Raw genomic sequence first — 71,810 nt, forward strand, 5'->3', positions numbered from 1 at the left:
CCTGTGGGCAGCCTCCCTTTCCTCCTCAGCATGCTTCCATTCTTTTTCCTTTGTCTCCATAGCTCTCCTGTGGGCAGCCTCTTTGGCTGATTCTGTTTTGGGCTCTGTCATGTTTGCCTCTCTGTTTTTAACTAACTTTACACCAGAGAGTTAGAAATAAAATAAACAAAAAAACTTGGCTTGTAAAATTTTGCTGTGCTGTCCAGATACCCATGTTCTCTGATAGTGATTGTCAGCCTACAGAAAAATCCTTAAAAAAAAACCCTAACATCTTTGTCTCCAGGCAAATAGGCAGAAAACCCCTCTAATTGCTCTTAGGTAAAAAAAAAACTTCTTCAGGTCTGTGAAGTCTTGTGAATTTCCCTGCAGGAGGTTAACTACCCTGCTTTTTGGTAGAGAAAACTCGAGCTCACAAAAGACAATTCCCTTTTGCCTCTGCTCTGGCTCCAAAACAGAGGAAAAAAAAAACTCTAACTGCTTTCAGCCAAAAACCTGCTTTTCAGCAGCCCAAAGGAAAAAAAATATTTCCTTTTAAAATCTGTGCTTCTGGTTCAAAAAATCTCAAATTGATCTCGAAATAATTTCAAGTTAATCCCACTGCTCTGTCACCATGTCAAGGTTCCTTCCCCACTCTGAACTCTAGGGTACAGATCTCCTCAGCTTACTTTTACCAGCTTAGGTGAAATCTTCCCCAAGGTACAAACTATTTTACCTTTTGCACTTGGACTTTTTTGCTGCCACCACCAAGCGTCTAACAAATATATAATCGGGAAAGAGCCCGCTTGGAAACGTCTTTCCCTCCAAAATCCTCCCCAAACCCTACACCCCCTTTCCTGGGGAAGGCTTGATAAAAATCCTCGCCAATTTGCATAGGTGAACGCAGACCCAAACCCTTGGATCTTAAGAACAATGGAAAAAGCAATCAGGTTCTTAAAAAAGAATTTTAATAGAAGAAAAAGTAAAAGAATCACCTCTGTAAAATCAGGATGGTAAATACCTTACAGGGTAATCAGATTCAAAACATAGAGAATCCCTCTAGGCAAAACCTTAAGTTCCAAAAAGACACAAAAACAGGAATATACATTCCATTCAGCACAGCTTATTTGCTCAGCCATTTAAACAAAACAGAATCTAACGCATATCTAGCTAGATTCCTTACTAAGTTCTAAGATTCCATTCCTTTTCTGTTCCTGGCAAAAGCATCACACACAGAGAGAGAACCTTTGCTTCTCTGCAACCCCTCCAGCTTTGAAAGTAGCTTGTCTCCTCATTGGTCACTTTGTTCAGGTGCCAGCCAGGTTATCCTAGCTTCTTAACGCTTTACAGGTGAAAGGGTTTTTCCTCTGGCCAGGAGGGATTTTAAAGGTGTTTACCCTTTCCTTTATATTTGTGACACACCACAACCACTAGCCCAAAGTAGGTCTAATGCTGAAACCTTAGCATCACTGATTTCAGCTCTACAACATTTAACAAGACTCCTAATTGAGTCTACATTAACTCTGTTATTACACAGTGGTGAGACAAAGTAGCAAATTGGTGTTTAGGGCAACAGGCAAACAATGTTAGTGTCACTTCTTTCTCTTAACTCATTGGGCTTTGGAACCCATGTCCCTCACCTAGTGAATGCTACTTAGTTGAGGGTGAGTCCCTCAGTCATAAGGTGCCAAGTACAGTACTACTGTCCTTGATTCACATAACTAGGATAACAACCCTTTATTACTCCTGCCCCAATAACAAAGAGACTCGGGATCCCATAGCAGCCAAAGTGGCCATTTGAGCAAGCAGTCCCGTCATGCTAGGCAGGATGGGGGTGCCCATGCAAATGAGAACAGCCCTGAAGTCCTTTTCCACAGCTCACCACCAGATGTCAGGGGAGAGCTCATTCTGACTCTGCTTACAAAATAATGCCAAATAGCCAGAACCCTGCCTCAGAAGGAATGAACAGAACAGGACAATTATCGAATGATCCATCCACCGTTGTCCAGTCCCAGCTTCTGGCAGTCAGAGCTTTAGGAACATCCAAAGCATGGGGTTGTGTCCCTGACCATCTTGGATAATAGCCATTGGTGGACCTATCCTCCATGGACTTATCTAATTCTGTATTTTAGCCAATTGTACTTTTGGCCTTCACAAAATCCCCTGGCAAGTTCAACAAGTTGACTGTGCGTTGTGAGAAGAAGTACTTCCTTTTGTTTGTTTTGAATCTGTTGCCTATTAATTTCATTGAATGACCCCTGGTCCTTCTGTTCTGTGAAGGGGTAAATAACACTTCCCTGTTCACTCTCTCCACAGCATTCATGATTTTATGGATGTTTATCATATCCCGCCTTAGTCCTCTCTTTTCTAATCTGAACAATATCAGTCTTTTTCTCTCTCCTCAAATGGAAGCTGTTCCATGCCCCCTAATCTCTATCCCTTTTCCAGTTCTAATGTGTCTCTTTTTTTGTGGGGCAACCAGAACAGCACACAGTTTTCAAGGTGTTTGCACATGCCATGGATTTATATAGTGGCATTGTGATATTTTCTGTTTTATTATCTATCCATTTACTAAAGGTTCCTAACATCCTGATCGCTTTTTTCACTGCTACTGCACATTCAACAGATATTTTCAGAGAACTATCCATGATGACACCAAGATCTCTTTCTTGAGTAGTAATAGCTAACTTAGACCCCATCATTTTGTATGTATCGTTGGAATTATGTTTTCCAATGTGCATTACTATGCATTTATCAATATTGAATTCCATCTGCCATTTTGTTGCCCATTCACCCAGTTTTGTGAGATCCCTTTTTGACTCTTCACTGTCAGCTTTGGACTTAACAGTCCTGAGTCATTTTGGATTGTCTGCAAATTGTGCCACTTCACTGGTCGCTCCAAGATCATTTATGAACATGTTGAACAGCACAGGTCTCAGTATAGATCCCCAGAGAATGCAGCTATTTACCTCTCTCCATTGTGAAAACTGACTATTTATTCCTACCCTTTGTTCCCTGTCTTTTAACAAGATACTAATCCATGAGAGAACATTCCCTCTTTTCCCATGACTTCTTACTTTGCTTAAGAGCAGTTGGTGTGGGTCTTTGTCAAAAGCTTTCTGAAAGTCCAAGTTCCCTGTATCACCCTTGTCCACATGCTTGTTGACTCCCTGAAAGCATTCTGATAGATTGGTGAGGCACGACTTCCTTTTACAAAAGCCATACTGACTCTTCCTCAACCTATCTTGTTTATCTATGTGTCTGAAGAGTCTCTTCTTTAAAAGAGCTTCAACCAATCTGCATGGTACTGAGGTTAGGCTCCTGTTAGCCGACGGCCAAGGATGTTTGGTGAGGTGCCAGCTATGCCCGTTTATACCATCCGTGACTTTAACCGCTAGGACGCACTGTCCCTTCGCGGCGGGCAGCCCGGGCTAGGCTGACGGATGCCCCAAGGTCCTAACCACCCGTGACTTTAACTGCTAGAGCTCAGAGCTCCTTCGCAGCGGGCAGTCAATACTGACTGACAGGTGCCCCAATGGCAGCACTAAGAGCCTCTCCACACCCGTGACTTTAACTGCTAGAGCTCAGAGCTCCTTCGCAGCGGGCAGCCAGGATTGACTGACAGGTGCCCCAAGAGTTTGCCCCGTGGAGGCGGCACAACTCAACGCTAGGCTCTTCGTACTCTCACCTAATGGCCAGGCTTTAGAGCCAAAACGGCTGAGGTTCTTTAATTGTGTTGGCTGCTTTACAGTAAACCAGAGAAAACAAGTCAGGCTTATGCACAAATGGTTACCAAAATTTATTAAGCTAGATTCTAATCATGTGGTTACAAAATTGCTAGTGCCTACTTATTTAAATGTAGAGATGTTACACACACAAACAAGTTACAAAACTGAAGCCACAATCCCAAAGAAAGAAAACAAAGTATAGAGCTCTATTTCAAAATATGTGTACACTAAAGATAGGAGATCAGGTGTGGGTGCTTCTTACCCTCCTTGCATCTCTCGATTCCAGCGGTGCCAAGCCAGGATCGGTCACTCAATTCCGCGGAAAGACGAATAAGGAACAAGGCTTAGGGACCCTCTTAGCTGCACAAGCCTTGGGAGGCTGTCACTTATCTGACCAGCAGATAGATAGTGAAAAGCACTCAAAAATCATGGTGCTGTAGGTCCCCTACTTATACCTCTGTACTCCTTTATTCTCTTTCTCCTTTCTTATGCCAAATTGAGGCTGGTCTGTCTGGGTGACGCCAGCTTTCGCAAGAGTAGTTTACACTTGCAAAGAAGAGAAACAATAAGTTTCGACTACTGGACATTTCTTTTATCAGGGTAAATATTTTCCCACCTAGGATGTTGGTGTGTGTGCATCACGCTATTTAGTAGGGGCTAAGAGCCATGTCTGTCACAGGGCCTCTGCCTGCTGTGAGCTTAATCGTCGTATCTGTTCCCAGAGGCACATTGTAGCAGCACACCTGTGCTTTCACAGCTTCAAAGGCTGTGCTGGAATATATGTTAAGTGCCCTGTTCCGGCTTCCTCCTGTGTTTCCAGCAATGCTGGTCTGGGGCGGGGGGGGGGCTGTCTGTCTGGCTACAGCTCACCAGCCTGTAATTGTCAGGATTGCCTCTAGAGCCTTTTTAAAAAAATCAGCATTACTTTAGCTACCCTGCAGTCATTTGTCCAGAGGCTGATTTAAGTGATGGGTCACATATCACAGTTAGTTTTTCTGCAATTTCCTATTTGGGTTCTTTCAGAACTCTTGAGTGAATACCATTTATTACTGTTTAATTGATCGATTTGTTCCCAAACCTCCCCTATTGATGCCTCAGTCTGGGACAGTTCCTCAGCTTTGTCACCTAAAAAAATGGCTCCTGTGTGGAAATCTCCCTCACATCCTCTGCAATGAAGACTGATGCAAAGAATTAATTTAGTTTCTTTTCAACAGCCTTGCCTTCCCTGAGTACTCTTTTAGCATTTTGACCATCCAGTGATACCACTTGTTGTTTGGCAAGCTTCCTGCTTCTGAAGTACTTAAGAAAAATTGCTCTTAGTTTTTCTGTGTTTTGTTAGTTGCTTTTCATATTCTTTTCTGGCCCACCTAATTATACTTTTACACTTGTCTTGTCACAAATCATTGTGGAAATAGGTAGCTGGCCATTTAAGTGGTGTTGGGATTGAATCATTACAGACGAGCTGCCACGTAGGAGACTGGGTGAGCCAATGTTGAATTTCTCTGGAAAGTGGGAATCAATATTTTAATGTTACCATCAGTGTTAGCCATCTTAGTAATGAAATTTCATGCCCAAATTTACAGCCTGCTCTTTGTCACAATTGCTACTATATTGGCTAGAATAGTTGGCTTTGGGTTACACTTTGTTCCAGCCTTCGTCCTGATTTTTATCAACCTACCTCATGGGCCAGATCCTCAAATGGTATAAACTGACCCAGCTCCCTTAACTTTAAAGGAGATAATCAAATATTCATTTCATTAGTGCTCTGACTGACGGGGTGTGGACCATTGGCCTTCTCCTTCCATCTACAGGCAGGACACAATGTATGAAGAAGGAAATGTCCAACTGAACAACTGTGACCAAGTTCCTTATCCTGGGATTCTCTGATGTTCAGCAGCTGCAGATTTTGCACTTTTTGGTGTTTCTAGTGATTTCTGGCAGCCTCGATGCGGAATCTTCTCATCATCACAGTTGTTGCCTTTGACCACCATCTTCACACCCCCATATACTTCTTCCTGATGAATTTGTCCATGCTAGACGTCGGCTCCATCTCTGTCACTATCCCCAAATCCGTGGCCAATTCCCTTATGAATACCAGGTCAATTTCCTATTCTGGATGTATCGCCCAAGTCTTTTTCTGTATGTTCTTTGCTGTAACAGAGTTCTCCATACTCACCATCATGGCATCTGACCGATACATCGCCATCTGCCAACCTTTGCACTATGAGAGAGTGATGAGTGGGAAACCTTGTGTCCAAATGGCAGCCGGTGCCTGGATGATTGTTCTTGTCTGCACTGGACTGCACACTGTGAACATGTTTGCAATATCCTTCTGTGGCGGCAACATGGTGGATCAGGTTTTTTTGTGAAATCCCCCAGCTACTCAAGCTCACCTGTTCTGACTCTTACCTCACTGAAACTGGAGCTCTTGTCTTTAGTGTCTGCTTAGCCTCCAGCTGCTTTGTTTTCATAATTGTGTTCTATGTTCAGATCTTCACCACAATGCTGAGAATCCCCTCTGAGCAGGGCTGGCGTAAAGCCTTCTCCACCTCCCTCCCTCACCTCATTGTGGTCTCCTTGTTCTTTTTCACTGTAGACTTTGCCTACCTGAAACCCACCTCCAGCTCAACATCAGGTCTGGATCTCATAGCTGCTGTCCTCTCTTCTTTGGTGACTCCAGTGATGAATCCCATCATCTACAGCATGAGGAACAAGGAGATCAAAGCTTCATTGAAGAAACTGATAGGGTGGAGGTTATTCACCTAAAATATAGTGTCCATCTTTCATCTTTGATCACAATTTCTTGTTGTGTTTTTCTTTATAAATATAATCAACTGACGGCATTATTGTCTCCTTGATAACATAATTTGAAATCTGTTTATGCAGAAAGGGGTATTTACACGGGTAAAAATGCAGACCCAAGTCAATGGACTTCCTGTATGTTTACACCAGTAAAAATAAGAACAGAACCTTTCTTTCTTTCTTTCTTTCTTTCTTTCTTTCTTTCTTTCTTTCTTATATTTTCTGTACTGCTGCCCACCATCACACTATCTGAGCACCTTCCCCCTAAAATGAATGGCCATAATCAAGTCCCCAGTGTACTTCATGAGGTCTTTTCCTTTTGGGGGGGTATAAACTCTGCTGGGGGTGCCATGGCTTTTGGTTAATTGTTTGCTTGTGTGACAGAGTGGGGTATGATGGTGTCACTTTGTGAACTTTGTGTGCAATATTGGTGGAAATATTGGCATGGTGATTGCAAAAGTCTGGCCTGGCTCAATGGCAGCCTATTGTGTTGTAGTCCAGACAGCTGAACTGCCTGGGAAAGGTGTTTGACATGTCATTGAAGGACCATCATTCAGAACCCATCAAGACTAGAGTCTGGGGCTATCGATTTTTATAATGTCTCAACAACTTGGCCACCCCCAGAGAAAAATGATTTTTCTATACAGGGGGCCCACAGGCATGAATGTCGGAGATGGAGCTTCACAGTTTGAACCCATGGCCCAGAGACTGGGGCCTACTTAACAGTGCAATTCCATTCTTGGGGCCAACCATGGCCATGTGTAGAAAAGACTTTCAGGAGCAAGATGGCAGGAAGGACTCTGCCCAGCTTGAAACACTGGTGAACCTTGGACTCACAGAAACAGTGAGATCAGACCAGGAGAAGGGGGTGTCTCATAACTGTCTTGTTTTACAGATCTGTATCTGTTGAGGGCTTATTGCATACAGTTTCCTCTTGCTAAACCCTTTGCTAAAGCTGTGTTCCTTGCGTCTCTGCCACATTCTTCTTAAAGGGGTTCAGCTAGAAGCCCAGAGTGAGCACAGCCGAGGTGAAGCTCTGGCGAAGTTCTAAGGCAGCTGGACAATGGCCTCCCATGGCCAAAGGAAGGATGTCAGAAAAGGGGTCTGAGCTGGAGAGTGTTTCCTACAACCCCAGAGCTAGAAACAATGAAGAGACTCTACCCAGATGCACTTATTTTTGAAGTACATGGCTCCCATTGATTGGGCCCTCTTGCAAGAGACAGGGTGACTGTACTGCTGGATAAAGGGCCAGCTTGTAACACCTTGTTTATCTGGCTTTTTTTGTATTTGATCAGTTTGTCAATTTGGTTTTAGTTCTTTTTTTTTATTTTGGGGAGGGGAGGGGAATGTTTGTTACATGGGAGTTATCGATATTCTGTCTTGCCTTTGGGAAGCCAACGTGCCATCACTTTGATGTTGTTTTCTGAGTGAGCTGAAGGTTTGCTTTCCATGATGATCAAGGGGTGGAAAGGATTTGCTGTAGCTCTCTGGGTGGCTGAGTTCCTGTTGAAAGGATTCTTTTGATGGCGCTGGGATTTTATTGTATTAGTTATGACATGTTAGGGGCTCTCGAGCCTTGGACGGGTGTCGTCATCATTTCAAACCTAAACTAAAACTACAGCCACACTCTCCTGTATTCTCTTAGATCGAATAAATGGGCTAAAGGTGTTAACATAATCCAGTCACTGTCCAACATTAAACAGTGTTAAAGAAGGTCTGGAACTTGGTGTACAGAGACCTCAGCTTGCTTCGCACCATGGCAAACACACCAGGAAAAATCCGCTATTAAGCCATGTCCTCAGCTGATGCAAAGCAACATAGTTGAAGTCAATGGAGCTATGCTGATTTACAAAAACCAAGGAGGCAGCTCACTGACTTCATCAGCTCCTATAAACTTCAGACCATGCACCATAACCTGAACTCCACCTTCTCAACCTCCCTTTCTTCACACACTCTGTTACTGGGTGAGCCGGGGCTTTAGGAGGGAATGGATCCAACCATCTGTGCCTTATGAATAGCCTCTCAATGGGGCCTGAGGGAGAGCAGCTGGACTTTCTAAAGAGACGGAGAAGAACAGGAAATAGGGGAGGAAGCTGTGGCAGAGGCTGCAGAGCTGAGGAGGCACCTACACAGACCTTTGACTGAGGGGAGAGAGAAGCAGAAGCAGATCCTGGGAAGGGATGAAAAGCTGTTCCCAACTTGGAAACTTGAAGATAGACAGAGAGCCCAAGGGAGGGGGGGGCTTGGTCCAGCTTGAGACCGGTCTGGAAGACTCTTTTGTGCTTACTTTGAATTTTATGTTGTCATAACCATAGGGGTATGTTAGGAAAGAGATATTCAGGCCTCTCTGTAAAGGCCTATACTCTAAGAATGTAGGTGTATTCTTATCACTTAGCTAGTTCTAGAGGTATAAAAGAAAGAATCAAAATCACTTCTGCTGGTGTAAGGCCCTTCTCTTACTGTGGCAGCATGAGGCCCTGTTCTTAGGCTAAGGCCTTTGGCTAAGCAGCAGAGGCAGCCATAAACTGGGAAGCGAACAGTCACATCCTTCCATTACAAGCTAGTCACATTGAAATAAGATGCTATTGGGCTGCTAGGCATTATCAGGACAGGATTGTATTCCTATCACCTCCAGAGAAAGGGAAGTGCCGAGAAGATGTAAAAGGAAACTTAGTTTGATAGCATCCTGTCTGGCAAGAACTCACTTATCAATAGCTGGGATGTGAAATCCTCACTTCTGTGTTGTTCTATCACTGTAGACCCCATTTCCCGATTGTCTGTCTGTATAATCTCTGTCTCATTCTGTGATTGTTTCTGTCTGATGTAGAATTAATTTTGCTGGGTGTAAACTAATTCAGGTGGTGGGATATAATTGTTTAAATCATGTTACAATATGTTAGGATTAGTTAACGAATCATTTTACAGAAATTAAACTAAGGTATAGCTAAGCAGAACTTACTATATAGTCTGCAGGTTTCAGAGTAACAGCCGTGTTAGTCTGTATTTGCAAAAAGAAAAGGAGTACTTGTGGCACCTTAGAGACTAACCAATTTATTTGAGCATAAGCTGATGAAGTGAGCTGTATCTCACGAAAGCTTATGCTCAAATAAATTGGTTAGTCTCTAAGGTGCCACAAGTACTCCTTTTCTTTTTATATAGTCTGCAGTCAATCAGGAAGTGAGGGGGGAATGGGAACAGGGAATGGGGGCGGGGAAATCGGAATCATAGAATCATAGAATCATAGAATATCAGGGTTGGAAGGGACCTCAGGAGGTCATGTAGTCCAACCCCCTGCTCAAAGCAGGACCAATCCCCAATTAAATCATCCCAGCCAGGGTTTTCTCAAGCCTGACCTTAAAAACTTCAAAGGAAGGAGATTCTACCACCTCCCTAGGTAACGCATTCATGTTTTGCTAAGGGCAGCAATGGGAACAGGGACACAGGTGTAAGGCTCTTTGGTGTCAGAGCTGGGAAGGGGGGGACACTAAGGAAGGAAACTGGAATCATGCTTGCTGGAAGTTCACCCCAATAAACATCAAATTGTTTGCACCTTTGGACTTTGGGTATTGTTGCTCTCTGTTCACGTGAGAAGGACCATGGAAGTAAGCAGGTGAAGTAATAAGCCCCTAACACCAGGCAAGGTGTATTAGTTTACCTTTGTTTTCTCAACTTGTGAATTTTCCCTTTGCTAGAGGGAGGTTTATCCCTGTTTTGTTGTAACTTTTTGAAACTAAGGCCAGAGGGGGTTCCTCTGTGCTCTTTCAATTTTCTGCTACTCTGTAAGGTTAACTACCAGCTTAAGTTTACAGAGGTGATTCTTTTACCTTTTTCTCTTGAAATAAAATCCTTCTTTTTAAGAACCTGACTGATTTTTCCATTGTTCCAAGACCCAGGGGTTTGGGTCTTTGATCATTTTGTAACCAATTGGTTAGGATATTATTCTTCCCAGGAAAGGGATTGTATAGGCTTGGGGGAATATTTTTGGGGAATAGGACTCGAAGTGGTCCTTTCCCTAATTGTTTGTTAAATCACTTGGTGGTGGCAGCGATCCCAAGGCAAGAAGGAAATCTGTGCCTTGGGCAAGTTTTAACCTCATCTGGTAAAAATAAGCTTTGGGGGTCTTTCATGCAGGTCCCCACACCTGTACCCCAGAGTTCAGAGTGGGGAAGGAAGCCTGACATATGTTTATAAGCCAGACCCCAAGAATGGACACATGAGCCTTTGTGGAGTTATTGAGGAGCTCCAAAGAAGGAAATGGAGGCCAGGCACTGCAGAGTCATCCCAAGTCATGAGGTGGCACTCCAGAGGTGGCCACACTATTTATACGTCCCTTTACCAAATTACCCTTTCCTATTCTATCCACATAATTTGTGGATATTGATGTAGTAGAGTTGTGTGCAGGGAAGGGCTAGTTTGATCCATGGTGGAGACAGAAGACTGGCATTCCCAGCGGAGCAGAGTTGAAGTTGCTAGAGGAAATCTGCCTTTAGTTTTTCCCTTAACTTCTTTCAAGGGCTGTTTGCGATTTTTCACATGAGAGATTTTTTCCCTTGAAAAATGTGATTTAATCAAAATTTACATTTCCTGCTGGACACCTGGGAAGCCAGACAGCATAGGTATCTGAGCAGCCGAGGAATCAGGCAGCAGTCAAGCTGAAGTCAACCAGGAGCCTGCCTGTTGTCCACTAAAATTTTCAATGGATTCAACACACTCCCATGAAAAGTTCCTATTCTGTCAAAAGAGTATGTTCCAGTGGAAAATTGTTCAATAGGATAATTTTTGACCAGCTCTAATCATTATATTTTAACATATTTATCCCACTGATGGGGGTGATGTGCAAGTTATTATCAAGGTCACTCGAGAGAAGAAAGGGGAATCTGATTCAGAGATCCTCAGCTTCTCTGCTCAGCCCATTATGTGAGTAAGATTTTGGGTGCAACATTGCATACCAAACTATAGTGCCCAGTTCCCTTAAATTTGGGTAAACAAGGAAAGCAGGGTTACGACTCCAGGACGTTACTGCTTGTAGTGATAAATTATTTATTGCTTCAGATTTACCAGATCACTTATCCCATATTAAGCCAACCACTAACTGATGAGGATACATGGGGACTTTTCATGGGGTCATGGTGTTCCACCTCTCAGTCTTATCAAAAAGAAAACTGAGAGGTGACTTGATTAAAACGTATATGTTCCTTCATGGGGAGAAAGTACCTGATACTAAAGGGCACTTTCAAATTAGCAGGATAAGAACCAATGGCTGGAAGCTGAAGCCAGACAACTGCAAATTAGAAATAGGGCACAAATGTCTAACAGTGAGGGTTTGAAGGGGTACAATGATCCCACACTGGCTGGAAAGAAGCTAATGAGGGCCCAGGTGCTCTACCCTGCTACACCTATGAGAGGGGTCAAAGCCTGGAGGGAGCAGTTGAAAAAGGAAAAGCCCAATACAGTAGGGGCTGAGCAGGAGAAGGAACTTCTTCTGCTAGCACCTTGAAGGAAGGCCTGGCTGGGGTCAGAGAAAACCTATAGATTGCGTGGAGGCAGGCTGGTCTGGGGCCAGACGCTGTCCTGAGCCTGCTAGGTGCCAGATCCTCTTTGGGGCAGATAGACCCCACCTTGGACCTGTACGTTTGCTTGGTTCATCATAATGAATCCTCTTTCCCTCTGGGATCTGTGGAGGAGTGAGCCTGAGAAGGAGCTGTGAGAAAGGCTAAGGGCCAGGCTCGTTGGTGAAGGGGTATGAGTCTCACTCGCTCTGGGTGCAAGAGGTCCCGGGTTCAAATCCCAGGTGAGCCCTCTTGGGTTTCCCTGCAGGAAAAGACCTGGGGACTGCAGTGGACAAGAAACTGGCTATAAGTCAGCAGTGTGCCCTTGTTGCCCGGAAGGCCAATGGCATATTGGGCTGTATTAGTAGAAGTATTGCCAGCCGATTGAGGGAAGTGATTATTCCCCTCTTTTCTGCACTGGTGAGGCCACACCTTGAGTATTCTGTCCAGTTTTGGTCCTCCCACTACAGAAGGGATGTGGACAAATTGGAGAGAGTCCAGCAGAGCTCAACAGAAATGATTAGGGGGCTGAGGCACATGACTTACAAGGAGAGGCTGAGGGAAATGGAGTTATTTAGTCTGCAGAAGAGAAGAGTGAGGGGGGATTTGATAGCAGCCTTCAACTACCTGAAGGGGGGTTCCAAAGAGGATGGAGCTAGGCTGTTCTCAGTGGTGGCAGATGGCACAACAAGAAGCCGTGGTCTCAAGTTGCAGTGGGGGAGGTCTAGGTTGGATATTAGGAAACACTATTTCACTAGGAGGGTGGTGAAGCACTGGAATGGGTTAGCTCAGTACGTGGTGGAATCTCCATTCTTAGAGGCTTTTAGGGCCAGCTTGACAAAGCCCTGGCTGGGATGATTTAGTTGGTGTTGGTCCTGCTTTGAGAAGGGGGTTGGACTAGATGACCTCCTGAGATATCTTCCAACCCTAATATTCTATGATTCTATGACAAGCTGAGTTAAAAAGTAGCCCAGGAGGAGGCAAAGGGTGTGAATAGACAGAGCTGAACTGCTTACTTCAGGGTACCCAGAGTAGATAGTAAGCCTGTGTTCCCCTCCCAGCCCCCCCGACGATGGTGGCACAAAGACCCCAAGAGATGAGCTGGAAGGTCAATAAAGCCTGAAGTCAGCCTGAAGACCTGGCATGAAGCCACTGGGCTACTGAGGAGCTAGACTTGGTTTACCTCAGATTGGATGGGAATCCATGTGACTTGGCTGGAGGGCTGAGTTACGAGAAGTAGATCACAGCACAGCCAGAGTGACAGTCAGCAAGGAGTGCCGAAGAAGAAGATGACCTTGCTATGAATCATAGAATCATAGACTATCAGGGTTGGAAGGGACCTCAGGAGGTCATCTAGTCCAACCCCCTGCTCAACGCAGGACCAATCCCCAACTAAAACTATGCCATGCCCAGCCATGAGGAGGCACGCCAGCCAGGGAGTCACACTTCTAGAGAAGTTGATTAACCATTGGAACAAGCTACCAAGAGAAGTGGTGAATTCTCCATCTCTTGATATCTTCAGATCAAGAACAGATGCTTTTCTGAAAGTTGCTTTAACCAAACACATGTTATTGGGCTAAATACAGGGGTAACTGGGTGAAATGTAACGTCCTGCTATGTACAGGGAAGGTGATTCAATGTCCCTGCTCTCCTAAGATGGTTGAATCTATGAACCCTCTTCTAAAGCAGTTGGTACTAGCTAATTCAGAGACAGGAGAGTGGACAAGGTGAACGACTGGCCTCCCGCAGAAGGGCAATTCCTATTTTCCTTAGAACTGGTAAAGAGAAACACCTCCTTTGATGTTAGACATTTTCCTATCTCCATAACTATTCCTTTGAAGCTAGAAGTTGTCCTATTTTCACAACTTTCTCTCTGAGGTTAGGAGTTCGCACATTAACCTTGTTTGTAAGTTCTCAAAATAAAATGGAGCAATAACTCTGCCTTTGCAGCAGTTGTAAATTCCCGTTAGCATAAGTTTCCAGGGAGTTGTTTCACTCATATAACGAATCGGAGAAGGCGTTCCCTTTTTGGGATCAGATAAAAGCCAGCTGTGACAAGCAGGAGAATAGAACAGGGGATCCTCTGTAGAACTCTTAGGTCTCTTTACTGTGGTCCGTGAAGAAGATGGTGATAGACTCTGGATCCTGGATCCTGATCTCTGAAAGGCTACATTAAAAGGTCACTTCAGAGACTCCAGCTTTTATTATACCTGTTTTTGAGGAAGCACAACCTTTCTCACAAGATTCACAGAAGGTAAAGGATGATGTATATTGTCATGAATAATGTGTAACAGAGATCCAGTGTTTCTGTGAGACACACCCTGAACAGACAGTTTTAGTCGTATGTAGAACACCCTGGGGTTACTCAGTCAGCCCTAGCCAGAGCTAGATGGCAAGAATTTGTGAGGATTTATGAGAATTTGTCCCTCCCCAGTCATTCACTGCACAAAAGCCACATATTCAGTAGGAGGAACAAACCTTAAAATAGGAAATCTTCAATGAGGTATCTAGCTAGCTAACTCTCTGTCTGCCCATCTGTCGCTATCTAGCCTTCCCTCCACAATCTAGCTTTATTTCTGCCTGTCTATCTGGCAGTGTCTCTGTCTCTCCTTCATCTATCTATCTACCTATTTATCTAACTTCATTCATTTGCCATCAGAGTGATTTCTAAGTTACAGAAGATAAAAGAAACCCTAAAACACATGAGTTTACAGTTCAATATGACGGCAAAAAATGCAATGTGATGCGGATATGAAGAAGAAATAGGCAAGTATTAAAATGAATATTGTATTGTATCTCATATTTGCATGGCTAGTCATTCTGTTAAAACTCCCTAAACAAAGACATAGAATAACAAACAAACAACTACTATTCTACTGCTTAACTCAAAATTCACATACAAATTCATCACTAACTCAGGTATCAGTAAAAAATGCAGATAGGTGTGTGACAAGGAGGTAGAATAATGAATCATAGAACTGAAGGGCTGGAAAGGATCTTGAGAGGTCACCTAGTCCAGCCTCCTGTGCTGATCATCTAGACCATCTCTGACAGGTGTTTGTCTAAGCTGCTTTTAAAAAAGTCAGATAATGGGGATTCCACAACCTGCCTTGTAACCTGTTCTGGGGCTTCCCTATCCTTAGAGTTAGAAAGTTTTTCTACTGTCTAAACTAAATCTCCCTTGCTGCAGATAAAGCTGATTGCTTCTTGTGAGACCCTCAGTGGACATAAAGAACAAGTGATCCCTGTCCTCTTTGTAACAACCTCTTACATGTTTGAAGGCTCATCAGGTTCCCCCTCCGTTTTTTCTTCTCTAGACTAAATATGCCCAGTTCTTTCCACCTTGCTTCATAGGTCGGATTTTCTAAACCTTTTATCGTTTTGTTGCGCACTTCTAGATTATCTCCAATTTGTCCATATATTTCTTATTGTGTGATTGCCAAAACTGAACCTAGTCCTCCAGCTGGAGCCTTCTCGGTGAGCTTATGCTCAAATAAATTTGTTTTTATTAAAAGAAGAGGAGTACTTGTGGCAACTTAGAGACTAACAAAGTAACCCCCTCCCCACAAAGGTATCTCTTTCATGTCATATTTCACAAGCTATTATTGCTACTTTTTAAAAATTACTTTTCTTGCTAGAACCCATGGCAGACACAAAGGAGAGAAATCAAACGTCCATCACAGGATTTATCCTCCTGGACTTTGGGAATCTCCATGAACTGAAAATTCTTCTCTTCCCGCTGTTTCTACTGATCTACATTGTGACAGTGGCTGGGAACATCCTCATTGTTGCACTAGTTGTGTCCGATCAGCACCTTCACACCCCCATGTACTTCTTCCTGGGGAACTTGTCCTGCTTGGAGACCTGCTACACCTCCACCATCCTGCCCAGGATGCTGGCCAGTCTCCTGACTGGGGACAGATCCATTTCTGTTTGTGGCTGCCTGGTACAATTTGATATCTTTGGTTCTCTGTTAGCTGCAGAATGTTGTCTCTTATCAGTGATGTCTTACGATCGGTATTTAGCCATATGCAAACCACTGCATTATGCAGCCCGCATGAATAGTAGATTTTCCTTCCAGCTAGCAGCTGGGTCTTGGCTAAGTGGGTCTGTAGTCAGCACCATCACAGCATGTTGGCTATCACAATTGATTTTCTGTGGCCCCAATGAAATTGACCATTTCCTTTGTGATTACACCCCATTGATAAAACTATCCTGCAGTGACACCAGCTTGATGGTTCTTGTGATTTCCCCTGCCAGTTTCATATTCATTCTTCCCCCATTTCTATTAACCCTAGCATCTTACGTGGCTATCATCAGCACTGTCCTGAGAATCTCTTCCAGCGCTGGGAGGCAAAAGGCTTTTTCCACCTGCTCCTCTCACCTCATCGTGGTGACAATTTTCTATGGGACCCTATTCGTTGTCTACATGCTCCCAGACACTGCTGCACTGCGAGACCTGAACAAAGTGTCCTCCGTCTTCTACACCATCCTGACTCCCATGGTCAATCCCCTCATCTACAGCCTGAGAAACAAGGAGGTCAAGGAGGCCCTGAGAAAAGCTCTAAGTAAGACTATGGCTTTTATAACCAATCACAAACTTTTTTCTCAACATTTATTGTAAGTTGCAATAAAATGGATATAATGGGAGCTCATCAAGTGGTGTAATATAGCACACCACAGCGCACGTGGGAGCCCTGAATTATTCGAGCAGTTCTATTACCTACAGTGAGACCCCTGGTGTGCAGGAAGGCCAGTTTCTAAGTAATGATTGCAGCGCCAGGTGTTCGCTGACTCATAAGGCACGGTCTGGATGGACCTGGATCTGCCTGGGGTAAAGTGAGCTGAAGGAGCTGCACTGCGAGATGGGCAGAGCATGTCCAGCCCACCCTGAACTGAACTCCACTGATGTCAGTGGGGACTTAAGGGGTTTATTCCTGATGAAGTTCCCTACAGTGCAGCAGGTCTACGCGAGGTATATGATGTTTGCAGTGTTGTTTTAGCTGTGTTTTTCCCCAGGATATAAGAGAGACAAGGTAGGTGAGGTAATATCGTTTATTGGTCCAGCTTATGCTGGTGAAAGAGACAAGCTTTTGAATTTACACAGAGGTCTTCTTGAGATCCGGGACAGGTACTCGGCATTTCACAGCTGCATACATATGTGGAACAGATAAGGCCTTAACACGTTGCAAGAGGCTATTCAAGGTGAAGTGGGCAGTTAACACCTCTCCAGTCACAGGACAAAAAGGGTTGGGGTATGTCTACACTTACTATTTAAAGGGCAAAAAGTCCCTTTTTTGCGTTAAAACTACTGGACTGTCTACCCTTGACTTTTTGCAGTGAAACTTACAGCTCTGGGATAGCTGCCCTACAGCGCTGCTCTCATCGGGGATGGAAGTGCTGGTAGTGTAAACACTCTCTGACGCCTGAGGAATTGAGTGAGTACACAAACCAGCGCTTTACTTTCACCGGTCCCCTATCACCAGTGAAACTTACAGCATTACAACTTACAGGTTACAACTTAATAATTAAGGCCATGATTTTTGCTGTATAGCAGATTTATGAATTTAAGAATCATGAAACAATTACAACCCATACTCACTGGGGACCACATTCTGAATGATATCTTTCCTGAACCCCCTCCTCTGGCCTTCAAACACACCCCTGCAACCTCTCCAACCTCATTATCAGAAGCAAGCTCCCCACACACCAGGAGCCACCAACTCAAAGCAGCACCAGCCTCTGCCATAACAACAGATGCAAAACCTGCCAACATATCTTCACTGCCACAGTAGTCAAAACCCCCCACAACACACATTTCTAGATCCATGGGCCCTACACATGCCTATCACAACATGTGGCATACCTCAGCTGGTAGGCCTTCTCAGAGCAAGCCAACCACATACCAAATGGCAGGGAGAGGAGAAGGCCTCTCTTATAAACTTTAGCCCACTGCTTAGGGCACTCACCAAGAATGTGGGAGACCCACAGTTCAATTTCCCCCTCTGCCTGAGAGGAAGAAGGGAATTGAAGAATGGTTCTCTACATTTTACATACATGCTCTAACCATTGGGGAAAAGATAGGCTTGAAGGATTGGATTTGTATCTCTAAATGTCCCGTACACATCAACTTTACAGTACACACAAAAAAGAATGAAAACAATATTTCCGTTGCTAAGAATAGAAATTTACAGATAGGCAAAGTAAGAAAAATGCTGCTTGAGAATTTATTAGAGTTTGATTTAAGGATATTTGCCTTGTATATTTTGACTCGTGATGTTGTCAGCGTGTGTTGTAATGGTTGTAAAGCTTTAACTTTTAAAAACCAACATCTCCTGTCATTAAACAATTATCGTCTGACCAGCTCTGTTGTGTGACTCACCCGCACAATTTCCCACACCTCTGATTGTTTAAATCAATAAAAATCTGGAAAAAACAATACTTAAAACTCAAATGCAAAAATTTATAAAAATAGAAAAAAATGCTTAAAAGTACACATTGATATTATACGCTGAAATTATAAAAAAATAAAAATTGAATTCTGCCAAGCCTAACTAAAGGGTATCCAAATGTGGTGCTCTTCCAGTCTCTCCTGTTAAAGCTGTTGTACTGTATATAAACAATTAAATATGCACTGGGCCTCAGAGTGAGCAAAAGTGACTCTGTATCCCAGTGGTCAGGTCAGTCATTGGAGAGATGGAAGATCCTTGTGCTAATTCCTTCTCCTGATCAACCAGAGGCCCTGCCCCCGCAACGCCTCTTCCCAAGGCCCTGCCCCCGCATTGCCTCTTCTCTGAGGCCCCAGCCCCACACTGCCTCTTCCCCCAAGGCCCCGCCTCCATGCCACCCCTTCCCTCGAAGCTCCACCCTCATCCTGCACCTTCCCCCGAGGCCCTGCTCCGGCGCCACCTCTTCTCCTGAAGGCCCTGCAACTTGCTTGCGGGCCACCTCCCGCCTCTCACTTGCCCTTAAGGCCAGTAAAAAGTGGTGAGGCCATGGCCCCCTGGCTCCCCCTATTCCAGCACCCCTGTGTCCCTCTGGCCATTTTGTGTAGAGTTATGTGTGTTCAGAGCCTGCCTACTGGACAAGGTTTCGCAGGTGAGATAAGCTGGGCAACACCCATCTTCACGGGTTTGTGGATCATGCTGAGGCTTCCACGGACGCACGCCCAGAGACACAAAATAAGACACTTTGGGAATGTTTACAGTGCACATTTAGGTGCCTAGGTCCAGATTTTTAAAGGTATTTTTAAAGGTAGGGATTTCAATGGGTGTTAGGTGCTCAGAGGCTTTCGAAAATCCCACTAGGCACCGAAATACCTTTAAGAATCTAGCCAGAAGTAAGTTTAGGTGCCTACACAGTTAAGTGGAAGCAGAGCAAGTGTTTGTGGATTGCAGTGGTGCCTAAAAGTGCCTAAATCTAGTCTTGAGGTTCCTAAGTCCCTTTGTGGATCTGAGCCTGGGTAACTAGAGGTCACTGGAGTTTTCTTCATTCATTGAAGCAGGAAGCCACTCATATACTATGAATTTTAGTTCCTTTTCACCTGGTCTGCTGCTACCAGACCTATTGATTGAGACCTTTACAGAATGGCTCTGAGATATTTGTGTGTTGCTCCAGTTACACATTGATCGAAACTCCTGAAATCAAAGCTATTGTGCTGACATAAAGCAGGGTGCTGAATCATGGCTCGTATGTTGAAAGTTCAGTCAGAATAGCAAAGTGTTAATCTTCACATGGCTAGATAGTTATCATTTTCCCCATTTTGTAATCAGGAAGATCAAACCGAAAATTATTCTTATTTAGCATTTCTAGAACACCACAAATGGTTGCGTGGGAATGTAACATACAAATAAAGAAAAAAATATTTTGCCCCCAAATCACGTTGTGCTAACTACTCTGATTTTGTATGATTAATTATTACTATTATCGTTGTTGTTACTGTTGTTTCTTTTTATTTTAAATTCATATAAGAACATTTTATTAAATGTTAAAAACACACTTAAAAACATGACAATACATCAAATTACCAGCCAGCCATATAGATAGATAGACCCACTCTCAGTGTCACCCACTGACTGGCACGCAGCTCCCAGTGTTCACTGGGCACCCAGCTCCCTGAGCCTCCTGGGAAATTCCCAGCCCAGGAGCCTCCCCCCAGCAGGATATTTTGCAAATGGCAAAATTTGGAAAATGGTAAGAAAGTGTGGGGGAAAAGGCCCTACTTCTTGACCTTCCTCTAACTTTTGACATTTGGAAAATAAAAATTAAGGGTTGAAAATATTACTGTCAGACACAAAGCATACTTTCACTGTTAAAGAAAATGCTTTCAACACTTAACAATAGTCAGTGTTCGGTGGAAATAGTTTGGAAACAGGAAGAAAGTGTGAAAAAACCCAATGCTTACCCATAATACTTTCCTATGGTTTCAAAATTTCTTTCAGGAAAATTGGAATTTCCAGACAGGAATCTTTCTAATGGGGATATTTCCCATACAATTTTCCACAGGAAAAATCCTCATTTTCCCACCAGCTCTACTCAACATCAAGAGTTTTCACATTATCCCCAGAAAGAACAGGGAACCTCTATCCTTTCACAGAACAGGTCAAGTGTTCACTTCAGCAATGCTCCGCCCACCTCAGATCCGCATCATCTCAGTTAAACATGACCCATGTGCAGTGACAATCAAAGAGTTGTTTGTGAGCCACGTGTTCTACACCGAGCTCTCAGTGTGCTTCAGAATGCATCATTTGGGGTGAAATATTACCCTCCCCAGAGTGCCAGCATTAGGCCTACACAACACTTCAGACATATTTTGAGGACTTAACTGGGAGTCAGGTGGTGCACAGGTCTTGTATTGATCTTCTGAACAGCAGTGAGTTTCACCCTTTAAGAATTTGGGCCTGGTCCAAAGCTCACTGACTTCAGTGGGAGTCTCCCCATTGACTTCATTGGGCTTTGGCTCCTTCCCTAATAGGATTGAGAGACTCAGGAGTTGGCCAAAGGTTCCCTGAGAAAAATTATTTTTTGTAGTGTACCTAGAATGGAGAAATTGGAGAACAACCAGCTAACTGGCCTACTTTATATGAGCCAGTTCTAGGAAGGAGAGGGAAGTATGAATGTCCACTTCCTTGCAACTTGTGCAATGATTCACACCTCTGAATGAGAATATAAATGCTCAGGACCTATTTCCTCATAGACTCATAGATATTAAGGTCAGAAGAGACCAATATGATCATCTAGTCTTACCTCCTGCACAATGCAGGCCACCAAATCTCACCCACTCAGTCCTGCAATAAACCTCTCATCTATGTCTGAGCTATTGAAGTCCTCAGATCATGGTTTAAAGACTTCAAAGTACAGAGAATCCTCCAGCAAGCGACCCGTGCCCCATGCTGCAGAGGAAGGTGAAAAACCCCCGGGGCCTCTACCAATCTGCCCTGCAGGAAAATTCCTTCTCGACCCAAAGTATGGCAATCAGCTGTACCCTGAGCATGTGGGTAAGACTCACCAGCCAGATACCCCAGAAAAGAATTCTCGGTAGTAACTCAGTTCCCACCCCATCTAACATTCCATCACAGGCCATTGGGCCTATTTACCATGAGTAGTTCACGATCAATTAATTGCCAACATCATGTTATCCCATCATACCCTCTCCTCCATAAACTTATTCAGTTTAATCTTGAAGCCAGATAGGTCTTTTGACCCCACTGCTTCCCTTGGAAGGCTGTTCCAGAACTTCACTCCTCTGATGGTTAGAAACCTTCGTCTAATTTCAAGTCTAAACTTCCTGATGGCCAGTTTATATCCATTTGTTCTTGTGTCAGCATTGGTACTGAGCTTTTGCCTCTGATGGCCGTGCAGTCCCTTCTGATTGACACTGGTGTCAGTCAGAGAAGAGTCAGGCACTAACATTCTGCTCTGCTAGCATTTTACATCAGCTCTGTAATTGCTTTCTGCAAGTGTAATCGACTACAGAAGCTGCAAGGCCATGGAGATTCATGCCATCATACTCCATGGTTTCTTTCAGACCTTGGCCAAACAGGGCAGGGATGAATGAAAATTTGGAGGAACTTTCCTCAGATATAGACACCTGTCCCATGAAGGAATGACTGAACCACCAGCTTACCTTGCCACAGTCAACCAATCACAGACATTCATGATTAAATGAATAGCATTTGGACAACATTAACCCTAAAGGGGCAATGAACCGAGACGTGATGCTGTCCACATGCCCTTCCCAGTCCATGCAAGCCCTTCCCAATAAATACAGGTATCTAGAAGACAATCATATACACATGTGATTTTTTCAGTGTTTCAATCAGCTACAGAGATGATCATTATTTCTGAAACTTTGATGACTTTTTTTGCCCAAATTTTCTAATTACAATGCACGCAAAAAGTTGACAGAAGGGTAACATTTTATGTGTTTCTTTTTGCAGTTTTTCGACACCAGTTCAACCATAGCATTGAACGCCATTAACTTCAAAGGAGCTACTCCAGATTTGCACAGTTGTGTAAATGACATCAGAAAAAAGATGTGTACCCAAATTACTTTCTATGAGAAAATATTTTTCTCTTCATCATGTCCCGCAATATTCTCCTCAGAGCCTCTTTCACCTCCTTCTTCCTCAGGCTGTAAATAAAGAGGTTCAAGGTGGGTGTGACGGTTGTGTAGATCAGAGATAGCACTTTGTTGCTGTCTGGTAAGTTAATGGGTCTTAAAAGATCACGCTGCTGCTCCCATAATACAGTGTCACCACAATGAGGTGTGAGAAACAGGTGGAGAAGGCTTTGTGTCTGCCTTCAGCCAATGCCATCTTTAAGATGGTGGAGATAATAAAGATGTAGGACACAAGGATGAGAGTAAATGGCATGAAGATGACCAGTATAGCAGCTGTAAACAACTGCATTTCATACTGAGAGGTGTCAATGCAAGAAAGCTTAATCAATGGGGGAATGTCACAGAAGGAATAGTTAATCTTATTGGAGACACAAAATGGCAAGGTGAAACCCCGGACTGTCTGTTCTAGGGACACCACATTACCACTGAACTATGAGAGAACTGCCAATGAAAGGCAGACCGTCCTGTTCATGATGAGCCTGTACCTCAGTAGGTTGCATATGGCCACGTAGCAGTGTCATAAATATAAAGAAAAGAGTAGCACAAAATCCCTCCTTGGTGGCTGTACTGAATCGCTTTACCTGTAAGGGGTTAAGTAGCTCAAATCACCGAGTTGGCACCTCACCAGAAGGACCAATGAGAAAAGAAGATACTTTCAAATCTGGGGTGGGGGGAGAGAGGGCTTGTTTGTGGCTCTCTTTGTTTTGTTCCCTCTCCGGATGGAGGGAGAGACCAAGCAGGTACAACATCTCCTGAAAACATACCTGGAAGAATCCATCTAAAATTACAGAAATTGTAAGTAAGGCAAGGAATTGCATTCGGTTCTCTTTTGTTTTGGCTTGTGAAATTTCCTCTGCCAGAAAGGTAGTTTTATTCCTGTTTTTGTAACTTTCCAGCTCAGCCCAGTTGGGAATCCTCTGTGTTTTAAATCTTTGTATTACCCTGTAAAGTTACCTTCCATCCTGATTTTGCAGGTGTGATTCTTTTACTTTTTTCTTTATCAATAAAGTTCTTCTTTGAAGAACCTGATTGATTGTCAGTGTCCTAAAGACAAAGGGTAGCTGGGGGACTTCACAGAAGAACTGATGCACCATGTTGCCTCCACAGAAGGATATTGCAAAGGTTTTTCCAGTGTGCACTGCAGAGTAGAGAAGAACATTGGTCCAGGCACTGGCTGCCCTTTGGACACAAGCTCTTCTGTTCATAACTGTCTCATAGTGCAGTGGTTGACAGATGGCGACATATCGATCGTACGCCATGATGGTCAGTATGGCAAAATCTGCTGAAGCAAAGAAGACGACGAGAAAGACTTGGGCAACGCATCCAGAATAAGAAATCGATCTTGTGTTCATGAGGGAGCTGGCCATGGATTTGGGGATGGTGACAGAGATGGAGCTGAGGTCTAGGATGGACAGATTCATCAGGAAGAAGTACAGGGTGGTGTGAAGGTGGTGGTCGAGGGCTATGGCTGTGATGATGAGAAGGTTCCCCAGTAGGGATATCAGGTAAAGCACTAGAAATACCACAAAGTATAAAATCTGCAGTTCTGGAACATCAGAGAACCCCAGGAGAAGGAATTCGGTCATGGTGGTTTGGTTGGACATTTTCTTCCTCAGTACACTGTGTGATAGCTGTACGGGGAATGAGACGGACAATGGTCAGGATTAGCGCAACAGAGGGAATTGCCCTGATTCCTCTTTCTCTAATATCTCATTATATGAATGTCAAAGGTGCACAGAACTCGTCACTTACGATGAGTAGGTGTTGGCAGTGCTCCTCACCTCTGACAATCAGACAGTCATGTTATCACATTATTGTAAATTTGGGTCAGATCCTTTAAAGTCAATGGAGCTTCGTTACTTTACCCCATCTGACGATTTGGCCCATGATGTTGCTTTTTAAACACAGCCTGATTCCCCCATAGACACACACAGCCTTGTAAGTAGCGGCTCATCTGTGATTTTTCTACCCCAATCTCTGTGCCTAGAGGGCCAGCTGCCTGCTTCCAAATTGATTTATGGCACCAACTCCCAGCTGCAGTTCGGCCGGCCTGTAACAATGGACAAACAGCATCCCTCCATCATCACTGTGTTGTATTGTTTACTCTGTGTGTGTGGTGCAGGGGTTGCCAGGACACTTGGGCTCTACTCTTGTCTCTGCCAATGACCTGCTGTCATTTCCCCTCTTTCTGCCTCAGTTTCCCCTCCCTCCATTTCTCTGCTGTGTCTACTAGGACTGTAAGGGCTTTCAGAGAGGGAACGGGGGGCAGATTTTTAAAGGTATTGATGCACCTAGTGAGATTCTCAAAAGCATCAGGGCCCTCAACACCCCTTGAAATCAACGAGTTATAAGCTCCTAGGTGCTTCTGAAAGTCCCACTAGGTGCCAAAATACCTTTGGAAACGTAGCCCCATGTCTTGTTATGTGTAAGTTCTGCACACCCATTGACACCGAGTATACTCAGCCAGCAGCAGTGTGAAGCTAGGACAGGAGCTCTGACTTCTATTCGCAGTGAGCTCCCGTATGTCCTTGAACGGGTCAGGATAGACAGGGGTTGTCTGCTTGGCTCAGCTCTAACCCAGGGTTGAAAGGGGCTAGTCTGTACAAAACATAGTCTGTGAGCTGTCAACTTTACTTGTTATTCAGTTGTTACCTCCTCGCAGCTATCCATTTGAAAGAGTAATCACGCAGATGCAATAGAATAAATGGTTTGAAATTAAGGGTTTATCAGGCAATATTAATGTTCTCCAATTTATTTGAGGTTTAAGGCTGGTTAGAAATTTTCAGCTGTGTTCTTTTTAATCGAGACTGGGTTTTCAGCAAAACAAGAACAAATCTCAAAATCTGTCTGCTTTTCTCCAGACATTTTGGATTGTTCACTAAAGAAACTGAAAACTCAAAACCCAAACATTTTTGTTTTTTTGATTAAAAAGATCCACATTTCAGCAGAAAGTTGTCATTTGCCAAAAACTGAGGACGGAATGTTGCGGTTCAATGACAAGACAGCACAGAGTTTTAACCAAGCAAGCAAGCTGGTCTGCTAACGGGCTTCTGCCTGTCAGCTTTCCACCTTCTCCTTTATTCTTTTCTCTCCCCCCGCGCATTACATTCTCCAACAGATAAAAGGAATACATTGGCTTTGTTTAACATTCTTATTTACCAATTTCTATCTACCGCATTCCTTGCTCTCGGGCCTTGAGCCCAGTCCTGGGAGGCTTCCCACGGTTCATGTCATCTGGGCGAGATTCCAAGGTTCATGCCCTCATGCACAGCTCCTACACAACACTCCGGGTGTGCCCTGAATGTTGCCAAGCGCATGAACCTTGTATTAATCCTACAGGGGAAAGAAATGGATTTGGGGTTTCAGTGAAAAGTCAAAATTTTCCTGAAGGGTGGAAAAATTCCAATCAGCAGTAGCCATCTGATTAATTTGAGAGTAAAAGTCTTAACAAGTTCAGATTGTAATTCATATTTATCCTCTTAATTTTACCTCTGTGTTCATCCCCAAACCTAGTTAATTGAAAAAGCAAACTTACTGTGCTGATCTTTGTGGATTTTTTCCCCAATGCATGATCCAATCAGTCATCCAGCACTACGATTCTTTGGTCAATATCTATCTTTGTACCAGAATCTAGAAGCGAAAAGCACATGCATCTGAGATTTCTTTCCCCCTTCATTTTCAGACTGCACTGCCAGAACTAGACTCAAACCTGTTGCTCTCTGCAGATGAGCTCTGTGTAGCTGGCGTTGAGCATCACTGGCATTAAAAGACTGATGCTGCAGGAAGGTAATTTATTCATGTCTATTTCCTAAGGGCGGGTGGGACTCACTCCCTGGAGCCCTGCACAGCTCAGCAGCAGAGGCCAGGGGCAAGTGCAGTGATGCCTAGCTGATGAAGGCAAAAGAGCCATTCTGTCCCTCCAGGCCGACCCTCACATAGCATGGGGCCTATGATCTCCCCCAGCATTCCCTGATTCCAGCCCAGGTTCCGTGTTATCTGTGTGCCAGGATCACAAAGATGGAGACAAGCACCTATGGGGATTTATCAATGCTCCTAAATGAGCTCGGTGGCTAAGTCCCGTGGTCATTCAGTGGGAGTGAGTAGCTTAACCTGCTTAGATGCTATTGTGCATCCCAATAGGCAGCTGTCATAAATATAAAGGGAAGGGTCAGCACATTTACTATCCCTCCTGGAAAGAGGAAAAACTCTTTCACCTGTAAAGGGTTAAGAAGCTAAGATAACCTCACTGGCACCTGACCAAAATGCCCTATGAGGAGACAAGATACTTTCAAAAGCTGGGAGGAGGGAGAGAAACAAAGGGTTTGTGTGTCTGTCTATATGCTGTTTCTGCCAGGGATAGACCAGGAATGGAGTCTTAGAACTTTTAGTAAGTAATCTAGCTAGGTATGTGTTAGATTATGATTTCTTTAAATGGCTGAGAAAAGAATTGTGCTGAATAGAATAACTATTTCTGTCTGTGTATCTTTTTACCTAGAGGGGTAAACCCTAGAGGGGTTCTCTATGTTTTGAATCTAATTACCCTGTAAGGTATCTACTATCCTGATTTTACAGAGGTGATTTCTATTTACTTCTATTTCTATTAAAAGTCTTCTTGTATGAAAACTGAATGCTTTTTCATTGTTCTCAGATCCAAAGGTTTGGGTCTGTAGTCACCTAGGCAAATTGGTGAGGCTTTTTACCAAACCTTGTCCAGAAAGTGGGGTGCAAGGCTTTGGGAAGTATTTTGGGGGGAAAGACGTGTCCAAACAGCTCTTCCCCAGTAACCAGTATTTGTTTGGTGGTGGTAGCGGCCAATCCAAGGACAAAGGGTGGAATATTTTGTACCTTGAGGAAGTTTTGACCTAAGCTGGTAAAGAGAGGCTTAGGAGATTTTTCATGCAGGTCCCCACATCTGTACCCTTGAGTTCAGAGTGGGGGAGGAACCTTGACATGGGCTCTTTCCCAATTATATATTTGTTAGATGCTTGGAGGTGGCAGCAAAAAAGTCCCAGGGCAAAAGGTAAAATAGTTTGTACCTTGGGGAAGTTTTAACCTAAGCTAGTAAAAATAAGCTTAGGGGGTTTTTCATACAGGTCCCCACATCTGTACCCGAGAGTTCAGAGTGGGGAAGGAACCTTGACACGGTGGCAGAGCGGTGGGATTAACTTAAAATCATTTTGAGATTTTTTGAACCAGAAGCACAGATTTTTTAAAAGGAAATATTTTTTTTTTCCTTTGGGCTGCTGGAAAGCAGGTTTTAAGCTGAAAGCAGTTAGAGTTTTTTTTCCTCTCTGCTTGGGGGCCAGAGCAGAGACAAAAGGGAATTGTCTTTTGTGAGCTGGAGTTTTCTTTACCTAAAGGCAGGGTAGTTAACCTCCTGCAGGGAAATTCACAAGTCTTCACAGACCTGAAGTTGTTTTTTACCTAAGAGCAACTACAGGGGTTTTCTATTTGCCTGGAGACAAAGGTATTAGGGTTTTTTTAAGGATTTTTCTGTATGCTGACAATCACTATCAGACAATATAGGTATCCGGTTACAGCACAACCTATATATATATATATATATATTTTTGACAAGCCAACTTTTTTGTTTGTTTGTTTGTTTGTTTTATTTCTAACTCTCTCTCTAACACTCTCCTTAAAATTCCTGAAGCTCACAAGATGACCACATTGGTCGCAAAATTAACTGGATGAGCTCTGGACATATTCAATAAGATGCCTATTGATGAGGCTTCTGACTATAATAAGATCAAGGATTTGTTTTAAAGCAATTTCAAATTAAATCTGAAACGTACAGAGTAAAATTTCGAACCCTTAAGAGAGGGCCTGGACTAAGTAATGTGGCTTATCTAAACCAGATGAAGGATCTGTTAGAGAAATGGGTGCAAAGAAGGGGTGTCACTAGCTTTGACGGAATGTGTGATTTGATAGCTCAGGAGCAATTCCTGAATATATCCAAGGAAGAAATAAAACAGTGTTTATGGGATAAGGAAATGGACTCAGCAGAAAGTCTTAATTCTTATGCTGATCGATACGAGCAGTCCCAGACCACCAGAGAGGCGGGGCGAGCCAGAACAAAACGGGTGGAGGGAGGAGAGAAGAACAACCCTGGTTGCAGTTGGAGCAGATACCAGAAGGAACAACCTCAGACCACACCCTACTACTGGAGGCAGCCCAAGGCCCCAACTATACACCAAGGAATACTCCAGACACCTTATCATCCGGCCACACCGTTCTCCAGCAACCCACCTCGCCCCAGTGACCCGTCAGCTGGACGATGTTTTAAATGTAACGAGCCGAGGCATGTAAAGGCCAACTGCCCCATGAACCGCAACGGATTACAGTTCATTGCACCAGAATAACACCAGAGGTCCTTAGGCCCAGATACATCCCAGATACCCTTGGAGCGGAGGGAAACTGTGAGTGTGGGCGGGAAGAAGGTCGCCGCTTGGAGGGACACCAGAGCACAAGTGTCGGCTATCCATGCTTCCTCAGTGGACCCCAATTTAATTGACCCAGAGATTCAAGTGACAATTCAACCCCTCAAGTCGAACTCTTTCAATGTGCCTACAGCCAAGTTGCCTGTCCAGTACAAGGGCTGGTCAGGAACGTGGACTTTTGCAGTCTATGATGCTTATACCATCTCCGCGCTGTTGGGGGAAGACTTGGCCAACCATGTGAAACTAGCCAAGAGGGTGGGAATGGTCACCGGCAGCCAGGCTAAGCAAGCCGTCCCGCCTAGCTCTGTTACGGAAACTTCTACCAGGACCCAGTCAAAGGTGATGGACCCAGACCGCATGCCAACGTCTGCAACAGCAGTAGTGGATCCAGTCCCAGAGACCCAGACAGAGCCAGTCCCAGAACCTGATTGATTTTCAGTGTCCTAAAGACAAAGGGTCTGGTCTGTGCTCACATTGCTACCCAATTGGTTGGTATATTATTCTCAAGCCTCCCCAGGAAAGGGGGGCAAAGGAGTTTGGGGGGATATTTTCTGGGGATCGGGATTCCAAGTGACCCTTCCCTGAATTTTTCTATAAATCACTTGGTGGTGGCAGCAATACTGTCCAAGGACAAGGAAGGAATTTGTGCCTTGGGGAAGTTTTAACCTAAGCTGGTAGAATATGAGCTTAGGGGGTCTTTCATGTGGGTCCCCAAATCTGTACCACAGAGTTCAGAGTGGATGGGTGGGGGAATCCTGACAAGTGGTCATACTCCATGGCGGCCAGAAGGAATCCCTCAGAGGCCCCAAGGAAGAGCAGGAAATCCATTTGTACAACACAGCCCATGTAGCAAATGTTCTTGTCCTCTGAGAGGAAGTTCACCAGAATCTTGGGGACAGTGACCAAGGTGTAGCAGGATAAGACCCGGAGAAAGAAATACGTGGGGGTGTGGAAGGCTGGGTCCATGGTGATGGTGATGAGAAGGATGTTCCCAGTCAGGGTAATGGTGTAAAATAACAGATAGATGCAGAACAGAGGTACCCCCAGCTCGCGGTGGTTGGACAATCCCAGTAGAGTGAATTCAGTCACCACAGTGAGGTTCCTCCTTCTTGATTCTTCTGCATATTTCCTCTGTGGGGGGACAATAAATATCTAGATAACATGTGAAGGAATGACCCATTTCAGGAACTAAGGAGGAGATGTTCAAAGGCACACATGGAAGTTATGGACTCAATTCCCGAGGACATTCAATAGGAGTTGTGGCCCACATCACCAAAGGTATGTGAGTGGCTAACTCCCATCGATTTCTAGGGGGGTTAGGCACCTAAATATTTTAAAGTGTCTGGGAGCCTGAATGCCACATGTGCCTTTGAAAATCTTCCCCAAAAGTCATAGGAGCAAATTCTCTCTTCATGTCACCAAGTTCAAATCTCATGGAGGGTCCTTCCAAAATCCCTGTGTGGGTTGACCGGCATTTCCATATTCTTGATGTGGCCAGAAAATGCAAAAAAATGTCTCAAGAGAAAGAATCACCCCAAAAAGTTCGTAATTTCTGTGTGAGCAGTCAGGACTGCCTGGAAAGGGCCCCTCAGTTAGACAGATAGACTCACAGATAGACCAACAGAAAGACAGACAGACAAATAGGCAGACCACTAAAAATACAGATACACCAATAGATAGATAGACCAGTAAACCAATGGATAGATATCACTTGGACCCAAGTTACTTGTTTAAATTCTATCCTCTTTCACATTCCTTTAACCATCCCACCTTCCCTCCCACTCCAAGAAGGATGCACAGTTTCTGACTTGGTAATTCATAAGGAACAGATTGACTACACTATGTTCTAACTGACACACTATGCAGGTCCCCAAGTGGTGCAGATCAGCAAAGCTGCTTTGAAGTAAATGGAGTTATGCTGATTTACCCCTAGAATTCCATCTAATCAGCACAGAGTTTTCTGCCCTGCTTGGTGAATCTAAAACAGGGGTGGGCAATTTTTTTTGGCCCGAGGGCCACATCTGGGTGGGGAACTTGCATGCATGGCCATGAATGTAGGGCTGGGGCAGGGGGTTGGGGTGTGGGAGGGAGTGTGGGGTGTGGGAGGGAGTGCGGTGTGCAGGAAGGGGCTCAGGGCAAGGGGTTGGGGTGCAGGAAGGGGCTCAGGGCAGGGAGTTGGGGTGCAGGAGTGGGTGCAGAGTGTGAAAGGGGGCTCAGGGCAGGGGTTGGGGTGAGGAGTGCAGGAGGGGTTTGGGGTGTGGATTCCAGCCCTGCACCATTTAACTTGAGTGGCTCCGGGGTGGCAGCGGCACGCAGCAGGGCTAAGGAAGGCTCCCTGCCTGCCCTGACCCCGCACTCCTCCTGGAAGTGGCCGGCACCACGTCCCTGCGGCCCCGGGGGCGGGGCGCAGAGGGCTCCACGCGCTGCCCTTCCCGGCGGGTACCTCCCACGAAGCTCCCATTGGCCGTGGTTCCCCGTTCCCAACCAATGGGAGCTGCGGCACGTGAGGTGTGCAGGGATGGCCCCACTGCGCCAGGGACTGGCAATCCCACGGGCCGCCTCCAAAGCCCTGACGGGCCGGATTTGGCCCGTGGGCCATAGTTTGACCACACCTGATCTAAAGTATGAAGACATTACCAGAGACCAGGAGGATGTGACTACAGATCTACAAGGAAATGTAACAACTGTAAATAGCTATGAAGAGAGATGTAACAAAAAGTAGAGCTGGTTGAAAATTTTGAGGTAAATGTTTTTCCCATAACAAAATGCTAATTCAACAAAATCTAAATGTCTAGCTGCAATGCATTGATTTTGTCAAAATTTTCCAGGGGAAATTGATAAGGTTGAAACATTTTGTTTTGTCTATATCATTTCATCTATCATATAATATAACATAATATTATATAATATCATATAATGATAAAGTCCAAATGAAATATTTCAACCTTATTTAAAAAAACATTTTTCCTTTTTGATATGCAATATTTCAGAATATTTTGTTTCATGACCAGCTCTGAAAAAGAGGTAAGGCATTGCTCTTATTCTAATTTGTAATAAACACATTATAATAATAATAATAATAATTAATAATAAGCCAATTATTTGAGCCCTTTATGCTAGACTTACTGATTGTCATTTCAATTGTTCCATGAGCAATTCCACAGAAACCATTGTGATAATTTACAGAACAAGGTCCCGTTCAATATGAAGGTGTCACAATCTGTCACCTCTGAACTACTAACATCAGTTGTGTCAGCCTCACTGACTCTGGCTGAGGCAGGTCAGTATTTACCCCATTTCTACAGATGGGGAAACTGAGGCACAGAGCGGCTAGACATCATTCTCTTCTAAGGTTGCACAGTTAATGTGTGGCAGGGGCAAAAAGAGATTCCAGATCTCGTAAATCACCCTGGTCTAAGCACAGAACTGCCCCTGAATATTCCCTAAAGAGGTGAGAGTATACACCTCTGCAGAAAACCAAATATGATTTATCAAACGACTGAGATGGGGGTCATGTATCTATACAGAGAGGTAGACAGACAAACAGTTCATTTCATGCACCCACCAACCATCAACACAGTCCCATTGTTTGCAGTCTCAAGCTGCTCCATTCTAAAGACACCAGTAAAGGCTGCATGAATACAGCGGCTACAGAGACAAGAGCCTTGACAGCTTGGATTTGGTGAATAATAATTGTTAGTTTATGTTAATAATTCAGACCCCAGAAGGGGAGAGTAATTCCAATGCACCAATTGTAAGGCTTTCTTTGACTGGGAAAGGAGAGAAATGGAGACAGTGTCAGGGTCTGACACCAGTTTGTTGTTAGCCTTCACCCCTAGGCATAACCCTAACCCGTATTCAACAGGGACTTCAGCATGAGTTTACCTTTCAACCTTCAATGGGGCCACTCATATGATTAAAGTTAGGAATGTGCTGAAGTGGCTGTGGAATCAGGGCCTCTGTACAGAATATTCAAAGGGAGTGAGTATTAAATTCATATTCATGAGTGTTTGGAACGGATCTTCAGCTGGTAAAAATTCTCAGAGATCTACTGACTTCAATGGAGCTATGACAATTTAAACCATCTGAGGATTGGCTCCTTGATTTTTAAGGATCCCCAGTGTGATACTTTCATTTGTTCACAGAAGCAAAAGAGAGCATGTTAAAAATGTATCCTGTCAAAACAGCTCAAAGGTGAAACACCGAGTATTTTAGGACAAACTGTTTGTAAATAACAGCTAGAATAAGAGATAGCCATAAAAATCTTTGTTAAATAATGTTTAATAAGGAGTCCTTATGAGAAAATCATGATCTGGACATAGACAATCGTTAACAGGAAAAGAAGCACAATAATTTGCACAATAATTTCCATAGATTATTCATTATCTAGCTAGCTAACATAATTCACAATCAAATAGAAATTTATCATGATGACAAAATGAGGTTGTGTGTTAGGACAAGGAATGGTCCTGTCTGTTTGTCTCTCTATCTAATCACATACTCTGCTTTTCTCTGTCATATATGTAGTGTACACAACCATGCACAAAGATGATATCCTAATACTAATAACTGGCCAGCTTCTGAGATCCTTTCTCAGTTTGGATGTGAGCAGATCGACACGGGAAGGCGTATGGAACACCAGATCAGTGCAAGTGATGGCCCTTTTCCGCTTACCCCAAGGTTAGAACAAAATGACCCCAGACAAGAAGCTTACACCCGTGTTCATGTCACTACAGAGTGCTTCCCAGTGACTTTGAGCCAGAACCGCATCAGTAGTAAACGTGTGATGTCATTGGGTCTACTCTGCATTGGTGCTGGTCTAGCTGAGTTGGGAAATCAGACCCTGACCTCTCTGTAACATTCACTTTCTCCAGGGTGCTGTCAGCCAAATCTGAATCCTTGTGTATATAGGCTATTGGCCTTGTGTATATAGGCCAAATCCTGATCTCCTTGAAGTGATGGGCTAAACCCTAGTGGCTTCCATGGAATACAAATTTGACCTCATTATCCTGTGTCAGGTTTTCTTTAGGAAACTCTGGAAAAAGTTTCTCTTCAAAACACCCTTTTCACCATAGCAAAAATGACACCGTTTTTACATATTCAATAGGTAAAAATCATAGAAAAGATGCCTACCTCAGATTGTTATTTCTCTAACATCATTAATAATACAATAATACCCCAACAGTCGATACATAATCATTTCATCAGGAACTCAGCCAAGCAGAAACCTCTTTTGTACCCTTTTATCATTGTGGGGAGCAAACCTTCAGCTTGCTCAGAAAACCCCATCAAAGAGATGACATAGTGGCACTTCCAAGAGAGGACAAACATTGAAAATCCTGTCAAACCAAACACTCAACATCTCCCCAGGCTTTCCCACCTCCACAACTTCCTGGAACAAAGAAACAAAACAAACCACCAACCAACCAGTTAACCCAAAAAAAAAAATGCTAAAAATCTGACAAACAAACAAAAGGCACAAAGAACAAATGCATTGATACTTCAATCAGAGATTTTATCCCCAAAAACAAGAAGAGCCAGAGATCTCACTACGGACTTTGCTTTGGCTACTGATTTTATGGGCAAGGTGCTCAGCTAGTATGGTGATGGGTAGCAGTATACGATAGATAGATTCTGATCTTATTTACATTGGTCTAAACCTATAGTAACTCCATTTTTCAGAGTCATGTTTGTCTGGATTTTTCCTAGTGTAAATACCCAATTCTGCATAAACAGATTGCACAGTATTTTCTCATGCAGGCGATAATGTCATCAGCTGATTATATTTATAAAGAAACACAGAATGAAATTGTTACTGAAGGAGAAATAAGGACATTTTATTCTTAGAGAATAACCTCCAAACTATCAGTTTACTCAATGCACCTTTGAGCTCCTTGTTTCTCATGCCGTAGATGATCGGATTCATCATTGGTGGCAACACAGAATAGAGAACAGCCACCACGAGATCCAGACCTGAGGTAGAGCTGGAGGTGGGTTTCAAGTAGGCAAAGGTCCCCGTGCAAATAAACAAGGAGACCACAATGAGGTGAGGGAGGCAGGTGGAGAAGGCTTTACGCCTGCCCTGCTCAGAGGGGATTCTCAGCACTGTGGTGAAGATCTGAACATACGACACAATTATGAAAATAAAGCAGCTTGAGGCTAAGCACACACTAAAGATGAGAAACCCAACTTCACTGATTTCTGAATCAGAGCAAGCGAGCTTGAGTAGCTGGGGAACTTCACAGAAGAACTGATCCACCATGTTCCCTCCACAGAAGGATATTGCAAAGGTGTTTCCAGTGTGCACTGCAGAGTAGAGAAGAACACTGATCAAGGCACTGGCTGCCATTTGGACACAAGCTCTTCTGTTCATCACTGTCTCATAGTGCAGTGGTTGGCAGATGGCGACATATCGATCGTACGCCATGATGGTCAGTGTGGCAAAATCTGCTGAAGTGAAGAAGACGACGAGAAAGACTTGGGCAACACATCCAGAATAAGAAATCGAACTTGTGTTCATGAGGGAGTTAGCCATGGATTTGGGGATGGTGGCAGAGATGGAGCCAAGGTCTAGGATGGACAGATTCATCAGGAAGAAGTACATGGGGGTGTGAAGGTGGCGGTCAAGGGCTATGGCTGTGACAATGAGAAGGTTCGGCAGCAGGGATATCAGGTAAAGCACTAGAAACACCACAAAGTGTAAAATCTGCAGTTCTGGAACATCAGAGAATCCCAGGAGAAGGAATTCGGTCATGGTGGTTTGGTTGGACATTTTCTTCCTCAGTGCACTGTGTGATGGCTGCAGGGGGAATGAGAAGGACCATGGTCAGGATTAGAGCAACAGAGGGAATTGCCCTGATTCCCCTTTCTCTAATATCTCATTATATGAATGTCAAAGGTGCACAGAACTCGTCACTTACAATGAGTAGGTGTTGGCAGTGCTCCTCACCTCTGACAATCAGTCAGTCATGTTATCACACTATTGTAAATTGGGTCAGATCCTTTAAAGTCAATGGAGCTTCGTTACTTTACCCCATCTGACGAATTGGCCCAAGACTGTATAAAAGAGAGTCTGTGAGCTGTCAACTTTACCGGTTATTCAGTTGTTACCTCCTCGCAACGATCCCTTTGAAAGAGTAATCCCACAGATGCAATAGAATAAATGGTTTGAAATTAAGGGATTATCAGGCAATATTAATGTTCTCTAATTTATTTGAAGTTAAAGGCTGGTTGGAAATTTTCAGCTGTGTTCTTTTAATCAAGACTGGGTTTTCAGCTAAACAACAACAAATCTCAGAATCTGTCTGCTTTTCTCCAAACATTTTCGGATTGTTCACTAAAGAAACTGAAAACTCAAACACAAACATTTTTGTTTTTTTCGATTAAAAAAATCCACTTTTCAGCAGAAAGTTTTCATTTGCCGAAAACTGAAGGGGGAAAGAAATGGATTTGGGGTTTTCAGTTAAAAGTCAAAATTTTCCTGAAGGGTGGAAAAATTCCAATCAGCAGTAGGCATCTGATTAATTTGAGAGTAAAAGTCTTAACGAGTTCAGATTGTAATTCATATTTATCCTCTTAATTTTACCTCTATGTTCATCCCCAAACCTAGTTCATTGAAAAAGCAAACTTACTGTGCTGATCTTTGTGGATTTTTACCCAATGCATGATCCAATCAGTCATCCAGCACTACGATTCTTTGGTCAATATCTATCTATGTACCAGAATCTAGAAGCGAAAAGCACATGCATCTGAGATTTCTTTCCCCCTTCATTTTCAGACTGCACTGCCAGAACTAGACTCAAACCTGTTGCTTTCTGCAGATGAGCTGTATGTAGCTGGTGCTGGGCATCACTGGCATTAAAGGACTGATGCTGCAGGAAGGTAATTTATTCACGTCTATTTCCTAAGGGCGGGTGGGACTCACTCCCTGGAGCTCTGCACAGCTCAGCAGCAGAGGCCCAGAGGCAAGTGCAGAGATGCCTAGCTGATGAAGCCAAGAGAGCCATTCTGTCCCTCCAGTCTGACACTCACATAGCTTGGGGCCTATGATCTCCCCCAGCATTCCCTGATTCCAGCCCAGCATCTGTGTTATCTCTGGGCCAGGATCACAAAGATGGAGACAGGCACCAATGGGAATTTATCAATGCTCCTAAATGAGCTCGGTGGCTAAGTCCCATGGTCATTCAGTGGGAGTAAAGAGTGTAACCTGCTTAGATGCTATTGTAAATCCCAATAGGTAGCTATCTCCTTCTTTAGGTACCTAAACCCCTTTGTAATCCTGGCCCTGTCTCCCTCATTAACTTCCAAGGCCTGGGCTTCTCCTGAATTTCAGAAAATCATGCCTGGGATTGGCAAAGGAGCAGTGTCATGGAAAAATTAACTGCGCAGTGTGTTTGGATCAGAACAAAGCCTGAGGTCCACTGCTGGGAGCCCCAGGCCCTTTAAATCGCCAGCATAGGGAAGCCGGTCTGGTCCGGTGTACGGGCTCTTGCTGGTATGCCGGACAGGACCAGCTTACTTTCACCTCTGACAGCCATGCATCTAGAGAAAGGAGCTCAAGATGCTAAGAATTCCTGTGATCTAAGCCCAGCTATGCAGCTATGTTACCTCAACTCTCTGTGCCTCTCTTTACCAAAATCTGGGGGATAATAACTGAGACTGGATCAAAAATTCAAAAAGAAACTTTTGGTTAGAGATGATCCATAATTCACCCAATGAACTCATCTTACCCTAGACCAGTGGTTCTCAAACTTTTGTACTGGTGACCCCTTTCAACTAGCAAGTCTCTGAGTATGACCCCCACCCCCTTAGAAATTAAAAACACTTTTTTTATATATTTAACACCATTATAAATGCTGGATGCAAAGCAGGGTTTAGGGTGCAGGCTGACAGCTCGCGACCCTGCATGTAATAACCTCGTGACTCCCTGAGGGGTCCTGACCCCCAGTTTGACAACCCCTGCTCTAGACCCTGAGTGTTTCCCTCCCTCTCCCTCACCCAGCCCAGACCCCCAAGCAAACACCCACAGCCCTTAATCTTCTCCCACCCCTCTCACAACCCCCACCCCACAGAGTCTCTCAGCCCTTGTTCTTTGAGATTTCCCCCTTCCATGGCCAAGAGCCAACTCCCCACCCAGAGTTCCTGACTCAGCTTCCTCAGAGATCCCTGTTTAACCCCTCTGCCCACCAGTCCCCTCTTCTACCATCAGTCCTCTCCTCTGCTCAGCCCCACTCTCCTGACATGGCGCCAGCCCCAGGGAACAGCCACTCACCCCGGCTCCAAATACTTGCCCATTCTCTCCTCCTTCTCCCCATTGGCAAGCCCTGGACACCACTTCCTTCCTTCCCCACTCTCCTCCTTCCTCTTCCTGGCCCAGCCCCTTTTCTGAACAGTATTTTCAGGGTGGCCTCTGCCCAGCACACAGCTAAACTGGGGAACTCACTGCCACAAGGGATTGCTGAGACAAAATGACCAGCAGGGTGAGACATTGGCATGGATCACCAGAGCCTTCATGGTTACATTAGATCAGAGAATGAATTAAACTGCCATGGTGTAGGTCTCCAGCCAGCCATTAACTCACAGGGAACATCCCTGACACGGAGGTTAGTGCAGAACTGTCCACTGAGGGGGTTACTCTCCCTCCCTATTCAGCAGCTGGTGCTGGTCCCTCCAAGTGTCACAACTCTGAGCCGAGCTGTTCCCAGGAGCCTGTGGAAAGAGGCACAGTTAATCCCATAAAGCTCTGCTGACTCTCAGGGCTGGATTCAGATACTCCAGGGGCATTCATGGGGTGGGGGAAGGCTTCAAAGAGAGGCTGGGCCAATGGCATGGAACCCTGCTCTGTCCCAGAAGAGGAGCAGGTGAGTCTCCCCCAATCCCTTGGGATCGGCTAGGTGCCCACAGACAGGCAGGGGGCAGTCATGGTCCCCCCAGTCCTTACCTGGGGCAGTTCCCCTCTCCCAGAGCCATTATCTCAGGCTTTTTTCAGACTCAGGCAGACAATGCTGCAGCTGCTGCAGTGGGGGCAGATCTCCTCATCCCACCCCAGTTGTTCCAGGCTGTGGGTGACGCAGCATCCGTTGCTGGCCCCAGTCAGACCCAGGGCACTGGACACCCCCACCCCAGCATGCCCGGCTCCTGGTACCGAGTCATGCCGTACTTGGCATGGTACAGCAGGCACTGTGGTATCAGGGGGTCTCCTTGAGATTCACCAGGTGCGGGGTTTGCAGCAGGGGGCAGAGGGATAGAAAAGTGGGGAAGGAGACACTATGGTCAGTGGGGGCTGGAGGGCAGAGCACCCCATAAAGAAGGGCCATGCCCCAGGGGATTCTGGGATTGAGGGTCCCAACATCTCATAGAGAAGGGCTGTGCCCCAGGGGATTTGGGATTGAAGGGCCCAGGACCACACAGAAAAGGGCCACACCTCAGCAGGGGCTGGAGTCAAAGGACTTGAATCTCTTCTTCCTGAGACCAGACATACTCCATTGGAACACCATGGACTTACCCTGGGGTGAGGGAGGGAGAAATCAGCCCCACTGAGTCCAATGGAGTTACTCCTGATTTACATCAGGGTGAGTGAGAGGGAATCAGCCCCATCGACTGGAAAGAAGTGACTTCTAACTTTTCTTAACGTTGATGTGTTTTGGTGCTCATTTATTGTGCCCAGACAGAGATCAAACCAGGGCTCAGATCCTCATAGCAGGGAGCATTTCTGATGCTCAAGGGCCAGTCACCAGCTCTTTGGAGGAAATAAAGTCATAGTGTTATTAGCCAAAAGGTTTAGCTCTCAGTTAGGCCTGTCAGCCTTGGAAGTGCTTGGAATCGCGCCAAATGGATTACGCTGTGCATGTGTATGGAGAGAGGATGAGCTGGTTGACAGCTACCTCTGGCTCACCGGCTGTGAGTCCTTGAAGGGGGAATGTCCAGTAGTGGCTGACAAACCCGCATGCCATCTGGGCACTTTGAGTTCAGATCTAACCCTGAGCTGAAATCTGAACCTAAGAATAAGGAGGTACCTGGCACTCCCTGAGGGTTTTGAATTGTGGGGAAATGTCACCTGGGCACCACAGGATATTTAGAAGGTGATGAACCAATTTTTGAAATGCCCTTACCTGCTGGGAGGGGAGGTTGATGGGGGTGGGAATTGGGGAGAAGGCTTTTCGGGGCAGCGAGGGGAGGGGTGATTATGGAGTGGGGGACAGAAAGGGTGGGTGGGTAGGAGATGAGTTGGGGGTCAGGAGATGAGGAGGGGTGGGACACTGGGAAGAGGGGACATGAGGGTGAGTGACAGGGGGCCTGGGAGAACAGAGGGGTGTGATGTCCTGTCTCTTTCAATGTTCAGCGGGCTCTGTGCTCTAAGAACATAAGACAATAAGAACGGCCATACTGGGTCAGGCCAAAGGTCCATCAAGTGCAGTATCCTGTCCTCTGACAGTGACCAATGGCAGGTCCCCCAAAGGGAATAAACAGACAGGTTATCGTCAAGTGATCCATGCCCTGTCACCCAGTCCCAGCTTCTGGCAAACAGAGGCTAGGGACACCATTCCTGTCCATCCTGGCTAATAGCCATTGATGGACCTATCTTCCATGAATCTATCTAGCTCCCTTTTGAACCCTGTTATAGTATTGGCCTTCACAACACCCTCTGGCAAGGAGTTCCAGAGGTTGACAGTATGTTACATAAAAAATACTTTCTTGTGTTTGTTTTAAACCTGCTACCTATTAATTTCATTTGGTGGCCCCTTGTTCTTGTATTATGAGACAGAGTAAATAACACTTCCTTATTTACTTTCTCTATACCACGCACGATTTTATAGACCTCTATCATATCCCCCCTTATTTGCCTCTTTTCCAAGATGAAAAGTCCCAGTCTTATTCATCTCACCTCACACGGAAGTCGTTCTTCACCCCTAATAATTTTGGTTGCCCCTTTCTGAACCTTTTCCAGTTCCAATATATCTTTTTTTGAGATGGGGTGACCACATCAGCACGCAGGATTCAAGGTGTAGTCATACCATGGATTTACATAGACGCAATATGACATTTTCTGTCTTATTATCTATCCCTTTCTTGATGATTCCCAACATTCTGTTTGCTTTTTTGACTGCCGCTGCACATTGAGTGGATGATTTCAGAGAACTATCCACAATGACTCCAAGATCTCTTTTTTGAGCGGTAAAAGCTAATTTAGACCCCATCATTGTATATGTATAGTTAGGATTATGTTTTCCAATGTGCATTACTTTGCATGTATCAACATCAAATTTCATTGGTCATTTTGTTGCCCAGTCACCCAGTTTTGAGAGATCCTTTTGTAGCTCTTCGCAGTCTGCCTGGGACTTAACTCTCTTCAGTAGTTTTGTATCATCTGCAAATTTCGCCACCTCACTGTTTACCCCCTTTTCCAGATCATTTATGAATATGTAAAATAGGACTGGGCCCAGAACAGATCCCGGGGAGACACCACTATTTACCTCTCTCCATTCTGAAAACTAACCATTTATTCCTACCCTTTGTTTCCTATCTTCTAACTAGTTAACAATCCATGAGAGAGCTTTCCCTCTTATCCCATAACTGCTTATTTTGCTTAATAACCTTTGGTGAGGGACCTTGTCAAAGGCTTTCTCAAAATCTAAATACACTATATCCACTGGATCTCCTTTGTCCGCATGCTTGTTGACCCCCTCAAAGAATTCTAGTAGATTGGTGAGGCGTTATTTCCCATTATAAAACCATGTTGACTATTTCCCAACAAATTATGTTCATCTATGTGTCTCACAATTTTGTTCTTTAAGATAGTTTCAACCAATTTGTCCAGTACTGAAGTGAGGCTTACCAGCCTGTAATTGCCAGGGTCATCTCTGGAGCCCTTTTTAAAAATTGGTGTCACATTAGCTTATTACTGTTTAGTTTATCAATTTGTTGCAAAACCTCCTCTAATGACACCTCAATTTGGGACAGTTCCTCAGATCTGTCATCCAGAAAGAATGGCTCAGGTTTGGGAATCTCCCTCACATCCTCAACAGTGAAGACCGATGCAAAGAATTCATTTAATTTCTCCGCAATGGCTTTATCATCTTTGAGTGCTCCCTTAGCATCTCGATTATCCAGTGGACCCACTGGTTGTTTAGCAGGTTTTCTGCTTCTGATGTATTTAAAAAAAAATGCTATTACTTTTGGAGTCTTTGGCTAGCTGTTCTTCGCATTCTTTGTTGGTCTTTCTAGTTAGATTTTTACACTTCCTTTGCCAATTTTTGCTCCTTTCTATTTTCCTCATTAGGATTTATCTTCCACTTTTTAAAGGATGCCTTTTTGCCTCTCACTCTCTCTCCCCTCCCCAGCACAAAGCTTCACTTTCCTGTTAGGTTCAGTTTTGCGGTGGGAACAATAAAGCAAGCACAGCACCCAGCTGTGTTTCCGTTAGCGATATCTGCGCCTGTGTGACTATCTCCTTCTCTGCTGGATACAGAACTAGAACAAGGGGCAGGGCGCCTGACAACCCCACATTCCCCTACCTTGTGTGTGTCAATATCAGAGGGCTCTCGATGCATCTATGGGTGTCCGATATGCCTCCTTCTCCCCCTTTTGTGATCTTGGGGGCTTTCTCCTTGCCTTTTGGCACGAGGGGGACTGAGTCTGTCTCCCTAATCACCACTCCCGATGTGTGCCAGGGTCTAGGGAATTGCCGCCCCTTGAGGTGTGAAGCTGAGAAGAGGCAAAGGGGGACATGAACCCACAACACACTGAACAGCCTGCTGGCACCTGGGTGACTGATATGAGTGGAGCAATTCACACCTCTCCAAGCGTTTGTTTCAGGCTGTACCATCTCCTGCAGGTGTTTCTCACTCCACTAAGAATAGCTCATTGAGATGAACAGGCCACTTCATCCCTCTCTGAGCCTGCATTACTGCAGATGGCTGTGTCCAGCTTTGCGCTGCGCTTACTGACAGATTTGGGCGTGAGGAGACGATGTGACGGGAACCCAGATTGTCCAAGCAATGCACAGAATACAGCTCCTTTCCAGTAAAATGTGATCATTCTTAAAAGCACCTTTTGCTTCACTCATCATCCGTATCCATGGCCACCTATAGCTGCCACAATGACCACTGACTCCAACCAACAAGCTTGCTTTCTCTTAAAAAACTAGGAAATAAAATGGTAACAAACTTCATTAACACAGAGTTAAGGTTTCCCAATGACAGCTCATGCCTGTTCAGAAGGTCAAGTTCATAGAATCCCAGGAGATCATCTCATCCAACTGCTGCTCAAAGCAGGACCAAGCCCCAGTTTTTCCCCCGGATCCCTAAATGGCCCCCTCAAGGATTGAACTCACAACCCCGGGTTTAGCGGGCCAATGCTCAAACCACTGAGCTATCCCTCCCTTAAACTCATGCATCTCACAAAGAAATGCAGAATTGAATTAAATGCCCTCATAATTTAGATAGATAGATTCTTATCTAATTCCCAGTAGAGTAACCCCACAGACTTCAGCGAACTTAGTCTGGATTATTACTACTGTGAACACAACATTTTTGCATAAAAAGCCTGCACATCACATTCCCATGGAGACAATCATGTCATCAGTTGATTATATCGGTAAAGAAGCACAGAATGAAAACGTGGTCATGGGAGAAATCTGGAAATTTTATTCTTTTTGAATAACTTCCCCTCAGTCAGTTTCTTCAGGGCACCTTTGAGCTCCTTGTTCCTCATGCTGTAGATGGCTGGATTCAGCACTGGCGGCACCACGGAATAGAGAACAGCCACCATGAGCTCCAGAGCTGAGGCTGAGCTGGAGGTGGGTTTCAGGTAGGCAAAGGTGGCAATGCAAATGAAGAAGGAGACCACAATGAGGTGAGGGAGGCAGGTGGAGAAAGCTTTATGCCGGCCCTGCCCAGAGGGGATTCTCAGCACTGTTTTGAAGATGTGAACATATGACACAATTATAAAAGCAAAGCATCTTAAGCCTAAGAACAAGAGAAAAGAAGTAACAACAACTTCACCGAGCTATGAGTCAGAGCAGGTGATCTTGAGCAGCTGGGGGATTTCACAGAAGAACTGATCCACCTGTTGCCGTCACAAAAGGGTAATGCAAATATGTTCCCAGTCTGCATAGTAGCAACGGGAATTCCACTGATCCATGCAATGGCTGCCATTTGGACACAAGCTCCCCTGTTCATTATAGTCTCATAGTTCAGTGGTTGGCAGATGGCGACATATCGGTCGTACGCCATGATGGTGAGAAAAGCAAAGTCAACCGAGGTGAAGAAAATGAAGAGAAAGACTTGGGCAATGCACCCAGAATAAGAAATCGACCTGGTGTTCAATAGGGAATTGGCCATGGACTTGGGGACGGAGACCGAGACAGATCCGAGATCTAGTATGGATCTAGTAAATTCATCAGGAAGAACTACATGGGGGTGTGAAGGTGGTGGTCGAGCACCACAAGGATGATAACAAGGAGATTTCCCACCAGGGCTGCCAGGTAAATCCCTAGAAACAGCAGAGTGTCAAATCTGCAGCTCCCGAACCTCAGACAATCCCAGGAGAAGGAACTCTGTCACGGTGGTTCGGTTAGACATTTGCTTTCTCAGTACATCATGGACTGCCTGTGGAAGGAAGGGCAAGGGCAATGGTCAGGCTAGAGTCCTCCTGCCTCCTCACCTCTGACAATCACACCACTAATGAAGAGCATTGTCACACCAGTGTAAATTTCCACAGCTCCCTTACAGTCCAAGGATGGCATCCGTTTCCTCCATCTGAGGATCTGGTCCAAGATGAGGCTTGATAAAATGCAGTGTAAATATGGAACAAGTTACAACCCAAGCCCAACAATCTTAGGAATTATGGACATCCTATTGCTACAATGGAGAGCGAGTTTAGGAAAGAAGAGTAAGTCTACCTCTATGCCACGAGCTAGGGGAGTGATTCCCAGATCACATGCACTACTTGCAATAGCTCGAGGATGGCTAGCACAAGTCTGAAACATAGTATAGCCATGGCAGAAGGGGAAACTGTGCTGAATACAAAGCCCCAGGGCTCAGGTGGGCTTCTACTCAGCATGGCTACCTCAGCCACCCTGCTATTTATGCTCCCCAAGCTAGCCCACGAGTACAAGTATGCAAGCTGGTGAACCACAGCCCTAGCTTGCTGAGTAGACATAGCCTAAAAGAGTTTGGCTAATTTAACCTAGCACAATGCTGGCTGAGAGAGGTTATGATCACTCTCTATAAATACATCGAGAGGGTAAACCCCAGGGAGGGAGAAGAGCTATTGATGCTAAAGGACAATGTCGGCACAAGGAGGAGCGGGGATAAATTGGCCAGGAGTAAATTCAGCTTGACAATGAGAAGAAAGTTTGTCCCCATCGGAGGAGGGACAATCTAGAGCAGCGTCCCAATAGGAGCCGTTGGGGACAGACAACTTAACTGGTGTTAACACGGAGCTGTGTCAGTTTAGGATGGAGGTTATATGACTGGGTTGCCAGTGAGAGCAGGGGATTGGACTCGGTGACCCAGGTCCCTTCCAGGCATTTCTTCTTCGGACAAACAGCAGGCTAACAACTTGGACAGGAAACTAGACTTCTAAACCAGCAGCACAGCCTGATCCCCTCTTCCAAGGGAAACAAAACACGGACATACCCCGCACCCCGAGCGACACCTCCTCTGTGATGATTCCACACCAAGTTCTGTGCAGAGACAGCCTGCTCCCTGCTGACAGATTGATTCATGGTCCCTGATACCTACAACACTTGTGTCTCTGTGTAAGGATGGGCTAGGAGCACCCCTCGGTTACTGCTGTGGTTTATCATTTCCCTCTCTATCTTCATGTGTGTGCTAGGCAGGACAGTGGTAATTAGGAGACTTGGGTTATGTTCTTGTCTCTGCCACTGACCTTCTGCGTGACCTTGAGCAAGTTGCTTCCCCTTTTTGTGCCTCTCTTTCCTCTTCCCCCCTTTCTCTGCCTTGTCTACTAGGACTGTGACCTCGGGTAGGGAGGGGCTGTGTTTTGCTATGTGTATGTTCTGTGCACCGGTTTGCAACATTGCTGTTCAGCTGGAGCAGTGTGGGACAGAGGATATGGGGCTGGAGAGGGAGATCTTGCTTCTGTCCCCCTTCATGTCCTCTGTGTGCTTGGGCAGGGTTGAGATAGACAGACTTCAGGTGGCTGGTGCAACGCTGACTCTGAGTTTACAGGTGCTAGTGTGTACAAAACACAGTCTGCAGGCTTTGCTGCTAACCTGTTTTTTTACCTTCCCATAACTATTTCTTTGAAACAGGAATAAACACGGTTGCAATAGAACAAACAGGTTTGAAATGGCTGTATTATTAAATATAAGAATAATGTTTCCCATCTTTGTTTAAAGCTCAATTTCCAACTAAAACTAAACAAAAATGTCCAGGGAAAGTTGCTGCTATACTTGAAACAATTTTTTAAAAAAACCACAAAACCTGAAAACCTCAATTTTCCTTTCTTGGCAATGTGACATTTTCACTTAACACTAGTATTTTGCTAAAAACAAACACGTCTGGTTGCCAAATCCTGAATCTTTTTCTGATTTTGGGGTATCTGATGCCAAGTCAAAGTTTTGCGCTGATTTTTTTTTTCCTGACTGGCTCTAGTTCTCTGACTTAATTGACAGCTAAAGCCTTAAAGGGTTCAAATGATCATTTATGTTTAAGGTCTTACATTTGTTCTGTATATTAATCCATGACTGTATTTAATTGAAATAGTGAATTTACTGTGCTAGTCTCTGTGGATTTTTCCCCAAACTTGTGATTTATCTCGGATCGACTGAGCATGGTAGTGTAGACCAGCCCTAAAAAAGTTCAGATTGTAATTTCACATTTATGGTCTTAAATATTAATAGCCCATATTATGGAACTGAAATAGCAATCTTACTGTGCTGGTGTTTGTGGAATTTGTCTCAGCTTGTGATGCAGTCGATTCTCAGGCATCAGAATTGTTTGGACATTAGCTAGCTAGCACCTGTCACTGTGTTATCCAGCACTCCTTTGCTGTCCTCTTGCTGGATGTCCTGAGTTGCTTACAGTCTCTGCAGTTGCTAGCAGACCAGGATCTACTCCACAGATGGGCGCTTCCTGCTCCCCTCCTAGGGCAGGCTTGGCTGAGAGGCGATGGACTAAATGGGATCAGGGACTGAAAGCCTCTCCCAGCTCTAGAGCTGATCCCAGCTTGTTCAGGCTTCAGACACGGCCACAGCCCAGGATGTCCCTGCTCTGGGGCTAAAGAGCCGAATCTGGTCTCCAGGGCTGTGAGCCCAGCTCTGATCTCACCACAGGAACAAACTATCCTGACAACCTGCCCTAGTTGATCCTAACCCCACAAAGGTGAAACAGCACCCGCCCTGGATCTCTCATGATGGCAGCATCCCTGGAGAATCCCTGTGTTGGAGACCCCAGGGCATGGCCACTTGTTAAGTCGAGGGGATGGAAGGCCGTAAGGGTTGAGGAAGTCTCCATGCTGAAGGCCTAAGGGCTTCTTCTTAACCCCCCTTAATAGAATTCAGGCCTGGCTGGTTTGAGTAAGCTCTTTTGCTTTTAAAACAATGTTGCAGCCGCAGATAATGCCTCATAGTGTAAGGTTTGCTGACGCCAAGCTAAAGATAATAGGAGATAGTTACAAGGCCAGACAGAATGTGCTGGTTGTTTAAGTTGCTAGGAATTCTTGTTAGAGGTTGCAGGAAATAAACATTGTTGTAATCCATATAAGGAAGGCAGAGTATTTGTGCAAAGTTTTAATTGGCTGATGTGTAGCGCAGTAGCATTAAGGAATATAAAAGTGTGTGTAATAACCTGCTCTGGTGTGCAGGATTTGAGATTCTCTTCTCCCTGTACCTTGTTTGCAGCTGCAAATAAACTTTTCTGCTTCTCCACCCCGTTGTGATTATTGAGTGAAACACACCAGGTAACGAAGTCCTGCTATTGTTTTGCCTCTCGGCACTGGGTGCCGGCAACAGATTTTGGCGTCCCTGGGTGGGCAACGAGGCTGCAATTTAGCCTTGCCCGGATCCCTTCCGGAGGTCAAGGATTGCAGTGACAACCGACGCGCAGCTCGCACCGGTGAGTTCATCGGGGCCATCGGAGGCGATGCAGTTTGATCGACCCCGCAGGGCACAATGGTGCAACGCACTGACATATTCGAAAAGCAGCTGTGGGCGACGGTGGCGGAACCGGTCCCTTGGATAAAGTAGGAATCTTTTAAAATCTGGATTATATGCTCTGTTGGAACCTGGGGATGCCCAGAATTACCCTATAGGTATGGGACAGGAACAGAGCACGGGAGGTAGGGTACGGTGCACGCCCCTAAAGTGTATTTTAATAAATTGAAAGGTATTTGAATCAGATCTAATAACTAAGGGTAAATTGAAGCGATTTTGTACAGTTAACTGGCCTCAGTACCAATTAGAGGACCAGGAACAGTGGCCTCCCGGAGGATCACTAAATCATAATACAATCCTCCAGTTACTCCTGTTCTGTCAGCAAAGAGGGAAGTGGAATGAGCATTCGTATGCTTATTTGTTTATGACCTTGTGGTCTCGTATTGATATTTTACGATGCTGTAATTTAACCCCGATTGGCCCGGTAGCAATTAATGTCAGTCCCCAGACCTCCACCCCAAATGTAATGGCAGATCCGGTGTCTCCTTCGGCCCTTACACCCGCACAGAGTGAGTCCCCTTCACCCCCTACACCCACACAGAGCGTGTCCCCTTCGGCCCCTACACCCACACAGAGCAAGGCTCAAGGTAAGATTCCTAATGAAGCTCATAGTGAGGTTCGAGCTCCATCTGCTGGACTATACCCGTTACTTACCGAGACTAAAATCACCCGTAATGCAAGAGAAAGAACAAGCTGCTGTTACTATGCAGGTCTATACTCATGCACCTTTTAATCCTATGGACCTGGCCGCTTTCAAAGCACAGGCTGGAAAATTTTCTATCAACCCAAGCAAGTTTGTATCAGCAGCTACAAGCCAGACTGCGATAATTGTAATGTCCTTCTGCGAACATTATTGACTGAGGTTGAACGAGAACAGGTCATAGCTAAAGCAAGGGAGGAAGCAAAGAGGCAATATGACCAGGACCGTAACAATATCCCGACCCCAGATGATCAGGTTCCTATAAAGGATCCTAGGTGGGACCCAAATGACAATCAGGCTATGACCCACCTCACCTCCTATAAGGAGCTGCTACTGTATGGACTCCGTCACGCAGCTGTCAGACAGAATAATTGAATGTTTAAATTGTATGTAATGATCAGTGGGTCAGAGAAGTGCCCAGTGCAGAGAGAGTACCCCAGAGTGGGGACACCCTAGCCCCTGTGCACAGCAGGGTTGGGGGTCGAGCCCCCCCAAGAATCCTGGGCCCAGCCTTGTTGGGGTTATGAGGACTCTGCCAGACAGGAGAGTGGAAGGGGAGTCCTCAAGAGCAGGGAGGCCTCTGGGTAAAGGAAGTGGGAGCGAAGACTCGGATCCTTTCGCTAGCCCACTTCACCAGGGTAGTGCAGAAGCCAGGGAAGTTCCCCACAATAGCGGGACTATTCCCCCACTTACAAATATAGTAGTCTAGTATCATATGGCTCAGTCTTTTTACTCATCCACTTTTTCTTGTTAGTTGCATTTCTCATAGGATTAGTTAGCAAGATAGGTTAATTAATTCAGTCTTTATGTTTCTATTTCTAATGTCACAAGTTACACTTAAATTCTTTTTGGTTGCATTTTCTCAGAAGCCTGACATAAAAGTGAACTTTTAAACTGAGCTGCTCTACCTTTTTTATCATTGTCACAGGGTCCGCACAGGTTTCCCCTTTCTCTCCCCTGTGCCCTGTGCTGAGGCTGGCAAAATAAGAGTCCTCACACCTTCTTCTGGTGTTTCACCCTTGTGCTTTTATTTACAGTGCAGTCCTGTCATAAATCTAAAGGGAAGGGTAACCACCTTTCTGTAAACAGTGCTATAAAATCCATCCTGGCCAGAGGCAAAATCCTTTCACCTGTAAAGGGTTAAGAAGCTAAGGTAACCGCACTGGCACCTGACCCAAAATGACCAAGAAGGGGACAAGATACTTTCAAATCTGGAGGAGGGGGGAAAGGCTTTTGTCTGTCTGTGTGATACCTTTGCTGGGAACAGATCAAGGATGCAAGCCCTCCAAGTCCTGTAAAGTTAGTAAGTAATCTAGCTAGAAAATGCATTAGGTTTTCTTTGTTTTGGCTTGTAAATTCGCTGTGCTGGAGGGAATGTGTATTCCTGGTTTTGTGTCTTTTTGTAACTTAAGGTTTTGCCTAGAGGGAGTCTCTATGTTTTGTATCTGACTGCTGTGAGATTATCTTCCATTCTAATCTTACAGAGTGTTTCTTTTACCTTTGTTTTCTTCTTCTAATAAAGTTTTTTTTTTTTTTTTTAAGAATCTGATGGGATTTTTAGGGTCCTAAGAAACCCAAGCTGGTCTGTGCTCAACTTGTTTATTCTCAAGCCTCCCCAGCAAAGGAGGTATAAGGGCTTGGTGGGATAGCTGGGGGAAGAGGAACTCCAAGTGGTCCTTTTCACTGGTTCTTTGTTTGGTGGTGGCAGCATACCCTAGTCCAAGGGCAAAGATTTTGTCTCTTGGGAAAGTTTTAACCAAAGCTGGTAGAAATAAGCTTAGGGTTTTTTTTCATGCAGGTCCCCACATCTGTACCCCAGAGTTCAGAGTGGGGAAGGAACCTTGACAAGTCCCCTTTATCCCCCAACAGTTATCCCCTTTCTAACCCATTCCAGGGTCTCCTGGCCTATGAGGCACCCTTCCTCTGGTGAGGAGACAGAGCTGTAGCCTCCTGTCCCCTCCCAGGCTAGCCTCCTGACTGAGCTTTCTCTAGGGCTTTTATAGCCCTTCCCTTCCCTTCCTCAGCCCAGCTGCCGCTACTTACCTACCAGAAAGCAGGGCTTAGCCACCATTTTGGCAGGGCATTCAAGGGGTTTTACCCCTGCCCTGCCACAATCATGAAAGGTATCTTTTTTTATTGAAATTAGAATATAAAGTGAAAAATATTATCATACATTTTCCAGTACTTTGCAGAGATAAAAATAAAAAGTATAAAATAAAAATAGAATTAAATTAGTCTTTTGGCTTTCCTTTTCTTCCCCCTGTTCTCCTTCTCTCTTTCTTTTTTCATTAGAAAAAGGAGAGAAGTAAAAAAAGAGAAAAATGGGACAGAAGTAGTAAAAAACAATGAAAGGAAACAAATGTGTTCCACCGTGAAAACTAATTTGTCAAGAAAAATAGATAGAGAGCCGGGTAAAAAAAATAGATAGAGAGCCTGGTAAAAAAGCATAGGTGATGTCAAGTCCACAAGGTCAACCAATTTAGAAATGTGGTAGGCAATTCTAAAGTGAAGGGTTTTTTCTAGAATTGGCAAGCCCGCAGCCTTGCAAGTTACAACTGTATTTTTCTCTATTCTATCTACTCTAAGTTGTACAGATGGATCTATTCTACTAGTAGAGTTGGGTCTATTCTATTGTATTTTGAACTAGTACAGGATGGTCTATTCTAATCTAAACTAGTACAGGTGGGTCTATTGTATTCTGTTCAAAGTTGATATTGACCTACCCAGTGAAATTAGGAAATAGACTATTTTAATTGAGATGTTTATACCACTGCCATAATCAATTACCATGTTTCTGTTGAGCTAGAATGCTGAAATGTGAGGGCATTAATTGGCTGCTGAGGCCAAAATGAGATCAAATTTAAAGTTGACTTTTCAATCAGAGGTCATCTAAAGCTCATCAGTATTTTCTTCTCCCCCTTCTTCTTTCCACTACATCCAAGTCACTTCCTGGACCTGGCATAACCCCAAGAAGTCTTGACTACCCCTCTCCAGCTCTAACCCTAGAGTCAGGTTTATGTCTCAGAATCAAGAAGAGAAGCCAGGGGTCAGGAAGCAGGGCCTGCAGCAGAGCGAGTCTCCAGGCAGCCCCATCAGTACAGCTGGCCTGCAGCGGGGTGCCTGATTAGCTACGCCGCCTGATTGGCTGCAGAGGCCAGCAGCTGGAGCAACTCGCTAGCCTTGCCATGCTCATGCTCACCACTGAGCCTGCTTATGTGTTACCCTGTTCCTGCTGCTCCTGCCTCACACCCAGACTTGCCTCTGTCCTACCCCAGCCTTGAACCCCTTGTTGCCTGCTACCCGGCTCACTCCAGTTCCTGCCCTCTGTGTTGAGCCCTGGCTTTGGCGCCGAACTACTGATGCTTGCCCCGATCTACTGATGCTTGCCCCGATCACTAGATGTCGTGCCTGCTCAGACCACTAGGCTAGAACACTTCCTCCGGGTGGGCTGACACCAGGAGACTTGGGATTTCCTTTCTTTGGAGGCTAGACAACTACCCAAGTCATCCCATTTCCCAAGTATCCTCCTCATGTCCACCCAATAAGTCTTGGAGCACTGGGGAAATTCCAGAAGACTGGAAGAAAGCTAATGTTGTGCCAAGGGTAAATGGGATGATCTGGGAAATTATAGGCCTATTGATCCTGGGCAAAATAATGGAGTGGCTGATACTGGACTCAATTACTAAAGAATTCAAGGAGGATAATTTAATTAATGCAAATCAACATGGGTTTATGCAAAAGAGATCCCATCAAACTAACTTGATCTCTTTTTCTAAAGTGATTACAAGTTTGGCTGATACAGGTAATAATCTTGACCTAATATACTTAGTCTTCTCTCAGGCATTTGACTTGGTACCTCACAACATTTTGATTCAAAAACAAGTAGGATATAAAATTAGCATGGCCCATGGTAAATGGATTAAAAACTGGCTAAGTGAAAGGCCTCAAAATGTAACTATAAATGGGGAACTGTCATTGGGCAAGTGTGTTTCCATTGGACTCCCACAGGGAACAATTCTGGGGTCAACAGTATTTAATATTTTTATTAATGCCCTGAAAGGAAAGATAAAATCATCACTGGTAAAGACAGGTTTCAGAGTAACAGCCGTGTTAGTCTGTATTCGCAAAAAGAAAAGGAGTACTTGTGGCACCTTAGAGACTAACCAATTTATTTGAGCATGAGCTTTCGTGAGCTAGAGCTCGCTTCATTGGATGCATACTGTGGAAACTGCAGAAGACATTATATACACAGAGACCATGAAACAATACCTCCTCCCACCCCACTCTCCTGCTGGTAATAGCTTATCTAAAGAGATCATCGAGTTGGGCCATTTCCAGCACAAATCCAGGTTTTCTCACCCTCCGCCCCCCCCACCCAAACTCACTCTCCTGCTGGTAATAGCCCATCCAAAGTGACCACTCTCTTTAAAATATGTATGATAATCAAGGTGGGCCATTTCCAGCACAAATCCAGGTTTTCTCACCCCCCACCCCCCTCCAAAAACCACACACACAAACTCACTCTCCAGCTGGTAATAGCTTATCCAAAGTGACCACTCTCCACACAATGTGTATGAAAATCAAGGTGGGCCATTTCCAGCACAAATACAGGTTTTCTCACCCCCCCTACCCCCTTTTTTCAAAAAAACACACACACAGAAACTCACTCTCCTGCTGGTAATAGCTTATCCAAAGCGACCACTCTCCCTACAATGTACATGATAATCAAGGTGGGCCATTTCCAGCACAAATCCAGGTTTTCTCACCCCCCACCCCCCCCCCCCATACACACACAAACTCACTCTCCTGCTGGTAATAGCTCATCCAAAGTGACCACTCTCCCTACAATGTGCATGATAATCAAGGTGGGCCATTTCCACTCAGCCCATTATGTGAGTAAGATTTTGGGTGCAACATTGCATACCAAACTATAGTGCCCATTTCCTTACCCGCAAGGATCAATGGGAAATTTGGGTAAACAAGGAAAGCAGGGTTACGACTCCAGGACGTTACTGCTTGTAGTAATAAATTATTTTTTGCTTCAGATTCACCAGAGCACTTATCCCGTATTAAGCCAACCGCTAACTGATTAGGATACGTGGAGACTTTTCATGGGGTCATAGTGTTCCACCTCTCAGTCTTATCAAAAAGAAGACTGAGAGGTGACTTGATTAAAATGTATATGTTCCTTCATGGGGAGAAAGTACCTGGTCCTAAGGGCACTTTCAAATGAGCAGGATAAGAACCAATGGCTGGAAGTTGAAATCAGACAAATGTAAATTAGAAATAGGGCACAAATGTCTAACAGTGAGGGTTTGAAGGGGTACAGTGACCCCACAGTGGCTGGAAAGAAGCTAATGAGGGCCCAGGTGCTCAGTTAGCCCTACCTTGTTACACCTATGAGAGGGGTCAAAGCCTGGAGGGAGCAGTTGAAAAAGGAAAAGCCCAATACAGTAAGGGCTGAGCAGGAGAAGGAGTGGACCTCTTGTGCTAACACCTTGAAGGAAGGTGTCAGAGAAAACCTATAGATTGTGTGGAGGCAGGCTGGTCTGGGGCCAGATGCTGTCCTGAGCCTGCTAGGTGCCAGATCCTCTTTGGGGCAGATAGACCCCACCTTGGACCTGTACATTTCCTTTGTTCACCATAACGAATCCTCTTTCCCTCTGGGATCTGTGGAGGAGTGAGCCTGAGAAGGAGCTGTGAGAAAGGCTAAAGGCCAGGCTCGTTGGTCAAGGGGTATGAGTCTCACTCGCTCTGGGTGCAAAAGGTCCTGGGTTCAAATCCCAGATAAGCCCTCTTGAGTTTTCCTGCAGGAAAGGACCAGGGGATTGCAGTGGACAAGAAACTAGAGATAAGTCAGCAGTGTGCCCTTGTTGCCCGGAAGGCCAACGGCATATTGGGCTGTATTAGTAGAAGTATTGCCAGCCGATTGAGGGAAGCGATTATTCCCCTCTTTTCAGCACTGGTGAGGCCACACCTCGAGTATTGTGTCCTGTTTTGGTCCCCCCACTACAGAAGGCATGTGGACAAATTGGAGAGAGTCCAGCAGAGCTCAACAGAAATGATTAGGGGGCTGGGGCACATGACTTACAAGGAGAGGCTGAGGGAACTAGGGTTATTTAGTCTGCAGAAGAGAAGAGTGAGGGGGGATTTGATAGCAGCCTTCAACTACCTGAAGGGGGGTTCCAAAGAGGATGGAGCTAGGTTGTTCTCAGTGGTGGCAGATGGCAGAACAAGAAGCCGTGGTGTCGAGTTGCAGTGGGGGAGATCTAGGTTGGATATTAGGAAACACTATTTCATTAGGAGGGTGGTGAAGCACTGGAATGGGTTACCTCGGGACGTGGTGGAATCTCCATTCTTAGAGGCTTTTAAGGCCCGGCTTGACAAAGCCCTGGCTGGGAAGATTTAGTTGGTGTTCGTCCTGCTTTGAGCAGGGGGTTGGACTAGATGACCTCCTGAGGTCCCTTCCAACCCTAATATTCTATGATTCTATGACAGGCTGAGTTAGAAAGTAGCCCAGGAGGAGGCAAAGGGTGTGAATAGACAGAGCTGAACTACTTACTAGAGGGTACCCAGAGTAGATAGTAAGCCTGGGTTCCCCTCCCAGCCCCCCAAGGATGGTGGCACAAAGACCCCCAGAGATGAGCTGGAAGGCCAATAAAGCCTGAAGTCAGCCTGAAGACCTGGCATGAAGCCACTGGACTACTGAGGAGCTAGACTGGGTTTACTGCAGATTGGATGGGAATACATGTGACTTGGCTGGAGGGCTGAGTTACGAGAGGTAGATCACAGCACAGCCAGAGTGACAATCAGCAAAGAGTGCCGAAGAAAAAGATGACCTTGCTATGAATCATAGAATCATAGAATATCAGGGTTGGAAGGGACCTCAGGAGGTCATCTAGTCCAACCCCCTGCTCAACGCAGGACCAATCCCCAACTAAAACTATGCTATGCCCAACCATGAGGAGGCACGCCAGCCAGGGAGTCACACTTCTGGAGAAGTCGATTAACCATTGGAACAAGCTACCAAGAGAAGTGGTGAATTCTCCAGCTCTTGATATCTTCACATCAAGAGCAGATGCTTTTCTGAAAGTTGCTTTAACCAAACACGTGTTATTGGGCTAAATACAGGGGCAACTGGGTGAAATGTAATGTTCTGCTATGTACAGGGAAGGTGATTCAATGTCCCTGCTCTCCTAAGATGGTTGAATCTCTGAACCCTCTTCTACAGCAGTTGGTACTAGCTAATTCAGAGACTGGAGAGTGAACAAGGTGGATGACTGGCCTCCTCCAGAATGGCAATTCCTATGTCCCTTAGAATTGGTAAAGAGAAACACCTCCTTTGATGTTAGACATTTTCCTGTCACCATAACTATTCCTTTGAAGCTAGAAGTTTTCCTATTTCCACAACTTTCTCTCTGAGGTTAGGAGTTCATGTATTAAACTTGTTTGTAAGTTCTAAAAATAAAATGGAGCATTAACGCTGCCTTTGCGGCAATTGTAAATTCCCATTAGCATAAGTTTCCAGGGAGTTGTTTCACTCTCGTATAACAAATCAGAGAAGGCATTCACTTTTGGGGATCAGATAAAAGCCAGCTGTGACAAGCAGGAGAATAGAACAGGGGATCCTCTGTAGAACTCTTAGGTCTCTTTACTGTGGTCCATGAAGAAGATGGTGATAGACTCTGGATCCTGGATCCTGGTCTCTGAAAGGCTGCATGAAGAGGTCACTTCAGAGACTCCAGCTTTTATTATACCTGTTTTTGAGGAAGCACAACCTTTCTCACAAGATTCACAGAAGGTAAAGGATGATGTATATTGTCATGAATAATGTGTAACAGAGATTCTGTGTTTCTGTGAGACACACCCTGAACAGGCAGTTTTAGACGTATGTAGAACGTTTACTCAGAGTCAGCCCTAGCCAGAGCTAGATGGCAAGAATTTGTGAGGATTTATGAGAATTTGTCCCTCCCCAGTCATTCACTGCACAAAAGCCACATATTCAGTAGGAGGAACAAACCTTAAAATAGGAAATCTTCAATGAGGTATCTAGCTAGCTAACTCTCTGTCTGCCCATCTGTCGCTATCTAGCCTTCCCTCCACAGTCTAGCTTTATTTCTGCCTGTCTATCTGGCAGTGTCTCTGTCTCTCCTTCATCTCTCTATCTACCTATCTATCTAACTTCATTCATTTGCCATCAGAGTGATTTCTAAGTTACAGAAGATAAAAGAAACCCTAAAACACATGAGTTTACAGTTCAATATGACGGCAAAAAATGCAATGTCTTGCGGATATGAAGACGAAATAGGCAAGTATTAAAATGAATATTGTATTGTATCTCATATTTGCATGGCTAGTCATTCTGTTAAAACTCCCTAAACAAAGACATAGAATAACAAACAAACAACTACTATTGTATTGCTTAATTCAAAATTCACATACAAATTCATCACTAACTAAGATATCAGTAAAAAATACAGATATGTGTGTGAGAAGGAGGTAGAATAATGAATCATAGAACTGAAGGGCTGGAAAGGATCTTGAGAGGACACCAAGTCCAGCCTCCTGTGCTGACCATCTAGACCATTTCTGACAGGTGTTTGTCTAAGCTGCTTTTTAAAAAGTCAGATAATGGGGATTCCACAACCTGCCTTGTAACCTGTTCTGGGGCTTCCCTATCCTTAGACTTAGAAAGTTTTTCTACTGTCTAAAATAAATCTCCCTTGCTGCAGATAAAGCTGATTGCTTCTTGTGAGACCCTTAGTGGACATAAAGAACAAGTGATCCCTGTCCTCTTCATAGGATCCCTGTCCTCTTCATAGGATCCCTGTCCTCTTCATAGGTCGGGTTTTCTAAACCTTTTATAGTTTTGTTGCGTACTTCTAGATTCTCTCCAATTTGTCCACATATTTCTTATTGTGTGATTGCCAAAACTGAACCTAGTCCTCCAGCTGAGGCCTTCGCGGTGAGCTTATGCTCAAATACATTTGTTTTTGTTAAAAGAAGAGGAGTACTTGTGGCAACTTAGAGACTAACAAAGTAACTCCCTCCCCACAAAGGTATCTGTTTCATGTCATATTTCACAAGCTATTATTACTACTTTTTAAAAATTACTTTTCTTGCTAGAATCCATGGCAGACACAAAGGAGAGAAATCAAACGTCCATCACAGGATTTATCCTCCTGGACTTTGGGAATCTCCATGAACTGAAAATTCTTCTCTTCCTGCTTTTTCTGGCGATCTACATTGTGACAGTGGCTGGGAACATCCTCATTGTTGCACTAGTTGTGTCCGATCAGCACCTTCACACCCCCATGTACTTCTTCCTGGGGAACTTGTCCTGCTTGGAGACCTGCTACACCTCCACCATCCTGCCCAGGATGCTGGCCAGTCTCCTGACTGGGGACAGATCCATTTCTGTTCGTGGCTGCCTGGTACAATTTGATATCTTTGGTTCTCTGTTAGCTGCAGAATGTTGTCTCTTATCAGTGATGTCTTACGATCGGTATTTAGCCATATGCAAACCACTGCATTATGCAGCCCGAATGAATAGTAGATTTTCCTTCCAGCTAGCAGCTGGGTCTTGGCTAAGTGGGTCTGTAGTCAGCAGCATCACAGCATGTTGGCTATCACAATTGATTTTCTGTGGCCCCAATGAAATTGACCATTTCCTTTGTGATTACACCTCATTGATAAAACTGTCCTGCAGTGACACCAGCTTGATGGTTCTTGTGATTTCCCCTGTCTGCTTCATATTCATTCTTCCCCCATTTCTATTAACCCTGGCGTCTTACATGGCTATCATCAGCACTGTCCTGAGAATCTCTTCCAGCGCTGGGAGGCAAAAGGCTTTTTCCACCTGCTCCTCTCACCTCATCGTGGTAACAATTTTCTATGGGACCCTGTTTGTTGTTTACATGCTCCCAGACACTGCTGCACTGCGAGACCTGAACAAAGTGTCCTCCGTCTTCTACACCATCCTGACTCCCGTGGTCAATCCCCTCATCTACAGCCTGAGAAACAAGGAGGTCAAGGAGGCCCTGAGAAAAGCTCTAAGTAAGACTATGGCTTTTATAACCAATCACAAACCTTTTTCTCAACATTTATTGTAAGTTGCAATAAAATGGATATAATGGGAGCTCATCAAGTGGTGTAATATAGCAAACCACAGCGCACGTGGGAGCCCTGAATTATTCGAGCAGTTCTATTACCTACAGTGAGACCCCTGGTGTGCAGGAAGGCCAGTTTCTAAGTCATGATTGCAGCGCCAGGTATTCGCTGACTCATACGGCACGGTCTGGATGGACCTGGATCTGCCTGGGGTAAAGTGAGCTAAAGGAGCTGCACTGCGACATGGGCAGAACGTGTCCAGCCCACCCTGAACTGAACTCCACTGATGTCAGTGGGGACTTAAGGGGTTTATTCCTGATGAAGTTCCCTACAGTGCAGCAGGTCTACGCGAGGTATACGATGTTTGCAGTGTTGTTTTAGCTGTGTTTTTCCCAGGATATTAGAGAGACAAGGTAGGTGAGGTAATATCGTTTATTGGTCCAGCTTATGCTGGTGAAAGAGACAAGCTTTTGAATTTACACAGAGGTCTTCTTGAGATCGGGGACAGGTACTCAGCATGTCACAGCTGCATACAAATGTGGAACAGATAAGGCCTTAACACGTTGCAAGAGCGTATTCAAGGTGAAGTGGGCAGTTAACACCTCTCCAGTCACAGGACAAAAAGGGTTGGGGAATGTCTACACTTACTATTTAAAGGGCAGAAAGTCCCTTTTTTGCTTTAAAACCACTGGACTGTCTACTCTTCTTAATGACTTTTTGCAGTGAAACTTAAAGCTCTGGGATAGCTGCCCTACAGCGCTGCTCTCATCGGGGATGGAAGTGCTGGTAGTGTAAACACTCTCTGACGCCTGAGGAATTGAGTGAGTGCACAAACCAGCGCTTTACTTTCACCGGTCCCCTATCACCAGTGAAACTTACAGCATTACAACTTACAGGGTACAACTTAATAATTAAGGCCATGATTTTTGCTGTGTAGCGGATTTATGAATTTAAGTATCATGAAACAATTACAACCCATACTCACTGGGGACCACATCCTGAATGATATCTTTCCCGAACCTCCTCCTCTGGCCTTCAAACACACCCCTGCAACCTCTCCAACCTCATTATCAGAAGCAAGCTCCCCACACACCAGGAGCCACCAACTCAAAGCGGCACCAGCCTCTGCCATAACAACAGATGCAAAACCTGCCAACATATCTTCACTGCCACAGTAGTCAAAACCCCCCACAACACACATTTCCAGATCCAGGGGCTCTACACATGCCTATCACAACATGTGGCATACCTCAGCTGGTAGGCCTTCTCAGAGCAAGCCCAACCACATACCAAATGGCAGGGAGAGGAGAAGGCCTCTCTTATAAACTTTAGTCCACTGCTTAGGGCACTCACCAAGAATGTGGGAGACCCACAGTTCAATTTTCCCCTCTGCCTGAGAGGAAGAAGGGAATTGAACAAAGGTTTTCTACATTTTAGATACATGCTCTAACCATTGGGGAAAAGATAGGCTTGAAGGATTGGATTTGTATCTCTAAATGTCCCGTACACATCAACTTTACAGTACACACAAAAAAGAATGAAAAAAATAATTCTGTTGCTAAGAATAGAAATTTACAGATAGGCAAAGTAAGAAAAATGCTGCTTGAGAATTTATTAGAGTTTGATTTAAGGATATTTGCCTTGTATATTTTAACACGTGATGTTGTCAGCGTGTGTTGTAATGGTTGTAAAGCTTTAACTTTTAAAAACCAACATCTCCTGTCATTAAACAATTATCGTCTGACCAGCTCTGTTGTGTGACTCACCCTCACAATTTCCCACACCTCTGATTGTTTAAATCAATAAAAATCTGGAAAAAACAATACTTAAAACTCAAATGCAAAAATTGATAAAAATAGAAAAAAATGCTTAAAAGTACACACTGATATTATACGCTGAAATTATAAAAAAATAAAAATTGAATTCTGCCAAGCCTAACTAAAGGATATCCAAATGTGGTGCTCTTCCAGTCTCTCCTGTTGAAGCTGTTGTACTGTATATAAACAATTAAATATGCACTGGGCCTCAGAGTGAGCAAAAGTGACTCTGTATCCCAGTGGTCAGGTCAGTCATTGGAGAGATGAAAGATCCTTCTGCTAATTCCTTCTCCTGATCAACCAGAGGCCCTGCCCCCACAACGCCCCTGCCCCCACACTGCCTTTTCTCTGAGGCCCCGGTCCCACACCGCCTCTTCCCCCAAGGCCCCGCCTCCACACCACCCCTTCCCTCGAGGCTCCACCCTCATCCTGCACCTTCCCCCGAGGCCCTGCTCCGGCACCTCCTCTTCTCCCGAAGGCCCTGCACTTTGCTTGCTCTTCTCGGCCACCTGCCGCCTCTCACTTGCCCTTAAGGCCAGTAAAAAGTGATGGGGCCATGGCCCCCTGGCTCCCCCTATTCCAGCACCCCTGTGTCCCTCTGGCCATTTTGTGTAGATTTACATGTGTTCAGAGCCTGCATACTAGACAAGGTTTCGCAGGTGAGATAAGCTGGGTGAAACCCATCTTCACAGGTTTGTGGATCATGCTGCGGCTTCCACAGACGCATGCCCAGAGACACAAAGTAAGATACTTTGGGAATGTATACAGTGCAAATTTAGGTGCCTAGGTCCAGATTTTTAAAGGTATTTTTAAAGGTAGGGATTTCAGTGGGTGTTAGGTGCTTAGAGGCTTTGAAAATCCCACTAGGCACCGAAATACCTTTAAGAATCTGGCCAGAAGTAAGTTTAGGTGCCTACAGAGTTAAGTGGAAGCAGAGCGAGTGTTTGTGGATTGCAGTGGTGCCTAAAAGTGCCTAAATCTAGTCTTGAGGTGCCTAAGTCCCTTTGTGGATCTGAGCCTGGGTAACTAGAGGTCACCGGAGTCTTCTTTATTCATTGAAGCAGGAAGCCACTCATATACTGTGAATTTTAGTTCCTTTTCCCCTGATCTGCTACTACCAGACCTATTGATTGAGACCTTGACAGAATGGCTCTGAGATATTTGTGTGTTTCTCCAGTTACACATTGATCGAAACTCCTGAAATCAAAGCTATTGTGCTGACATAAAGCAGGGTGCTGAATCATGGCTAGTATGTTGAAAGTTCAGTCAGAATATCAAAGTGTTAGTCTTCACATGGCTAGATAGTTATCATTTTCCCCATTCTGTAATCAGGAAGATCAAACTGAAAATTATTCTTATTTAGCATTTCTAGAACACCACAAATGGTTGCGTGGGAATTTAACATACAAATAAAGAAAAAAATATTTTGCCCCCAAATCACGTTGTGCTAACTAATCTGATTTTGTTATGATTAATTATTATTATTATTATCATTGTTGTTACTGTTGTTTCTTTTTATTTTAAATTCAAATAAGAACATTTTATTAAATGTTAAAAATATGCTTAAAAACATGACAATACATCAAATTACCAGCCAGCCATACAGATAGATAGAACCCAGTCTCAGCATCACCCACTGACTGGCACACAGCTCCCAGTGTCCATTGGGCACCCAGCCCCCTGCATCTCCTGGGAAATTACCAGCCCAGGAGCCACCCCGAAGCAGGATATTTTGCAAATGGCAAAATTTGGAAAATGGTAAGAAAGTGCGGGGGAAAAGGCCCTACTTCTTGACCTTCCTCTAACTTTTGCCATTTGGAAAATAAAAATTAAGGGTTGAAAATATTACTGTCAGACACAAAGCATACTTTCACTGTTAAAGAAAATGCTTTCAACACTTAACAATAGTCAGTGTTCAGTGGAAATTGTTTGGAAACAGGAAGGAAGTGTGAAAAATCCCAGTGCTTTCCTATAATATTTTCCTATGGTTTCAAAATTTCTTTCAAGAAAATTGGAATTTCCAGACAGGAATCTTTCTAATGGGATATTTCCCATACAATTTTCCACAGGAAAAATCCTCATTTTCCCACCAGCTCTACTCAACATCAAGAGTTTTCACATTATCCCCAGAAAGAACATGGAACCTCTATCCATTCACAGAACAGGTCAAGTGTTCACTTCAGCAATGCTCCGCCCACCTCAGATCCGCATCACGTCAGTTAAACATGACACATGTGCAGTGACAATCAAAGAGTTGTTTGTGAGCCACGTGTTCTACACCGAGCTCTCAGTGTGCTTCAGAATGCATCATTTGGGGTGAAATATTACCCTCCCCAGAGTGCCAGCATAAGGCCTACACAACACTTCAGACATATTTTGAGGACTTAACTGGGAGTCAGGTGGTGCACAGGTCTTGTATTGATCTTCTGAACAGCAGTGAGTTTCACCCTTTAAGAATTTGGGCCTGGTCCAAAGCTCACTGACTTCAATGGGAGTCTCCCCATTGACTTCATTGGGCTTTGGCTCCTTCCCTAATAGGATTGAGAGACTCAGGAGTTGGCCAAAGGTTCCCTGAGAAAAATTATTTTTTGTAGTGTACCTAGAATGGAGAAATTGGAGAACAACCAGCCAACTGGCCTACTTTATATGAGCCAGTTCGAGGAAGGAGAGGGAAGTATGAATGTCCACTTCCTTGCAACTTGTGCAATCATTCACACCTCTGAATGAGAATATAAATGCTCAGGACCTATTTCCTCATAGATTCATAGATATTAAGGTCAGAAGAGACCAATATGATCATCTAGTCTTACCTCCTGCACAATGCAGGCCACCAAATCTCACCCACTCACTCCTGCAATAAACCTCTCACCTATGTCTGAGCTATTGAAGTCCTCAGATCATGGTTTAAAGACTTCAAAGTACAGAGAATCCTCCAGCAAGCGACCCGTGCCCCATGCTGCAGAGGAAGGTGAAAAACCCCCGGGGCCTCTACCAATCTGCCCTGGAGGAAATTTCCTTCCTGACCCCAAATACGGCAATCAGCTGTACCCTGAGCATGTGGGTAAGACTCACCAGCCAGATGCCCAGGAAAGAATTCTCGGTAGTAACTCAGATCCCACCCCATCTAACATTCCATCACAGGCCATTGGGCCTATTTACCATGAGTAGTTCATAATCAATTAATTGCCAACATCATGTTATCCCATCATACCATCTCCTCCATAAACTTATTCAGTTTAATCTTGAAGCCAGATAGGTCTTTTGACCCCACTGCTTCCCTTGGAAGGCTGTTCCAGAACTTCACTCCTCTGATGGTTAGAAACCTTCGTCTAATTTCAAGTCTAAACTTCCTGATGGCTCGTTTATATCCATTTGTTCTTGTGTCAGCATTGGTACTGAGCTTATGCCTCTGATGGCCGTGCAGTCCCTTCTGATTGACACTGGTGTCAGTCAGAGAAGAATCAGGCACTATCATTCTGCTCTGCTAGCATTTTACATCAGCTCTGTAATTGCTTTCTGCAAGTGTAATTGACTACAGAAGCTGCAAGGCCATGGAGATTCATGCCATCATACTCCATGGTTTCTTTCAGACCTTGGCCAAACAGGGCAGGGATGAATGAAAATTTGGAGGAACTTTCCTCAGATATAGACACCTGTCCCATGAAGGAATGACTGAACCACCAGCTTACCTTGCCACAGTCAACCAGACATTCATGATTAAATGAATAGCATTTGGACAACATTAACCCTAAAGGGGCAATGAACCGAGACGTGATGCTGTCCACATGCCCTTCCCAGATCCATGCAAGCCCTTCCCAATAAATACAGGTATCTAGAAGACAATCATATACACGTGATTTTTTCAGTGTTTCAATCAGCTACAGAGATGATCATTATTTCTGAAACTTTGATGGCTTTTTTTGCCCAAACTTTCTAATTCCAATGCACACAAAAAGTTGACAGAAGGGTAACATTTTATGTGTTTCTTTTTGCAGTTTTTGGACACTAGTTCAACCATAGCATTGAATGCCATTGACTTCAAAGGAGCTACTCCAGATTTGCACAGTTGTGTAACTGACATCAGAAAAAAGATGTGTACCCAAATTACTTTCTATGAGAAAATATTTTTCTCTTCATCATGTCCCGCAATATTCTCCTCAGAGCCTCTTTCACCTCCTTCTTCCTCAGGCTGTAAATAAAGCGGTTCAAGGTGGGTGTGACGGTTGTGTAGATCAGAGATAGCACTTTGTTGCTGTCTGGTAAGTTAATGGGTCTTAAATAGATCAGGCTGCTGCTCCCATAATACAGTGTCACCACAATGAGGTGTGAGAAACAGGTGGAGAAGGCTTTGTGTCTGCCTTCAGCCAATGCCATCTTTAAGATGGTGGAGATAATAAAGATGTAGGACACAAGGATGAGAGTAAATGGCATGAAGATGACCAGTATAGCAGCTGTAAACAACTGCATTTCATACTGAGAGGTGTCAATGCAAGGAAGTTTAATCAATGGGGGAATGTCACAGAAGAAATAGTTAATCTTATTGGAGACACAAAATGACAAGGTGAAACCCCGGACTGTCTGTTCTAGGGACACCACATTACCACTGAACTATGAGAGAACTGCCAATGAAAGGCAGACCGTCCTGTTCATGATGAGCCTGTACCTCAGTAGGTTGCATATGGCCACGTAGCAGTGTCATAAATATAAAGAAAAGAGTATCACAAAATCCCTCCTTGGTGGCTGTACTGAATCGCTGTACCTGTAAGGGGTTAAGTAGCTCAAATCACCGAGTTGGCACCTGACCAGAAGGACCAATGAGAAAAGAAGATACTTTCAAATCTAGGGTGGGGGGAGAGAGGGCTTGTTTGTGGCTCTCTTTGTTTTGTTCCCTCTCCGGATGGAGGGAGAGACCAAGCAGGTACAACATCTCTTGAAAACATACCTGGAAGAATCCATCTAAAATTACAGAAATTGTAGGTAAGGCAAGGAATTGCATTCGGTTCTCTTTTGTTTTGGCTTGTGAATTTTCCTCTGCTAGAAAGGTAGTTTTATTCCTGTTTTTGTAACTTTCAAGCTGAGCCCAGTGGAGAATCCTCTGTGTTTTAAATCTTTGTATTACCCTGTAAAGTTGCCTTGCATCCTGATTTTGCAGGTGTGATTCTTTTACTTTTTTCTTTATCAATAAAGTTTTTCTTTGAAGAACCTGATTGATTGTCAGTGTCCTAAAGACAAAGGGTAGCTGGGGGACTTCACAGAAGAACTGATGCACCATGTTGCCTCAACAGAAGGATATTGCAAAGGTTTTTCCAGTGTGCACTGCAGAGTAGAGAAGAACATTGGTCCAGGCACTGGCTGCCATTTGGACACAAGCTCTTCTGTTCATAACTGTCTCGTAGTGCAGGGGTTGACAGATGGTGACATATCGATCGTACGCCATGATGGTCAGTATGGCAAAATCTGCTGAAGCAAAGAAGACGACGAGAAAGACTTGGGCAACACATCCAGAATAAGAAATCGATCTTGTGTTCATGAGGGAGTTGGCCATGGATTTGGAGATGGTGTCAGAGATGGAGCTGAGGTCTAGGATGGACAGATTCATCAGGAAGAAGTACATGGGGGGGTGTGAAGGTGGTGGTCGAAAGCTATGGCTGTGATGATGAGAAGGTTCCCCAGTAGGGATATCAGGTAAAGCACTAGAAACACCACAAAGTATAAAATCTGCAGTTCTGGAACATCAGAGAACCCCAGGAGAAGGAATTCGGTCATGGTGGTTTGGTTGGACATTTTCTTCCTCAGTACACTGTGTGACGGCTGTACGGGGAATGAGACGGACCATGGTCAGGATTAGAGCAACAGAGGGAATTGCCCTGATTCCTCTTTCTCTAATATCTCATTATATGAATGTCAAAGGTGCACAGAACTCGTCACTTACAATGAGTAGGTGTTGGTAGTGCTCCTCACCTCTGACAATCAGTCCGTCATGTTATCACACTATTGTAAATTGGGTCAGATCCTTTAAAGTCAATGGAGCTTCATTACTTTACCCCATCTGACGATTTGGCCCACAATGTTACTTGTTAAACACAGCCTGATTCCCACGTAGACACACACAACCTTCTAAGTAGCAGCTCATCTGTGATTTTTCTACCCCAAGCTCTCTGCCTAGACGGCCAGCTTCCTGCTTCCAAATTGATTTATGGCACCAACTCCCAGCTGCACTTTGGCCTGCGTGTTACAATGGACTAGCAGCATCCCTCCATCATCACTATGTTGTATCATTTACTCTGTGCTGTGCGGTGCAGGGGTTGCCAGGACACTTGGGCTCTACTCTTGTCTCTGACAGTGACCTGCTGTGTGACCTTGGGCCAGTCATTTCCCCTCTTTCTGCCTCAGTTTCCCCTCCCTCCATTTCTCTGCTGTGTCTACTAGGACTGTAAGGGCTTTCAGAGAGGGGACGGGGGGCAGATTTTTAAAGGTATTGATGCACCTAGTGAGATTCTCAAAAGCATCAGGGCCCTCAACACCCCTTGAAATCAAGGAGTTATAAGCTCCTAGGTGCTTCTGAAAGTCCCACTAGGTGCCGAAATACCTTTGGAAACATAGCCCCATGTCTTGTTATGTGTAAGTTCTGCACACCCATTGACACCGAGTATACTCAGCCAGCAGCAGTGTGAAGCTAGGACAGGAGCTCTGACTTCTATTCGCAGTGAGCTCCCGTATGTCCTTGAACGGGTCAGGATAGACAGGGGTTGTCTGCTTGGCTCAACTCTAACCCAGGGTTGAAAGGGGCTAGTCTGTACAAAACAGAGACTGTGAGCTGTCAACTTTACTGGTTATTCAGCTGTTACCTCCACGCAGCTATCCATTTGAAAGAGTAATCACACAGATGCAATAGAATAATGGTTTGAAATTAAGGGTTTATCAGGCAATATTAATGTTCTCCAATTTATTTGAGGTTTAAGGCTGGCTGGAAATTTTCAGCTGTGTTCTTTTTAATCAAGACTGGGTTTTCAGCTAAACAACAACGAATCTCAGAATCTGTCTGCTTTTCTCCAGACATTTTGGATTGTTCACTAAAGAAACTGAAAACTCAAAACACAAACATTTTTGGTTTTTTGATTAAAAAAATTCACTTTTCAGCAGAAAGTTTTCATTTGCCAAAAACTGAGGGGGGTGGGGGGATGTATTTGGGATTTTCAGTGAAAAGTCAAAATTTTCCTGAAAGGTGGAAAAATTCCAATCAGCAGTAGGCATCTGATTAATTTGAGAGTAAAAGTCTTAACGAGTTCAGATTGTAATTCATATTTATCCTCTTAATTTTCCCTCTATGTTCAACCCCAAACCCAGTTATTTGAAAAAGCAAACTTACTGTGCTGATCTTTGTGGATTTTTTCCCCAATGCATGATCCAATCAGTCATCCAGCACTACGATTCTTTGGTCAATATCTATCTTTGTACCAGAATCTAGAAGCAAAAAGCACATGCATCTGAGAATTCTTTCCCCCTTCATTTTCAGACTGCACTGCCAGAACTAGACTCAAACCTGTTGCTCTCTGCAGATGAGCTGTGTGTAGCTGGTGTTGAGCATCACTGGCATTAAAGGACTGATGCTGCAGGAAGGTAATTTATTCATGTCTATTTCCTAAGGGCGGGTGGGACTCACTCCCTGGAGCCCTGCACAGCTCAGCAGCAGAGGCCCAGGGGCAAGTGCAGTGATGCCTAGCTGATGAAGGCAAAAGAGCCATTCTGTCCCTCCAGTCCGACCCTCACATAGCATGGGGTCTGTGATCTCCCCCAGCATTCCCTGATTCCAGCCCAGCTTCTGTGTTATCTGTGCACCAGGATCACAAAGATGGAGATAGGCACCTATGGGGATTTATCAATGCTCCTAAATGAGCTCAGTGGCTAAGTCCCGTGGTCATTCAGTGGGACTGAGTAGCTTAACCTGCTTAGATGCTATTGTACATCCCAAAAGGCAGCTGTCATAAATATAAAGGGAAGGGTCAGCACCTTTACAATCCCTCCTGGCCAGAGGAAAAACCCTTTCACCTGTAAAGGGTTAAGAAGCTAAGATAACCTCGCTGGCATCTGACCAAAATGAGGAGACAAGATACTTTCAAAGCTGGAGGTGGGGGAGAAACATAGGTTCTCTCGGTCTGTGTTGTTTTTGCCGGGACCAGAGCAGGAATGCAGGTCAGATCTCCTGTAAAGGGCTAATAAGCAATCTAGTTAGATATGCGTTAGATTCTGTTTTGTTTAAATGGCTGAGAAAATAAGTTGTGCTGAATGGAATGTATATTCCTCTTTTTGTGTGTGTGTGTGTCTTTTTGTCACTTCAGGTTTTGCCTAGAGGGATTCTCTATCTTTTGAATCTGATTACCCTGTAAGGTATTTATCATCCTGATTTTACAGAGGTGATTCTTTTACTTTTTCTTCAATTAAAAGTCTTCTTTTAAGAACCTGATTGCTTTTTCATTGTTCTTAAGATCCAAGGGTTTGGGTCTGTGTTCACCTATGCAAATTGGTGAGGATTTTTATCAAGCCTTCCCCAGGAAAGGGGGTGTAGGGTTTGGGAGGATTTTGGCAGGAAAGACGTTTCCAAGTGGGCTGTCATAAATATAAAGGGAAGGGTAAACCCCTTTGAAATCCCTCCTGGCCAGAGGAAAAACTCCTCTCACCTGTAAAGGGTTAAGAAGCTAAAGGTAACCTCACTGGCACCTGACCAAAATGACCAATGAGGAGACAAGATACTTTCAAAAGCTGGGAGGAGGGAGAGAAACAAAGGGTCTCTGTGTCTGTCTATATGCTGTTTCTGCCAGGGATAGACCAGGAATGGAGTCTTAGAACTTTTAGTAAGTAATCTAGCTAGGTATGTGTTAGATTACGATTTCTTTAAATGGCTGAGAAAAGAATTGTGCTGAATAGAATAACTATTTCTGTCTGTGTATCTTTTTTGTAACTTAAGGTTTTGCCTAGAGGGGTTCTCTATGTTTTGAATCTAATTACCCTGTAAAGTATCTACTATCCTGATTTTACAGAGGTGATTTCTATTTACTTCTATTTCTATTAAAAGTCTTCTTGTACGAAAACTGAATGCTTTTTCATTGTTCTCAGATCCAAGGGTTTGGGTCTGTAGTCACCTAGGCAAATTGGTGAGGCTTTTTACCAAACCTTGTCCAGAAAGTGGGGTGCAAGGCTTTGGGAAGTATTTTGGGGGGAAGACGTGTCCAAACAGCTCTTCCCCAGTAACCAGTATTTGTTTGGTGGTGGTAGCGGCCAATCCAAGGACAAAGGGTGGAATATTTTGTACCTTGGGGAAGTTTTGACCTAAGCTGGTAAAGAGAGGCTTAGGAGGTTTTTCATGCAGGTCCCCACATCTGTACCCTAGAGTTCAGAGTGGGGGAGGAACCTTGACATGGGCTCTTTCCCGATTATATATTTGTTATATTTGCTTGGTGGTGGCAGCAAAAAAGTCCCAGGGCAAAAGGTAAAATAGTTTGTACCTTGGGGAAATTTTAACCTAAGCTAGTAAAAATAAGCTTAGAGGGGTTTTCATGCAGGTCCCCACACCTGTACCCGAGAGTTCAGAGTGGGTAAAGAACCTTGACACGGTGGCAGAGCGGTGGGATTAACTTAAAATCATTTTGAGATTTTTTGAACCAGAAGCACAGATTTTTTAAAAGGAAATATTTTTTTTTTCCTTTGGGCTGCTGGAAAGCAGGTTTTAAGCTTAAAGCAGTTAGAGGGTTTTTTTCCTCTCTGCTTGGGGGCCACAGCAGAAACAAAAGGGAATTGTCTTTTGTGAGCTGGAGTTTTCTTTACCTAAAGGCAGGGTAGTTAACCTCCTGCAGGGAAATTCACAAGTCTTCACAGACCTGAAGTTGTTTTTTACCTAAGAGCAACTAGAGGGGTTTTCTATCTATTTGCCTGGAAACAAAGGTATCAGGGTTTTTTTAAGGATTTTTCTGTAGGCTGACAATCACTATCAGACAACATAGGTATTCGGTTACAGCACAACCTATATATATTTTTTTTTTGACAAGCCAAGATTTTTGTTTGTTTGTTTGTTTTATTTCTAACTCTCTCTCTAACACTCTCCTTAAAATTCCTGAAGCTCACAAGATGACCACATTGGTCGCAAAATTAACTGGATGAGCTCTGGACATATTCAATAAGATGCCTATTGATGAGGCTTCTGACTATAATAAGATCAAGGATTTGTTTTAAAGCAATTTCAAATTACATCTGAAACGTACAGAGTAAAATTTCGAACCCTTAAGAGAGGGCCTGGACTAAGTAATGTGGCTTATCTAAACCAGATGAAGGATCTGTTAGAGAAATGGGTGCAAGGAAGGGGTGTCACTAGCTTTGACGGAATGTGTGATTTGATAGCTCAGGAGCAATTCCTGAATATATCCAAGGAAGAAATAAAACAGTGTTTATGGGATAAGGAAATGGACTCAGCAGAAAGTCTTAATTCTTATGCTGATCGATACGACCAGTCCCAGACCACCAGAGAGGCGGGGCAAGCCAGAACAAAACGGGTGGAGGGAGGAGAGAGGAACAACCCTGGTCACAGTTGGAGCGGATGCCAGAAGGAACAACCTCAGACCACACCCTACTACTGGAGGCAGCCCAAGGCCCCAACTATACACCAAGGAATTCTCCAGACACCTTATCATCCGGCCACACCATTCTCCAGCAACCCACCTCGCCCCAGTGACCCGTCAGCTGGACGATGTTTTAAATGTAACGAGCCGAGGCATGTAAAGGCCAACTGCCCCATGAACCGCAACAGATTACAGTTCATTGCACCGGAATAACACCAGAGGTCCTTAGACCCAGATACCTCCCAGATACCCTTGGAGTGGAGGGAAACTGTGAGTG

General features: G+C 44.6%; 3 protein-coding genes and 3 pseudogenes across 3 annotated transcripts; 2 read left to right on the top strand and 4 right to left on the bottom strand.

Moving 5' to 3' along the window:
• Positions 1 to 15,698: 15,698 nt before the first annotated feature.
• Positions 15,699 to 16,679, top strand: LOC144258666 (olfactory receptor 10A4-like). The gene has a single exon (XM_077806858.1). It carries the CDS (start codon positions 15,699 to 15,701, stop codon positions 16,677 to 16,679), a length of 981 nt encoding a protein of 326 aa, XP_077662984.1.
• A 5,924-nt stretch (positions 16,680 to 22,603) lies between these two features.
• LOC144258657 (olfactory receptor 14A16-like) lies at positions 22,604 to 24,280 on the bottom strand (annotated as a pseudogene).
• A 10,648-nt stretch (positions 24,281 to 34,928) lies between these two features.
• LOC144258668 (olfactory receptor 14A16-like) lies at positions 34,929 to 35,888 on the bottom strand. Its single transcript, XM_077806861.1, has one exon. It carries the CDS (start codon positions 35,886 to 35,888, stop codon positions 34,929 to 34,931), a length of 960 nt encoding a protein of 319 aa, XP_077662987.1.
• A 7,850-nt stretch (positions 35,889 to 43,738) lies between these two features.
• LOC144258658 (olfactory receptor 14A16-like) lies at positions 43,739 to 44,697 on the bottom strand (annotated as a pseudogene).
• Positions 44,698 to 58,127: 13,430 nt separating this feature from the next.
• On the top strand, positions 58,128 to 59,108 carry LOC144258669 (olfactory receptor 11A1-like). Its single transcript, XM_077806862.1, has one exon. It carries the CDS (start codon positions 58,128 to 58,130, stop codon positions 59,106 to 59,108), a length of 981 nt encoding a protein of 326 aa, XP_077662988.1.
• A 5,919-nt stretch (positions 59,109 to 65,027) lies between these two features.
• LOC144258659 (olfactory receptor 10A7-like) overlaps positions 65,028 to 71,810 on the bottom strand; it is a 7,905-nt pseudogene continuing 1,122 nt past the window's right edge.

The sequence above is a fragment of the Eretmochelys imbricata genome, unplaced genomic scaffold (genome assembly GCF_965152235.1).
Source record: "Eretmochelys imbricata isolate rEreImb1 unplaced genomic scaffold, rEreImb1.hap1 Scaffold_33, whole genome shotgun sequence".
Classification (NCBI taxonomy): Eukaryota; Metazoa; Chordata; order Testudines; family Cheloniidae; genus Eretmochelys; species Eretmochelys imbricata.

Coding starts and splice junctions, on each gene's coding strand:
- LOC144258666 (XM_077806858.1), top strand. CDS start 15,699: ATGGCAGACACAAAGGAGAGAAATCAAACGTCCATCACAGGATTTATC.
- LOC144258669 (XM_077806862.1), top strand. CDS start 58,128: ATGGCAGACACAAAGGAGAGAAATCAAACGTCCATCACAGGATTTATC.
- LOC144258668 (XM_077806861.1), bottom strand. CDS start 35,888: ATGTCCAACCAAACCACCATGACCGAATTCCTTCTCCTGGGATTCTCT.